Source organism: Acipenser ruthenus, chromosome 1, assembly GCF_902713425.1.
Source record: "Acipenser ruthenus chromosome 1, fAciRut3.2 maternal haplotype, whole genome shotgun sequence".
Lineage (NCBI taxonomy): Eukaryota > Metazoa > Chordata > Actinopteri > Acipenseriformes > Acipenseridae > Acipenser > Acipenser ruthenus.
In genome coordinates this window covers 70,625,089-70,697,177 of record NC_081189.1, presented here as the reverse complement: position 1 = coordinate 70,697,177, position 72,089 = coordinate 70,625,089, and the positions used below count along the sequence as shown (strand labels likewise).

Sequence of the window (72,089 nt, the reverse complement as noted above, 5' to 3'; positions counted from 1 at the left end):
TTTAACCATCTTCTCAAGAATATGTAACTTCAGATGACCTTACCACTCGCTCCCACTTCCTCTGCTAATCCTTATGAACTAACAGCATATAGGAAGGAAATTTGTGAATTTAGTCACTCAAGTTTAAACCAAGCAGAATAATATCTGCTATTATTTCTCTTTTCCATGTTACAAAACATGGTATTCCAAAAAAAGGACATCTCATTTGCTTATGTAATGTCCATCAATATTTAGTCAGGCGGTTATCAGACCTCAGCATGAATAGAATGATGGAATATTTTATTCACCTATCACACACACACACTCGAAAAAAAAAAATACAATAAAGGCCTGCATCAGCTTTTTCAAATATGGGTTGTAAGAGACCAGTGCCCTTCAACAACTTAACATGAATAGGATTGCATTGTACTGTAGGCTATAAATAATGTGTAAACAGTTGGACTATGCAAACACAATGGAAAACTATTAACACATTGTAAAAGACTAGTGAGAGATTAACGACATTCTTGTTTAAAGTACAAGTAACGTGTAAAAATGTGCCCCTCAACCATTACCTGTATAGTCTTTCCCACTTGGAAACATTTACACTGGCCACAAAAGGGTTAACTGCAAGAGTGACAGAATGACACAAGTTAATTGTATCAACCTGTATGACCTAGGTAATGCCTAGATTGATACTTTGTTGCTGTACATACTTCTAGTCTACAGGTGGAAATGCCTGACATTCTAAACAGCCTGACATTATAAGCAGGTTTGGCAGTTTTTAAAGTATATTCCTAACAAAACTAGTTGCCTTCAAATGTCATTTAAAAAAAATCATATTGATTAATAGCAAGATTGACTTTAATGAGCCTTTCTTTTCACTCCAGCAAATGATGCACAGCACAAAAGGCGGTGCGCTGATTGAGTAGTTCGGCTCTCTAACAAGGTCGTTGATCCATATCACCAGATTTACATCGCGCCCTTTGTTTTTTGAGATTCATTAAAAAGTATACCACACAAAAGAGATTAACAGTTTGGTCAGACACATCAAATGTCATTAGTTAGGAAATTAACTTTATGGAATACTCCCATTACACAGCAGTTCGATCTTTTCCTGGTTTTACTGTTTTAATAAGCGTGTTACCTATACACTGTGGCTAATCAAGCTGGAATAATAAAACCTGGAATGGGTGAAACTGTTATGCAATAAGAGCCTTATTTCCATCCCTGGAATGTTATGCAAAAAAATCCGAAGATTTCATGTATCAGTATTTACTATGCTTATTTAAACTCAATGTGGGGACTGTGTGTGTGTGTTTTAATCAATAACAGCATTGTAATACATATTTGCATGGCAGTATGCACATGAGGCTTTGTAACCTGCTTTGCCCTGTCTGTGAAACAGGCTGTATCTGCATGTTTTTTTTTAAAAAAAGAAGGCGGCGGCTAATGGTGATGCGCATCAAATGGCACATTGATTTTATAATCTTTTCAACACGTGTTTTGTGTTGGCAGCTTGTGTTTTTTTTTTATCTTTTAAGCCACAACTGCTTGTGTTCCCATAGTTAGCTTTTTGCCACAGATAGGTGTGTGATTCATCAAGTTTCCATGGCACCGCAGGGAGAGAAGTTTCATTGCTGTTTACAATACTCTCCTGTGATGTGGTCCTGCCTGTCAATCTTTTAAAAACTGCCCTTATAATAATTCTTTAAATAGCACAAGGCGTATATAGCCAATCGTTTTAAGACATTGAAACCTTGACTGCCATTACAATTTACATCTCCATAAATATGCAGGGCTCCACGCAAGCACTTTATCTGCGGCGCACTCACACAAACAGAGCTTGCCCTTTCCCTGAGGATTACATACAGTCTTTCATTCTGTAACGTAAATCTAAACTTGAACATTCTTCTTAATCTTTTATTTATAAAAAATGATTGATTAAAAAGTTACAAATACAAACGGATAACGTTACATTACAGCCATATAAACCGTTTGTATAATGGGTAAAATAAATAGTAAGTTTAGTAAAAGGAAAAGATGTGCCAGACAATTACATTTACTCACCATTCAGCTGCTTCTTTCTAATTCCGAGCAGGTTTCCTTGTAGATTTTTTTCCGTCAGCAATTTCAACGACAAATATCTTTCCGGTTGCAATTTACATTACCCGCTTCAGCAGGCAGGTAAAGCGGGGTTTGTTGTAGTTTGTACAGTGTTTGTGTTTTAAAAATATCCTTCAGATAGCGAAACAACACAGGAGTTAATTTTTTTCCTTTAGAACACGCCGTAAATCCACAGATTTTGCTAACTCTTGTTTGTATTTTTTATTCGTGTATCGGTATTCGATATTAGGAATTTAAAAAATATGTTGTTGATTCCAGAAAATGAGGAACAGTGTGTCACCTTCGTTGCGTTGAATTAGGTGAGTTTCGGTGGTGCCGCCTTTCGCTCCTCCCTCCGTTGGTTTAAGCTGTCTCACACTGGGAAGTCGGGATTAAAGTAGTTTAAAACTTCAAAACCCATTTACTTACGGGCTTTTGAAGATGACATAGCTTGCTAATATTACGTATCATTTGAACATAAAAACACATTTGAAGGAGATGTTCTTGTTTCACTTGCACTGCGTTTTGTAACCGAACACCAGCAAGAAAAAAAAAAAAACGAATTAATGCTATAAAGTTTTTGTCAACATGTGATAAAAGTATCCTCTCGGAGAGGCTAATTATTATTGCGTTTATTGATTTTTCACATTACCTCATTGGACTACTGTAGCTATGACATTGCATATGTTCTGTCATTTTCTCAAAAGCGTAGGTCAGTCCCTTGCCTGTATAGGCTGTTGCAATGCGCAGCAGGCATACATTCCATGTTCCAGTAACGATTTCTTCCCCATGAATGGCACCTTTCATGATAATAGTCCAAGGTAAACAGGAAAACGAAGCATTAGTGCTGACATTGTAGAAATTAAACAGTGTAGTGTAGGCGGATGGTGAAGGGAACATTCATAAACTTTAATGCTGTTTAGTTCAGGATTAGTACACCTTTGCCTGCAATGGACATTACATCATAATAAAACCACCTTACTGGGTACTGGATGATAACAGGTACATTCTCTCTGGAGAGCTACACATACACACACACAGTGGTTAGTTTTTCTGTCACAGTGTTGACTGGAGAAAACCACTTCAACCCCCCCCCCCTCCAACTATACTTTTATTTATATTTTAAAACATAATACTCTTATTCATGGTGGATTTGTAGAGGACTATTCATCTTCCTTCATCAGAACTCAAATTAAAGAAAGTTAAGTTAATGTTTCAAAACTCAATACTGTACAGAACATTTGTAGAAGCTCCTGTGTCACACAGTCATGTTCAGTTTTGTAGTTTTACACAAGTTTCCTCCCAATTTGTTTCCATCACCATTTTCAAAATGTCTTACCTTTTAAATATCCTTATACAGGCATGTGTGTTTTGTGTGATTTTCTATGTTTCTTTTTGCTCAGATAATTTACAATGCTTATTGATTCAGTATGTTTAAATTCTTCTTTGTATGGTGATTTTATTACGTGTATTTCCAAAATGTTGTTTCTAACCCTGTTTTCACACTGTAGTTTCCCATGTTCTTTCACATTAGCTTGCTTTATCAGCCCTCATGCTGAAGCAGCAGCCTCCCTTTGTGTGTTGTGCACAGTAATTGTCTTTGTTTTTTGATTGGATTTGATATACTATAGTACAGTGTCAGTACAACAGGAATAACATGATTCATCCAGATTTACATAATCTAGTCTGTATAATACTGACATTCTACAGTACATGCTCTTTGTTGTAGTTTAAGTAATTCATTAGCAGTATTATTATTATTATTATTATTATTATTATTATTATTATTATTATTATTATTTATTTCTCAACAGACGCCTTTATCCAGGGCGACTTACAATTGTTACAAGGTATCACATTATTTTTACATACAATTACATTATTTTTTACACATTATTTTTACATACAATTACCCATTTATACAGTTGGGTTTTTACTGGAGCAATCTAGGTAAAGTACCTTGCTCAAGGGTACAGCAGCAGTGTCCCCCACCTGGGATTGAACCCACAACTCTCCAGTCAAGAGTCCAGAGCCCTAACCACTACTGCACACTGCTGCCCTAAATTATATTATTATTATTTATTTCTTAGCAGACACCCTTCTCCAGGGCGACTTACAATTGTTACAATATATCACATTATACATTATACAGATGTCACATTAAGTTTACATACAATTACTCATTTATACAGTTGGGTTTTTACTGGAGCAATCTAGGTAAAGTACCTTGCTCAAGGGTACAGCAGCAGTGTCCCCCACCTGGGATTGAACCCACAACCCTCCAGTCAAGAGTCCAGTGCCCTAACCACTACTCAACACTGCTGCCCTAAATGATATGCTCTATTCTTATTGCACCATGAACATACCCCCAGGTTTAACAATTTCTATTAAAATGTTTAATATATACATTCAAACTTCTGAACTAGGTCAGAGATGGAAATATGACTCTCATTCCACACCGTTTTGAGACGCTCTAAGTTATGCAGTGCAATACAAGTTTTATTACCAAATAGGTCATGACACTTCACCACTGGTCCACAACTAAATGCAGAGGAGCTTGATTCGGGCTCCAATCTGCAAGCTTGACTGAGACCATGACTTATTGTAAGAATTTAAATCCATATGCCATTATTCTATAACATTAAATATCTGTAAATTAAAAGAAAAAAGTAAACCTCTTACCTTTCAATTACTTTCAGGAATTTTGTGCTTCCGTAAGAAATAAAGATGGAGAGCCGGTATTAATCGCTTTTTGAATGATCCGCCGTCCAGCAACATTTAGCAAAAGATGCTGCATTTAACACAGCTAACAATATATTCGTAGCAGTAGCTAATTAAAAAAACTGAGACGAAGTGGAAATGACAAAGCAACCCACTATCTCCCAATAACACCTGCAGACCTGGAGAAGCTAAAAAAAAAAAATCGTGTTAGATTTATTTAGGCTAATTTACCGCTTTGCGTCGGGCGTTATAACGCCCAAAGTGTGCGGTTATCTCATGTTAACCCACCCATTGTTGTACCTTAATTCTTCAACGATACACATGATATCAGTATATTACTTTACCATATACATGTTTACAGTTTTAATATACCTCAGTGTGTTTCATGGTTATTTAAAAGCAAGCAGTGGCATCTTGTGGTAAACCACTGTAATTACCAACGTTTGGAAGTTTCACAAGATCTCACCACCAGAATGCAGTCAGGTTTTGTTTAGTGGTTTTTGCATCTCTCCCAAAACTTGTCACTTGATGTTTACTATACTGGTCAAAACCTGGATACAATTCCATCCATGTTGTGTAGCTCACAGGTGGAAAATTACAAGCTCATGTTGCTTTGTTTTCTTGTAGTGAACAGAACATCAGAATAGAAATGGCACTCCAATTCCACTTAAAGGTCTGCTCGGGCCTAAATTTAAAATCCGATCCGAACCCGACCTGACCAAATAAAATCCGAACCCGACCCGAGCCCGAAACCTTTGAAATATTTGCCTACCCGACCATCTCCACAAATATATTATTCCTAAACACTATTGCAACTAAGTGCCTTCAATGTAGAGTGTCCAGTGAAAGCGTAAATAAATAATTAAAAAGTCACTTACAATTAATCATATCTCATTTACTTCCTTTCCTAGTAATCCCCCCCTCTCCCTGCTCCTCCTACCCTCACTGTCACCTCTCGCCGTAACCTCCGCTCTCTCTCCCCCTCTGTCCTTGCCTCCACTGCTCTCTCTCACCTCCCTCCTATTGACTCCTTTTCACAACTCTCTGTAGACTCTGCTACCTCCACCCTCTTCTCCTCACTCACCTCCTCCCTCGACTCCCTCTGTCCCCTCACCTCCCGTTCTGCTCGCCCCTCCCCTCCCCATCCCTGGCTCTCCTCTGCGCTCCGCTCGGCAAGAATCACACTGCGATCTGCTGAAAAGAAATGGAAGAGAACCAAACTCCCTGCTGCCCTAGACCTTTACCGCACTCTCCTCTCCTCCTTCTCCTCTACTCTCTCCTCTGCTAAATGTGCTTATTTCCAATCTGTAATCCAAGCCTCCACTAACAACCCACGTAAACTATTCTCTACCTTCTCCTCCCTCCTAAACCCTCCCCCCCTCCTCCTCCTTCCTCTATCTCCCCTGATGACTTTGCCTCCTTCTTCTCTTCTAAAATTTCAGATATCCGCAAACTCTTTAACACCTCTCCCTCCCCCGCACCCCCTCCCGCTCCAACTCCTACACCCACTGCAACCCCTACTAACTCACCCTCCTTCTCCACCTTCTTGCCCCTCTCAGACTCTGACCTCTCCTCCCTGCTCCAGGGTCACAAACCCACCACGTGTGCCTTGGACCTCCTCCCCACTCACCTCTTTCAAGCTGCTGCTCCTGCTCTACTCCCCTTCATCTCCTCCCTCCTCAACACCTCTCTACTTTCTGGTATCTTCCCCTCTGCCTTCAAAAAAGCCTCTATCACTCCCCTCCTCAAAAAACCGACCCCACCTCCCTCCAGAGCTACCGTCCTGTCTCCCTCCTACCCTTCCTCTCCAAAACCCTCGAGCGGACTGTACACCGCCAGCTCTCTGCTTTCCTGTCCAACCACTCTCTGCTTGACCCTCTCCAATCTGGCTTCCGCTCTGCTCACTCTACTGAAACCGCCCTCCTGTCTGTCACCAACTCACTTAAATGTGCCCGAGCTGCCTCTCTCTCCTCTGTCCTAATTCTCCTCAACCTCTCTGCTGCCTTTGACACTGTTGATCACTCTATTCTACTATCATCTCTTGCTGACCTGGGGATCTCTGGCACTGCTCTGGCCTGGTTCTCCTCCTACCTCTCCAACCGCACTTACCAGGTAACCTGGCGTGGAGCAACCTCCACACCTCACCCTCTCTTAACTGGAGTCCCCCAAGGGTCAGTCTTGGGTCCTCTCCTGTTCTCTCTCTACACCCGCTCCCTGGGCCCCCTCATCGCATCCTATGGTTTCTCATACCATTTCTATGCTGATGATGCTCAGATTTTCCTCTCCTTCCCCACCTCTGACTCCACCATCTCCTCCCGTATCTCTACCTGTCTGTCTGCTATTTCCTCCTGGATGCACTCGCATCACCTCAAACTCAACCTCTCTAAATCTGACCTCCTTTTCTTTCCCCCCTCCTCCCCCTCCTCTGATCTCTCCATCTCTGTTCCTCTGGAATCTACCACACTCTCTCCCTCTTCCTCAGCTAAGAACCTTGGAGTCACCCTGGACCCCTGCCTCTCTTATTCCCAGCACATCTCCACTCTGGCACGCACTTGCCGATTCTTCCTGAGCAACATCCGAAGAATCCGACCCTTCCTCACCAACTATGCTACCCAGCTCCTGGTCCAGGCCCTGGTACTCTCCCGCCTAGACTACTGCAACTCCCTCCTGGCTGGCCTCCCTGCGTCCGCCACCCGTCCGCTCCAGCTCATCCAGAACTCTGCTGCCCGCCTGGTGTTCTCTCTGCCTCGCTTCGCCCAAGCTACTCCACTACTCCGCTCGCTCCACTGGCTCCCGATCACCGCTCGCATCCAGTTCAAGACTCTTGTACTAGCCTACAGATGCCTTGACCAGTCTGCACCCAGCTACCTCCAGACCCTCATCTCTCCCTACACCCCCACTCGACCTCTCCGCTCTGCCTGCACTAGAAGACTAGCTCTACCACCGCTACGCTCCCCTGCCTCCAAAGCCCGCTCCTTCTGCACCCTTGCTCCGCAGTGGTGGAATGACCTTCCTACAGATGTCAGGACTGCCCAGTCCATGACCACATTCCGGCGCCTCTTTAAGACTCACCTCTTCAAAGAGCACCTGTAGAACTCCTCTGTTTGTATCCTGGGACACTATCACCCTTCATGTAAATGTGCTTTATTTTGCTCTTATCAGCCCCTATTTTACTGCATTTAATCCTGTACTTCAGAATACTGTAATCTGCCAAGTTTTTAACCTGTAGTACTTTGTATTTAATCATATCCTGATGTAACTATCACTATTACCTGCTGTATTATTGAATTGTGGTTTGTCAAACTTGTACTTTACTTGAACAAAAGTTATTGTATTTCTTGCTCTTATTGTATTACTTGTATTGTAACGCTTGAAATGTTTTTGCTTACGATTGTAAGTCGCCCTGGATAAGGGCGTCTGCTAAGAAATAAATAATAATAATAATAATAATAATAATCCAACACTGCATGATTAACAGAAGACAACAGTCTTCTTCTTCTGATTAGAGGAAGTTGGCGCATGCCATCTAATAACAGATGATCAGCGCCCTCTAACGCCCTTCTACAATATCTTCATCTAGATACATTCCCATTTTCCAGTAGTCAGTATGTATTGTATTACATGTTTCTTTCCCTTTTTTGTTTTCCCTTCCACTCCTTCAATATACTGTGTATTGATAAATTATCCACATCTAATGCCTTCAACTGATTTATTAATACCTATCTTTGTTGTTTGAATTTATTACATTCTAATATTATAATGTTGTACAGTTTCTAACCTTTGACATTCTTCAAATAATCCATCCATCTGCATGTTTCCCTATTTTAAACAGATGCTGACGCAATGCTGCATGTCCAATTCTTAATCTGTTCATTATAGTTTCTTCCGTCCTATTCAATTCCCCTCTATATGTTTTACTCCCTAACCTGACCTTTGGCTGTATATTGTAATAAAACCTTCTCTTATGATTGTGTTCCCATTGATTTTGCCATAATTCCACAATTTATGTCTGCCTGTAACAGAGGGAGTACCATATCCACTTCCTTTCTCAATAACCAGTTTTTTGCTATCAAATCCACCTGTTCATTACCTTGCACCCCAGAACGGCTTGGTACCCATGCAAATATAATATCTATGTCTCTGATTACACGTTCATTTAATGCTATTAAAATATCATATAAAACAACTTTCCTGACTCCACTCCCTGTCTCAATAGCATTCAGTGAACTCAAGGAATCAGTTAACAGGACTGCTCTGTCTGGTTTCCATCACTTTATGTATCACACCTAACAATGCCAGTGCTTCAGACAACAGGCTTCTTCAAAACTTTGTTACCATAAATAGCTACATAGAAGATGCTCTTGCAAATTTGCATACTCATTCTGGACAAGCCTATATCACATCAAACCACTAAACTAACGTTCAACAACAAATACTATACCACAACTATGTCTTTTAAAACAGCTACAGGATGAATACATCACTTTTTAGTGTGTCGCTGCAGATGAATTTCCCGTCTTTTTGCTGTCATATTTCAGTAATATTTTGGAAGAAAAAAAAAAACCCAAAAAACTATCAACAGGAGAATGTGTAGCAGTGGAGCGTTCTGTTGCTGGAAAGGGTACGTCTGAATCTGTACTGTTTGGAAAAATTACAACCTTGTTGTATTCAGCGATAATAAAAGACCACGTGTCTTTGTACAATACAAATCTTGCAAAATATTACTGAAATATGACAGCAAAAATTGAAAAGTGAAATTCATCTGCAGCAGCACACTAAAAAGTGACACAGGATAGTGACACAGGGAAGCTGTGGTTTATCCCCACTTTCTGGTGCACCGGAAATTGAAGCCTCATCGTTCATGCCTAATGTAATGTATACAGTGGGATTGGCAGAGGCAGTGGAAATCCTAAAAGTGTTCATAATTATCTTTCTGACTTACAAAAGTCAATATGTCTAAAACGTGTAACTCTCCCCCTATGTACGACTGATAGTAAAGCATATGGCTTTTGTGCTGGCCACAGTGGGGCCGAGTTATATGCATTGTAAAGCATAGGACTAGGCCTAAATACTGTGTTAGCTATATCAAATTGTTATTCAGTTTGTTTATACTCATTTTTTATTATTTTGGGGATGTTTTTTGTAATGCAGACAATGTACATGCGGTAACACTTTATATTGCGTGGCATAAATTAATATTAAATAGATATGCAATTGCACATTAAATTCATGTTAAATAAATATTTAATAAAGATGCAATAGCTGATTTCTTGCTAAATGTTAACCAAATGTCGATTGAAAATGTAATTTGCATATCACGTCCATTTATATTACGTTTTGTTACCCTTGAAAATATTGTAACGTGCTATCACCTCCATTGTAGAAACAGGGGAAACAGGATTAGGGACCCGTCTGCCTATAGCACGTTAGGGGGGTCTTGATTGACAAGTGGGGGTCCCACGAGTGTTTCACGGGTTTAATATGGGATTATGATAGGGGATTGACTCTCGTGGGAGGGATAAGAGAATGATTATATAGGGGTGCGCGGGGTTAGCCCCGGCAGAGCTGAGCTAATTGTAACTTTCCGGTACGCTGTTAGAGTGGGCTGGCACAGTGTAAACAGTTAAAGGCAATAAATATTTCTTTGTACCTAAACAATGTGGTCCGGAGTGCCTCTGTGGGGTCAGTCAATGGGGAACGCTACAATATATAATAATTTCCCATTGTTACATGTTTTTAATTGAAAATACAGTTAATCTGATTTAAATGTTAATGGAAAGTAAGAAGGAATAATTGAACTTAAATGTAATATCAGTTGCATAAGTAGTAAATATTAATTTATCATGAATTTAATTTAATATGCAATTGCATATCTATTTAATATAGCAATATAAAGCGTTAATGTACATGCTTTATGATAAATAATGTGTCATTATTCTTTGGGCTTGTTGCCTAGAATAGGACAGTAAGTCACCCTGGAATAATATACATACAATAAGTAGCATAATTATATATATATGGTTTATAGTGTGACTTCCTTACTGTACTTTGAAATGGGTTGTATCCGACAATGTTACCTGTGGACATACCTTTGGTTTACTTTACGGTACAAATTTGCACACAGCAATTCATCCAGGGGTATTAAAGCCCAGTTTTAAAACTGTAATTAAGCTCTTTGTTCTTTGGGAATCCAAAAGTTTAGTGAAAGGAGAATCTTGGAGACATGTTTTTGCTTATTTAGCCCCAGTGGGTACTCATGACTAGACCATCCTAAAAAAAATGCATATCTTTTAACTGAACATGAATTACACTACGTTAATGTCATGTTGTGCCCATCCAAAGTCCTCATGAGAAGGCACTACATATTATTATTATTATTATTTATTTCTTAGCAGAAACCCTTATCCAGGGCGACTTACAGTCGTAAACAAAAATACATTTAAAAAATCACAGTACAAGTAATAATACAATTAGGAGCACATAGCTTGTCATGGCAGTTGTTTTCACATCTGTTTATCATGTCTGTTAAAAAAAGAAAAGACATGGTTCCAAAGACAGGTCAACTTAAGCATGGCAAGAGTGAGTCTCTGCTTCTTAACTGTGTAATCACAGTCCAGGAGAGCCATGCCATTCCAGGTTTAACAGGTAAAACTATTGAATTACTTCAGGGTCTGGATGCAGGTTTAATTGGTTCAATTCAACTATTTAGAACAGGGTTGGAACAAAGACCAGGATTGGAAAGGCCAACTTTGGCCACCCTTGGTGTAACATAAACTGTGAGTGGTTTTAGCGGGTCTGGTTCAATTTTATTAAAACATAAACTTAACCTAATTTATTTACAGCTTAGACAAAAATGTCTGGATTTCAGCCCTGCCCATTTCTAAGTAATACCTGTGTGGGAGTATGATGATTCCTCTTAAGAGCCTTTATATGTATACGTGCTCAATGTTACTGCAAAGAGTGTTATATCCTGGAACACTAACAGAAGAGCACAGCTAAGCATACAGGAATTATAAGCACTAAGAAGTGAATGAGAACAGGTTTAACAGGTTCATTTGTTATGCAAATTATGTTATAGCTTTGCCTTCCTTGTGGTCTGTGGTTGCTATGGGGCAAGTTTTGTTACTATATGGTGTGCATTTTTAAAGGAGTGCTAACCACTGCCAAACATTTTATTGACCTGAGAATCTTAGTTTGTCGTTTGCGTTAATTCAGGATGTATACCGGTATTTCAAATACAACACACTAGATAACCATATCATCCTGGTACCTTTGCTGGTGGTCACATGGTCTGACTGCAGCTGGGTCACTGGAGTGAGATGGAACTACAACACATGAAGTGATGCGGTACCAGGACAAGAAGAAACAACTTTTCATCTTTGTACTCTCTGAAATACCGGTTTAAAATATGAGCAAAGAAGTAAAGAAAATATGGGGAACCAGGGTAAATAGCGCTGGTGCTAATAAGGGGTAAGAAATTTGATTTTAAAACCTTGGTGAGCACTCCAGTTTTAGCACAGATACAGTAGGTCCTAGATGGTATGCCATTGGAGCAGCTAGCCAGCTGGTACCATGTTAGGGAGTCTTTAGTTTGATCTGTTCAGCTGCATAAGCAATTCTTATTGAAGAATGCCCTCTTGCACCCAGGGAACAAACCATTTCACATACTAAAACTTCAGCTGTTTTAGGGGAAAAAGTTGAAAAGTATAGCAATGCTACCTAAAAGAAATGTCCATCAAGCTTTTAAAATACATTTTATTTGCTCTTATTAACTTTAAGTATAGCTCTTAGTTGTAGTTTATTTAGCAGACACCTTTATCCAAGGCAACTTACAGAGACTAGGGTGTGTGAACTATGCATCAGCTGCAGAGTCACTTACAATTACGTCTCACCCGAAAGACGGAGCACAAGGAGGTTAAGTGACTTGCTCAGGGTCACACAATGAGTCAGTGGCTGAGGTGGGATTTGAACCGGGGACCTCTTGGTTACAAGTTCTTTTCTTTAACCACTGGACCACTCAGCCTCCTAGTTGTATAAACCAAACACCCCTCAGTGCTTGGTTGTTTCCCCTGTTTATTAAGATCCCCAAGGCATAGATTCTACAAGGTCCCCGTATTGATCTTGTGCAATGCCCTTCTCTCAGTTTGGTGCTCAATAATTGTGACAGGGATGTTGGTGCCTGCGGCACCTAATGACCTTCAAGCTCATCCCCCGGATGCTCTATTAGATTGTGATCTGGGGACAGTTCCTCAAAGCACTCACAGACACTTTTTGGCATGACGACAAGTCATATTGAAACACAGCTGGTCAAAGTAAAAGGGATTGTGGGATTCATTTGATACACATGCGCATTGACCCTTTCTTTCAAATCGACAGCTGTTTCTTGAACATGCCAATAAAAACAAATCAATACAGGGCCACAAGCAACTTGAACTGATAACTGACAGTGAAGGCGAGAGGCTTTGTTCATTCTGTAATCCTGCGTTCTCAACAGTGTAAACACTTGTTTCCCTGGCCAGATATACAAATATGAATGTGAATATTCATCCTGTCTAATTCTGAATAAGGGTTGCCCGTTACCGTCATTGGTTTGCAATGTTTGTGATGCTTCACTGGTTTGTAAGGTGATTCCAACTGCACGTTCACAACTGAAGTTGTTGCCACTACTGGAAGGTTGTTGTTGCATTCATAGACACTGACACTGAAACACCAGCCAGTCAGACCCATCATGATGAAGCTACTTTGCATTAACTAAATTGAACTGTTTAAGCACATTTTGGAAGGTGTTTCTAATGAAGAGGCCAGAAATTGTAGTAGCAAAAGTGAGTTGCTAACAATCACACCACCTGATTGCCAAAAAAACCCCAAAAACAGCCAATCAGGAACAGGACACGTCAGGCTGTGTGGTCCAGTGGTTAAAGAAACGGGCTTGTAACCAGGAGGACCACGGTTCAAATCCCACCTCAGCCACTGACTCATGGTGTGACCCTGAGCAAGTTATTTAACTTCCTTGTGCTCCGTCTTTCGGGTGTGATGTAATTGTAAGTGATTCTGCAGCTGATGCATAGTTCACACACCTTAGTCTCTGTAAGTTGCCTTGGATAAAGGTGTCTGCTAAATAAACAAATAATAATAATAATTGCATTAGCAGATTGCTAGAAAGTACAACCTTGCTCTACTCTGCAACTGATGAGAAGTCCACACTTCAGCTATTTGGCTGCTACCAACCAGATGCATGTCTAAACTGCACAGGAATGGGTATGGCTTTAGGTCTCATGCACCCCAAAGTACTTAACTGTATAAATTGCTACTGCTGCTGCTGTAAAAAAAGAGCCCCTGCTTGGCAAAATGTTTTGTTTAAAACTGCAAAGACTGCCTCTTGTATGTAATTCCTTCCAGGTTGAATATGCACCATGCCCCCAGTTTAATGTTATGATACTATTCAAGTATGTTAATACAGCAGGACTTTTAAAAATGTACTCCCATAAGCCATAGGAAGACACAATGCACTCTCCTTGTTTTTTTAAAGCTGTCATTAGAATGCCTCGCAAAATAATACTGTAACAGCGGGTCCCGTGGCAGGCTGGAGAGAGGGGCGGGGCAAGCACGCTGACTGATCGTCCCCAACCAGGAAGTGTGTGCCCCGCGGCAGGCTGGAGAGAGGGGCAGGGCAAGCGAGCTGACTGATCGTCACCAACCAGGAAGTGGGTGCCCCGTGGCAGGCTGGAGAGAGGGGCAGGGCAAGCGAGCTGACTGATCGTCACCAACCAGGAAGTGTGTGCCCCGCAAATTGGGGGGCATGGTCAGCGCACTGGAGTGAACGGGAGAACCTTTTAGAAGATTCTATGGATCCCTGGGCTGGGGAATTTCCCCACAGCACTGCCTCCCTCCAGCTCCCCTATAAAAGGGAGTGGGAGCTGGATACGAGGATCGGACTGAAAGAAGGAGAACAGAACAAAGAAAAGGAGCTAAAGAGATAAAGAGCTAAAGAGAGAAAGAGTTAGAGACAAAAAAGAGCTAAAGAGAAGAAAGAGCCGGCTAGTAGAAGCGTGAGCTGTGGCTGACAGCAGCATTGTTAAGCAATAATTGAAGCTAAAACAAATAAAAAGTTTAGCCTTGAAACCTTGTCTTGCGTCCTTCTTGACACACCCTTCTTGACACCGCCATTACAATTCATACTTTACTGTGTCAATGTCTGCTACATTATGTACATTCTTGGGTAACCTGTGTTGAAAGTCACCTGACTCACAAGATCAGCTGCTTACAGAACAGATGCAGTCATTTAACCCTGTTGACAAAGACCACCTGTTATAAGAGACCACTTTCATTATGAGTCAATGGTTGTCATAAGGATTTAATTGAAAGATCCGCATTTTATTAATTGATTAACTGACCTAAATTATTTAGCAATGTGGAACAAGGGTAAAGGGCATTTGATGAAATGCATTTCTTGATTTCTTTCTGTTACACGACAAGCCAAATAAAGTATGCCGCTTTGGAACAAAAGTCCAATAGCACTGTTTTACGAGAAAGAAAAACAAATCTTATTGAATAAAATATTTTCACCTTTCACAAAAACAGACATTTATTATGAGGCGCCGTTAGGGACATAATTCAAACTGACACCTATGAGGCGCCATTAGGGACATAATTCAAACTGACACCTCATACACTACACACTGAAATTGCATGCGGTACACACTGAAATCTCATACACTACACAGTGAAATCTCATATACTACACAGTGAAATCTCATATACTACACAGTGAAATTTCATACACTACACAGTGAAATCGCATACACTACACAGTGAAATCGCATACACTACACAGTGAAATCTCATATACTATATACTGAAATCTTGAAACCTCATATACTACACAGTGAAATCGCATACACTACACAGTGAAATCGCATACACTACATGGTGAAATCGCATACACTACACAGTGAAATCGTATACACTCACAGTGAAATCTCATACACTACATACTGAAATTGGATACACTACAAAGTGAAATCTCTTCTTCATATTATTATTTTTTTTAAACAGCAGACAGCATAGATGTTTCGGCTATTGTCTTCCTCAGTCTGTATTCAAACAAATTAATAACATTTGTATCTAGTTATCGGTGATTATTACAATGAGTTCATTCATTAATTCTTAAAGGGAAAAATTCAACATTACAGTAAAATTGTACACAGTTGTTTCTCAATAACTTATTTTACAAGATTCTAAGGGTGCAGATGTCATGTCCCATTGGGTTAAAATGTCTTGCTACTGATGATTTAGGGTCACGATTCCTTAAAGCACCTTTGTGTTCACAAATTCTGTTTTTTAATTATCTTTTTGTTTTACCCACATAACACAATCAACATGGGCATTTTAATAAATACAGAAATAAATTACAGATATCTTACATAAGAACATAAGAAAGTTTACAAACGAGAGGAGGCCAATCGCCCCAGAATCTCATCAAGCAGCTTCTTGAAGGATCCCAGGGTGTCAGCTTCAACAACATTACTGGGGAGTTGGTTCCAGACCCTCACAATTCTGTGTAAAAAAGTGCCTCCTGTTTTCTGTTCTGAATGCCCCTTTATCTAATCTCCATTTGTGACCCCTGGTTCTTGTTTTTTTTAGGTCGAAAAAGTCCCCTGGGTCGACATTGTCAAAACCTTTTAGAATTTTGAATGCTTGAATCAGATCACCGCGTAGTCTTCTTTGTTCAAGACTGAATAGATTCAATTCTTTTAGCCCTGCATATGACATGCCTTTTAAACCCAGGATAATTCTGGTCGCTCTTCTTTGCACTCTTTCTAGAGCAACAATATCCTTTTTGTAACGAGGTGACCAGAACTGAACACAATATTCTAGATGAGGTCTTACTAATGCATTGTAAAGTTTTAACATTACTTCCCTTGATTTAAATTCAACAGTTTTCACAATATATCTGAGCATCTTGTTGGCCTTTTTTATAGCATCCCCACATTGTATAGATGAAGACATTTCTGAGTGAACATAAACTCCTGGTCTTTTTCATAGATTCCTTCTTCAATTTCAGTATCTCCTATATGATATTTATAATGCACATTTGTATTGTCTGTGCGCAGTACCTTACACTTTTCTCTATTAAATGTCATTTGCCATGTGTCTGCCCAGTTCTGAATGCTGTCTACATCATTTTGAATGACATTTGCTGCTGCAACAGTGTTTGCCACTCCTCCTATTTTTGTGTTGTCTGCAAATTTAACAAGTTTGCTTACTGTACCAGAATCTACATCATTAATGTTGATTAGGAATAGCAGAGGACCTAATACTGATCCCTGTGGTACACCACTGGTCCATTTTGAGGTTTCTCCTCTAATCAGTACTTTCTATTTTCTACATGTTAACCACTCCCTAATCCATGTGCATGTATTTCCTTGAATCCCTACTGCGTTCAGTTTGAGGATTAATCTTTTATGCAGGACTTTGTCAAAAGCTTTCTGGAAATCTAAATAAACCATGTCATATGCTTTGCAATTATCCATTGTCGATGTTGCATCCTCAAAAAAATCAAACAGGGTAGTTAGACATGATCTCCCTTTCCTAAAACCATGCTGACTGTCTCTCAGGATACTGTTTCCATATAGGTAATTTTCCATTTTGGATCTTATTATAGTTTCCATAAGTTTACATATAATGGAAGTCAGGCTTATTGGTCTGTAGTTACCTGGTTCGGTTTTGTCTCCCTTTTTGTGGATCGGTATTATGTTTGCAATTCTGCAGTCTGTCGGTACAACCCCTGTGTCAAGAGACTGTTGCATGATCTTGGTTAGTAGTCTGTAAATAACTTCTTTCATTTCTTTGAGTAGTATTGGGAGGATCTCATCCGGCCCAGGGGATTTCTTTATTTTAAGAGCTCCTAGTCCCTTTAACACTTCTGCCTTTGTTATGCTAAAATGATTTAAAACTGGATATGAACAGGTTGACATGTGGGGCAGAATAAGTGGATAACGATGAGTTTGATTGTTTGTTACAAAGTAATCCTATCATCCAGTATTCTATGCATTACACAAGATACATACAGATTTATTAAATCCACCAGGGCGTACAATAGTGGATAGAATTGGTTCATTGACAAAATTAATATCATTAGCTCAGTAGGCTGATTACCACATTAAAGCTTTAGTACTATCATTGCCCTCTTATATTAAAGATACTATCAATTTTCTGAACCAAACCATGACTACTGATAATGTATCACCCTCAGATTTATTATGATATGGCTGTTACGAGCTTATATACTCGTAGTCCTCATAGTTATTATTATTATTATTATTTATTTCTTAGCAGACGCCCTTATCCAGGGCGACTTACAATTGTTACAAGATATCACATTATACATTATTTCACATTATACAGATATCACATTATTTTACATACAATTACCCATTTATACAGTTGGGTTTTTACTGGAGCAATCTAGGTAAAGTACCTTGCTCAAGGGTACAACAGCAGTGTCCCCCACTGGGGATTGAACCCACAACCCTCCGGTCAAGAGTTCAGAGCCCTAACCACTACTCCACACTGCTGCCCATGGGTCGCAGACTATACAATACCTTCTAGACAGAAGCAGGGAGACTCGATATCTAATAGAATTAGCAGAAGCCGTAGCCTATTAATAATTAATAAATAAATATTTGAAATGTGAGGAGGTATATTATTTACAGAGTTAAAGAACAGCGATGGGTTCCTCGGTGACCCAATTATGCACATGTATTTGTGAGTAATTTGAGTTGAATTATGTATATAACAACAATCCCTATATATCTCTCTTGAAAAGTTGGTACAGATACACTGACAATGTGTTTCTCATTTGGACAGGTGATTCATTACGTAAGAACTGGAAGAATTTATGGTATACGCTGAATGCCTTCTATTTCATTCAGTTTGGTTAGTGATCGCAATTCACTATATTTTCTAGATGTATAATTTATTAAAACATGAAAAAGTTTAAATCCATCTATGTGTAGAAAGAAAACATAACACATTATTTACTCTATTGTACAAGTTATTATACCAACTGTATAGCAGTACTTTACTGTATAACCAATAATAAAAAAAGGATCTATACTACTGAAAGTGCTTTTGAATGTCATGCATAAAGATCTTTGTAAGAGATTTCAAGCGATTTAAAACTGGGCAATATCTTTCAAGATTATACTAGGTTTGCTAAGATATGGGAGCATTTAGTGAGGGAAAGATGTATTATCAACCACCTAAACAATGTCCTTGTCATAATTGTGTAAATTGTAATACAATGATTACAGTCAATACTTTTTTTCATCCTACTGGCAAACGATTGGAAGTTATCAGTAGAATAACCAGTCAAACTAAATATGTGGTGTATTTATTGAAATGTGGGTAAAACAACAACAACAACAACAACAAAATAATTAAAAACAGAATGTGAACACAAAAGTGCTATAAGGAATCATGACCCTAAATCATCTGTAGCAAGACATTTTAACCAGATGGGCCATGACATCTGCTCTCTTAGATTCTTAACCAGGTCAATACCCAAGAATCTAAGAGGGGTGCAGATAGTGATGAAATACTGTTACAATAAGCAGCGAAATGGATACATATGAGGAACTTTCATTGGTTCCATTTCTGTAATTGTATGGTTGAAAAATAATTTCTTGTAAAATGCTGTGTACTGTTTCTGTAATGTTGAATATTTCCCTTTAGAATTAATGAATTAACCATTTCTAATAATCACCAATAACTAGTTACAAATGTTATTCATTTTGTTTGACTAAGCACTGGGCAAGATAATAGCCACAACGGGTCTGTGTTTGGGTGTCTGCTGTTTAAATAAAAAAAGTGAAGAAATAAATAATCTTTTTTTAAATTGTGTACTGTATGCGATTTCAGTATAAGGTTTCAAGATTTCAGTATGTAGTGTATGAGATGTCACTGTGTACCGCATACAGAATTTCAGTGTGTCGTGAAGGAGGTGTTAGTTTGAATTTTGTCCCTGACGGAGCCTCATATTATACAGTCGTCCGCCTAGCATGTTTCATAGAGAAGTCTGTCCAGCACAGTAGATGTGAGATTCAGACACTCGACTTAATTTAATGAATGACCATTCTTTGGAAAATTCCTGTAGATAATTCTGACAAGCCAGCCTTGATCTTTTAGATGGAGGAGAGTGACATTTTTTTGTTTGATGTAAATATAGGACGTTTAAATATGTTTGCACAATCTGCAGAATGCGTTTAAGTGTGTGACATCAGACAGGCAGCAGCCACAAACGGCCGGCGCAGCGAGCTTTGGGCCTGGGATACGAGAACGCAAACAATGATAGCAAGACGACATTTGCGCCCCAGTTTCGGAAGGACCCCTAAACCGGTTACTAAGCAACCCAGCTCAGCGCTTTTAGTATGTTAGTTAAAATGCCATAATAAACTGTGAGCAAAGTACACTATTAAGAACACACAGTTCATTAAACAAGGAAAACACATGGTATTAAAAATCGTAGTATTACCCTGTGAAGTAGCAGAACCTACAAAATCTCTGTATATAGGGTATGACAGTAAGGACCCCAAGGGTGTCCTTCACAGTGCCATGTAATGTCTCGACCGTACTGTATTATACATTAACCACCTTGAAAATAAATGAACCAATTAATTATTTCCTGAACGGCGCCTCATACCTGGGCACCTTATCTTAGTTTTGCCACCATGGCTTTGCTGTTGGGTAAACTGTGTTGTTTGGTTCACTGGGACCATGTTGCTAAAAAATACAGGTGTTTGCAGACAACTGCACAAAGCAACTACAATCTAGTAATAAAGTACGGATAATAAAACGCAGAGATAATTCGTAATTCTTATTAAACAACCAAAACGCCTACATTTGTTTATTCACTCCTTGTGTGATTTTTCGCAACCATGTGAAACTTTAACCCAGGTCTGGTTGCTGCACTACTAGCTACACTTGTGTTTGAACGAGGCACCACCTCCTTTTGTTTTGCAGCTGCTAGCTGCTGGATGGATTTCCTGTTGACGGCGGAATGTTTAGGAAAGTGCTGAAAGGTAGATACGCTGTTTATACCGATGCGATTTTATCTCAACAAATAGCCAGTAAACACGCGTAAAGAGTCTGTGATTGAAAAATAAAAAGAAACCTGCTGAGGTGCTGGGATAACTTGTCCTGTGTCATTCTTCCCAACTGGAGTGTGTACTACTGTATGGCTGCACTGTTTTTCCAGGAACTGAAGGTGTTCACTCAGTGAGGCTCGATTAATGACCGAGGTCCTCGGATAGCCTGGGTTGAGCAGGATTTGGCTTTATTTCTAACTGATGGCTGAAGCCTGGATGGAAGAAGACGAGGAGGAGCTGCGAGATCTCCGGGAATCCGGGAATAGACGGAACAGGAGAGGACACATGAACCCAGCCACAGGTATGCTGCAGGTTAACTTTTAAAAATGTATTCATGTCTTTGTACTTTGTACATTTGCACTCTCTGAACTATGTTTATTTCTAACTCCAATTCAAAAATGAATCTTTATAAGCGTACATCATTTTTAATGACATCAATGTTGTGCAGGAATCTTGTTTGGAATACAATATATTATTGACATTTTTTATATATATTTTTTTCGTTCAGTGATAATCAAATATCATAAACCATGTCACGTGGATCTCTATTTACTGTAACAATCGGCAAACGCGCTTGGCGTAGGCTATATATATATTAATTGTATTATATATATATATATATATATATATATATATATATATATATATATATATATATATATATATATATATATACAATTAATGTGGAATATTTATATTACTGAAAAGAAATTCTGAGCCCTGCTATATCCTTACAAAAGTATTTTGAACTTCCTGTAAAAACTAAATAATTCACACAATAGTTGCCCGATGTTGTGCCATTCGTTTCTAACACAGCGGCAGACAAACGTATTGGAACCCAACGTTTAATATAATTTAATTGTACAAGCACTTAATATAACAATCTTTACAAAAAAACAAACAAAAAAAAAACACTTCTGCAATTTCAAATGTTTGTTCGTGACAAAAGTACATTAAACAGAAACTAAATAGAACTAATTTAAAAAATATATATATTAATTGATTGAAAACCATTACACAGTAAGTAATCTGCATTAAAAAGTCAATAGCCAGAAAGAGGTAATTATTTTCAACATCTGTTGAAGAACGTTTTGGAAACACAGCATATGACAGTTGGAGTCTCTTTTGAGAGGACTTGTAGCAAAACTACAAACAAGGAAATAGCTACCGAACAGTATCAAAGAAATATGGAATGATAAATTCCACAATCGGATAAATAATCAAGTACCACAGAACAAATTCAGCTGAAATGTCCAAATAACATTACAGGTACAGCAGGTAGAAGAATCATGTCAGAGGCTATAAGAAATCCAAGATTAACAGCCAAGGACTTAAAAAAAAAAGATTTAGAAGCATCAGGCATGATAGTGCACCAAATAACTGTACAAAGGCACCTGAACACTGAACAGTTGTATGCACATAGACCTGGCTGCAAACCACTTTTTCAGAAAAATTCATAAAACAAGCTGTCTAAAATTTGCCAAGAAATATGAACAAGAATCTGAAGCATTCTTCAACAAAATTCTGTGGTCCAATGAGACTAAACTTTTCCCCAAAAATGGACCACACTATGTTTGGAGAAAAAAGGGAAAGACTTCACTCACTGCAGATACAATGTTTTCTTCATTGAAGTCAGGTAGTCAAATATTGAGCATATGTTATTAATTAATTTAGTATGAGTCACAAGGACAGCATAATTTCTGATTTAGGTTCCAACAAGTGGTTTAAAAACTGGTATAAAAAAAGTGGTATCTGACCAATCATATATTATTACATAGATAGAGAGTGCAGTGTGCCCCAGTTTGATTTATTGCAGTAGCTCACATAGATTTATTTGGCTGAACCCATTTTTCTAACTTGGCTTTTTTTTGGTCAGATAAATAATGAAAGTTTATCCAGACAGCAAATATGTTTTGAACTTTTTAAGGATAACATCAGCATTTGGATCTGGGAGGTTATGCAGGTAGTTCTGAAAGATATAATTAAAAGATTTTTGCAGTTCTATCTGGCTGTAAGATAATTTAAGGTATTTGACACCAACTAGAAACAGAACTTCGGACTCTTGAGGCTCTTCCCTATTGAATCATGTACATACATGAATTACATACGTGATTAAAAGTCTAACCAGCCAACTACTGTATTACCTCAAGTTATATTTTCTTCCTGGCAAGTCGCAGGCCCTCCAATTTGAACAAAAAGCTGAGATATAGCCAACTCAGCTGTACAATATTACTAAACCTAAAACATTGTCTTCATCAACATTAGTTTTGTTAAGAGGCAGGGAAATATAGAATATATTCTATGCGTGGATTGTAACTTTTCTGATTGTGAATATTCAGTTGAGGGTAGATGCCTACAGCATAAGATAACAGAACAGGCAATAAAATGAATAGCCTTTTATCATTATGCATTATCGCACATGAAACATAGCTACCATAGAAACCTACTGTATTCCCTTTGTATTGTTGGCATGACCATTTTATTTAAACTCTTTATGGTTGCACTAAAACAGGAATGTGTTGTAACTGTTTTTGTTCCAGTGCAGTTCCTTAAAAAAGTATTCAAGTTCAGAGATCACAACCTTTTCTTTCTGGGCTGTTGTGGAATGCCTGCTCATTTCAGACCAGTTGTTAAATTTTGTTTTCTTAGCAGAAATGGCTGCAGCAACTGACACATTTCAAAGAGGTTGTTCTTGATGGCAGATTCAGCTGTTGTTTTAGTGTGGGGGGAAAAAATAGTAAGCTATTGTATGGATGCCACTTGCATACAGGGGAACGTTTTTTTTTGATTATCAGCTAGTCTGTTAAAAAAGCCAACATGTTTTTATGAAGTCATCCTGTACACCTTTAACAGTGGGTGTTTCTTTTCTCCAAGCTCGACACACCTCAGTGACACATGCAAGCTCCTTTGATGAAAACCACGCAGCCAAACCCAGCCAATCTTTCTGGCTGAAGAATGTGTCTAGAATTTAAGATAAATTACTGTAGACTAGAATACTTGTATCAGCATATATATATTTTTTTCTAAAATAATAATAAAAAAAAAAAATCCACAGAAAGACATTTAAATAGGGTTTGTACTGGGTCATTTCTTCTGTCTTGAGTTTTCTTTTTTAGTGGAACTTTCCAACCCATTTGTGGCTTTTGTGTCATACTGTACTTAATGTCAGTCAATGTACATAAGCCATTGGTACCATTCAATCTCCCTGAGGACATACATGAGATCTCTTTCAAGTCCATGGCATTATGGGTCACATAATGCAATGCCAAGTCATACTGTAGCGCTTATATGAACCACAGCCTATTGCATCTTTATGAAGGATGTTATGTTCTGATCTTTAAAAACAATATCAGGATGTATTTTCTTTTTATTACACAGAGTCTGTGGTTGTGTACAAATTCACACTCTCTCAAAAGGCAACCAGGAAGCTTCAAAGGTGTTAAGCAGCTGTAAGTAACCTTCCTGTGCCTGTTCTGTGTTGCCTACACAGTGGCTCTGCTTTAATGATCTAAGTGGTCGCGGATCAGTATTTAGTTAAAAAGTGTATTTAGAAATGTTAATAAGTGTTAACACCCGCAGGATTAATACACATACTTCTGCTAGAACTGTGCAGGAGTTTATTTCATCATACTATTGGTCTCACCTCTGTTCGGAATTGAAGACACTAAAGTAAAGGGAATAAATCAAAATGTGATTTTAACCCTCATATAAAGTACTGTACAGGGATGGAAATAAGACTTGTATTGCATAGCAATTTTTCCAATTCCAGGTATTAATATGTGCTTGATTACCAATTGACGTGTACTGTAATATGCAGTTCCCCATACATTTGAAAGAATAACCTAAATATACATATTTTTATCACTTTAAATACAGCAAAAATGTGCTTTCTTGACGCACCACCTGTTACACTGTGTTTAGGAACATGGGCTGGGTTGCACCAGCTATGCGTACATTCATTCCTAAGTTGTGACGTAAAGTCTCTACTAAGTCCTTAGTTGTTACTAGGCAGTTTATAAGTAAGCACTTATTTCAGATGCACCACATGTACTTAAGACAATACTTTGTTAGTTTGTCACAAAGACCGGCTGATGCCAAGTCGGTGATGTCATCGCTGCTCAGTAGCCAATTAGAAGTGAGGATATTTCGAGGGCTTGGTACAGTGATAAAGATCGAAACTCCCACTGAAGAAACACTATGGACATGACCTTTTTAAACTACCGAAAATAAACATATAACTTAATGGGTATGTTAAGAAGGATTCGTTTTAGAGATTCACTGATTAAAATTAAATCTGCGCCTTTTGTGAGTCGGGATGCTGAGAGGGCAAACTTTGTTCGTACTTCATATCGTAAACTTTCACACTTCCCTGTATAACAATCAAGATTAATTTTATTTACCAAAATAAATTCCCGCGGCTCCTCCTAGTGTTGGCTCTGCTCCCTGCTCTTTATAAACTCCTGTGTCTGACTCTCCGCTTGATTCAGTTCATATGAAACGAATTACCTTTAATGGTCCTGCACCTTAATTCTGTAGCTGTTTTGCATATAGTAACATGGGCATACATCAGGAAGTGTAATAAGTGTTTCTCATTTGGAGTGTAGAAAAAATCTTCATACAAGTGAAACCGGATACTTTCTAATTGCAGAGCTGCTTTGGATGTGCTGCTCATTTGATCCTTCTGAAAAAAGTGTCATTTTTAAAGGAATACAGCACACATATCAGGGATAATAAACTATTCCAAAATGTTAAAGTATTCCATTGAACAAGATGTCCATTTCTGACTATATATTGTTCCTCCAGAAACTTTTGTTTACCCTAAAGCAATCGTCTCTTCAGATGAAATCATATTAATCCCTAAAATACTTACATTTCCCTTTTGAGAGAAACAGAGAAGAAATTCTCTTAAGAAATACATGTAATTGCATTCTTCTGCCACTAGGTGCTAAATATCTTTATTTTTAGCGGGTATTATGGAGGACTGTTTGTTGCAGCAATCCAATCTTGTGATCTGCACCTCAACCTACAGTATAATCATTTTAATAATAATAAAAAACAATGGGTCTATCAGCATCATAATAATGAGCCTGATATGCATACTAGCAGTGTGGAGTAGTGGTTAGGGCTCTGGACTCTTGACCAGAGGGTCGTGGGTTCAATCCCCGGTCGGGGACACTGCTGTTGTACCCTTGAGCAAGGTACTTTACCTAGATTGCTCCAGTAAAAAAACCCAACTGTATAAATGGGTAATTGTATGTAAAAAAAATAATGTGATATCTTGTAACAATTGTAAGTCGCCCTGGATAAGGGCGTCTGCTAAGAAATAAATAATAATAATAATAATAATAATACTATGTCCTTGTACTGGTATCCTTCAGAAGTATGTCTGGGCTTGATTCAGAAGTGTGACCTTCTGAGCTGGAAGTGAATATGTTGTCAAGATAGCAAACACATGCCCAACAATTTATTTCCCAGAATCAGAAAAGAATGGGGTTTGATGTAGTTGCCCGAGATAGCCACACATGTGCTACTTGGACAAAAAAAAGCAGCTCCCCCTTTTCCTGTTATCTAAGTGCAATAAGAGATTGGTTGGTTGGTTGGTTGGTTGTCCGTGGTTTAAAAGAGCATCTCCCCTCTTCCACAGTGTCCTTTTTAAATAAGTCAGCGGCATGCACAATGAATACACAGTTTATTACCCCAAGTCTCTCTAAGGAGGGTAAACTGTAAAATACCATCTGGTGTACATATGTGTGCATGGGTGTTACTTTCCTGAAGCAAAGACAGTTCAATAATATTTACTTTTTTAAAACATCTTCAGTTGTGAATCCTGCGCATCTCAGTCTAATTTTTATTCTGAAATCTGTTTGTTTGATTCGTTGTAAAGCCATAAGCAGCTTTGAGAGAATGGCAGCAGCAGCATTTATCCCAGTCAAGCATTGTGGGGAGCAGCAGACCTAAAGTTTGCATCATCAGTACCAGGGGAAACTGCTGACAACATTTATACTCTGTGTGTACATCATTACACAGGCAATAATGAGAGAAAGGTTAAGAGTTTGTTTGGTTGCTTATGAATTTCTATGCAATGTACATTATTTGGAAAAAGAGGTTTGTTGTATTAAGTACCTACAGTACTGTACATTTTATACTATAAAGCTTTTTATGAAAGTGGCACTAATAACTCATGACGGCTCATGCTGTATGATGCATTTGTGTTTCCCACATCTTGTTCATCCTATACATATGACACATTTAACATGATGTAACAAGATGTAGGAACCGATGTGTGTTGCATTTTGTGACCCTTCCAAACTCCAGTAAATCAAACTAAAACTCTTCTTTGGAGATTATTATATTTTCTGTGAACCGACATTCACATTTTACATAATTCTGCCAGAAAACTTATTTTTTATTATTGAATTTTTCTCCAATTGGCAACATTCAGATTTGATCTGGTGTTGATTTATATCTGTTTTATAATAATCGTGTATAGTACATCAGGGATCATTTGTTTACTGAATAGGGCGAATCAGTCAGAACTTCCTGAACTACCACATTCCAGATATGCTGATTGGCTGATGCTAATTCACCAATCAGAGTCCGCCTGCCCTCATGCTGTTGTTATTTGGGGCTGTGTGGTTTTATTTTTTTTTCACACTCTGGAATACAACATGGAAAGTGCTGGAGGAACGTGATCACAGTGCCACATAGACACCAACAAAAGCAATCAATATACCACAGCAGGTAAGATATACTTTTTTGATATTGCTGCAAAGGTGGGCTAACAACAGATTCAAATTGCAAATTTTTTTAAAAAAAAAGCCAAACCTGGATAAAAAAGAGGAAGACACAGGAGAACAAGCGTCTTCAGTGAAAGGGCTTGGCCAACAGTTCACAGCAAAAAGCAAAGGGAACAGCTTTTCATTGCATAAGCAGGTGTGTAAAGTATGTCTCTTAACACCTGAGGATTAGGTTGGTAATTTTTTTTCCAGAACTGGTTGCAGATTTTTTTTTTCTGAATCTCCACAAACTTGTTTCTTATCTAAAATAAAATAGCTTGTACTTAAAAAGTAGTTTGTGGTATTACTTTTTCATTTTGCATTTAACACTTGCGAATTTTCAATATTTAAGTGGTGAAAGTGCCAGTGAAAGGAGCATTTTAAAGTGAAAGGGGTCCAAATATAAGGACTGGTTTAGAGTTCTCTCTTAACAGGTGGTTGAGGATCATAAAAATCCCTGTGGTTTTGAGTGATGACTACGATAAGTCAGTTGAGTATTCTTACAACTGCTTCTCCAGACTCCAGGGGATTGACTAGAGACTACTTGATCCTGGACAGTCATTTGCGCTGCAGTTTGAAGGGTAGCTGAACAGTTAAACATCTGCTTTGCAGTTTGTCTGCATCCCAAGCACCACAGTTTCAAAACCCAGAATTCATCGCAAAATTTTATGGAGGGTCTATAGGTTTTACAACAAAATGTTCAGGTGAATTACATATTTTTCCCCCCCACTGAGCCTCATACCACAAAATTCAGTTGTTGATTTGTTACTGTGGACCCTGGATATTCAGAGTACACAATCCACTGTGACTTGCCTGCTAGATGTAAAACTGAGTACGAATGGGAAACAATAAGCTGAATGCATACACAGTTTAGAATGGTGGTACAGCATGCACTGCACGCCACTCCACCTCCTGCCTTAAAAAAAAAAAATAAAAAAAATTGATTATTGAAACTAGGTTGAGTGCTGACTTTTCCTTGTTGAAATGTAACAGAGCTGTTTCTGTTTGCACAAACAAATACTAATTAATTACATTTACATTGTGTTCATTGCTTGGGTTGTTTTCTACAAAGGAAAAAAAGCAGAGTCCTCTTAAAAATCTCACATGTGCCAATGGGATGAGTGCAGTCTTGCATGGTGGATATACTGTAGATTGTCTTAGTCAATGCAAGGAAGAAAATGTAAAAAAAAAAAAAAAAAAAAAGATAACCCAAGTTGAGTAACTGCTTTTATTTAGTCTGCTATCTGAATTTCATTGCAGTGTTACAGAACTGCTTCTCAGATCCTTGAACTATTGAGTTCCTTAAAATAAACTGGTGTAACTGAAACTAGCAAAATGAAGAGCAAGTTTTTATTTAAAAAAAACAGCAAGTCATTATTAAAAACAACTCAAGTCCTGAACTCTGCAGTGATGTTATGGTTTTGGATACAAAATCTAGTTTGGTTCTTTACTACCTTAAAGTTTGTTTCCAATTCTTTAATTGATTTGCTATCAATGTAATTTGCTATCAGCTATTGTTATGCTACCCATTATTTATTTTAGTCTGATGTTCTTGTAGGACATATTCAGTACAGTAACACTAAATATAAGTTTCCCATTATAAAAGCATAGCAAAGTGTAATAATGCATGGTGAAGCATAGTAAGCATTGCAAAGAATAGGGAGGTACAGTAAAGCATATAAATAAACATGGCAAACCAGGGTAAACTATAATGTGTAGTATAACCTGGGAAAAGCATGGTAACTGCAAAACATATGTTGCAAAAATTCTGTGGTTTTATACATTATGTATTGTGTATTTATTACCTTTATATATATACAGTGCCTATAGAAAGTCTACACCCCCTTTCAAAATGTTCACCTTTTGTTGCCTTATAGCCTGGAATTAAAATGCATTAAAATAGTTGGGTTTTTTTTTCATTTATCTACACATCCTACCCCACAACTTCCAAGTGAAAACTATTCTAGAAATTTGTAGAAACTTAATTAAAAATAAAAACTGAAATAGCTTTGTTGGATAAGTGTCCACCCCCCTTGTAATAGCAATCCTAAATTAGCTCAGGTGTAACCAATCACCTTCAAAATCACACACCAAGTTAAGTGGCCGCCACCTATGTTAAATTGTAGTGATTCACATGATTTCAGGATAAATTCAGCAGTTCCTGTAGGTTCCCTCTGCTGGGTAGTGCATTTCAAAGCAAAGACTCAACCTTGAGCACCAAGGCGCTTTCAAAAGAACTCCGGGACAAAGTTGTTGAAAGGCACAGGTCAGGGGATGGGTATAAAAAAATATCAAAGGCCTTGAATATCCCTTGGAGCATGGTCAAGACAATTATTAAGAAGTGGAAGGTGTATGGCACCACCAAGACCCTGCCTAGATCAGGCCATCCCTCCAAACTGGATGACCGAGCAAGAAGGAGACTGATCAGAGAGGCTACCAAGAGGCCAATGGCAACTGCAAGAGCTACAGGCTTTTATGGCCAAGACTGGTCAAAGTGTGCATGTGACACAATATCCCAAGCACTCCACAAATCTGGCCTGTATGGTAGGGTGGCAAGAAGGAAGCCATTACTCAAGAAAGCCCAGCTTGAATCCCATTTGAAGTATGCAAAAAAAACACTCAGGAGATTCTGTAGCCATGTGGCAAAAGGTTTTGTGGCCTGACGAAACTAAAATGGAATTTTTTGGCCTAAGTGCAAAGTGTTATTGTGATGGGGTGCTACCTCGCCCCGATAATTTGTGTTGTTTGTTATTGTTATTTTTACTGTTTTCATTATGGTTATTCTTGTTTTGGTTTGGATCAGCAGGGAGGGGGTTAAATTCCTCCCTGTGAAAATACATGTGAGGATGTGGCTGGAGCCTTAAGTGCTTAATTGGTAATTATTAGTTAATTGGGCTCCAGCCACAGAGTATAAAAGGCAGGTGAAACCCTTTGTGGAGAGGGTGGTTTGGATTAGAGTGACACACAGAGAGTAAGTGTTATCTGTAAGAATATGTATAGATACCTGTTTATTTGGCGTTATTTTGTTCCAGTGTTTTGTTTGAAACCGTTTGTTTTGTGTTTATAACTTTTGTTTGGCCCTCGTGCCTGTTTATTTGTGTTTTTGTCAATTAAAGTATTTTTGTTTCACTGCATTTTCTGTCCCTGAGTCTTCCCTCCTGCGGCTATCCTGTACCCTACTTAGCTCAATCCAGACGGTTGTCATGCTGATGCGCTGGGGAGGCCGCACTGTGGTTGATCCCTGGAGCCAGCATCGCAGCCGTTGTGTGTGCTGATGCGCCAGGGAAGCAAAATAAGCTGATCCCTGGAGCCAGCATTACACTTCAGCCATTAACACCAGACAGAAGGATATCTACATCATCAGATGGAAGGAAACGTAAATGGATGGAGACACATATGGATCACATTAGTTTACTGTAAAGCTACGTCTTAGTTGGTGCTTATCTTGGTGAGAGCCGAGCTCAAATCAGCATGAAGTTTTAACATCTACTCTCATGTAATGGAAATCATAAACAGTTATGTTTGGCGCAAACCCAACACAGCACATCACCCAAAGAACACCATCCCTACTGTGAAGCATGGTTGTGGCAGCTTCATGTTATGGGGATGTTTCTCATCGGCAGGGACTGGGGCACTTGTCAGTATAGAAGGGAAAATGAATGGAGCAAAGTACAGAGAAGTCCTTGAGGAAAACCTGCTGCCCTCTGCAAGAAAGCCAAAGCTACACTGGAGTGGCTAAGGAACAAAAAGGTAAATGTCCTTGAATTGCCCAGTCAGAGCCCCGACCTAAATCCAATTGAAAATTTGTGGCATGACTTGAAGATTGCTGTCCATCAACGCTCCCCAAGGAACTTGACAGAGCTTGAACAGTTTTGTAAAGAAGAATGGTCAAATATTGCCACATCTAGGTGTGCAAAGTTGGTAGAGACCTATCCCAACAGACTCACAGCTGTAATTGCTGCCAAAGGTGCTTCCACCAAGTATTAACTCAGGGGGGTGGAGACTTATCCAATTATGATCTTTCAGTTTTATATTTAATATATAATTTTGTTCTCAATGAAAACTTTTTTCCCCTTAACAGTGTGGAGTATGGTGTGTAGATAAGTGGGAAAAAAATCCTCATTTAAATGCATGAAACTCTTGAGGCACTGACACAACAAAATGTGAAAAAAGTTCAAGGGGGTGTAGACTTTATATAGGCACTGTGTGTGTGTGTGTGTGTGTGTGTGTGTGTGTGTGTATATATATATATATATATATATATATATATATATATAATATAATTTCTCAACAGTGTTTCTGCAGTAGATGGTTTTTTTTTGTTTGTTTTGTTTTTTCCCCATGATATAAAACTGTGTTAACTGCATTGTTTACATACAATACATGATTAGTACTTTTTAATGTAGAAGTGATTAGAGAGGTTTTGATAAGACAGAAGCTGTTTCGGATGCTCATTAGAGATGTGAAGCAGTGCACCAGTTAGGTAAGCTCAAGAGGTCAGACTGTCTGCTTTGCAAAGGCTGTGCCAGTGGGCTAATGCAGGTGCCAGTGAAACAAATCACTGGTAGAATTTATAGTTTCTGTAAAAATAATTTTAGTACTTATTTTTATGTGACTGCAGAAAAATGTGCCAATTAGCAGCTGTAAAGGAGCAAAGACGGGGCACTTTAGTGAGTACAAATGGGAATTCTTTTCCACACAGTTTAAAACCAGTACAATGTGGCAGCATTTGTTTCCGAATGCAGTCTGCATAAGAGTTTTGTGGTAGACTGACTTCCTGATGTTAAATAGGCACATGGCTGAACTTTGACTGATTTTAAAGGCTTTGTTTCTTTTGCAGCAGATTTATTACAGGCATTTGTTTGAACAATAATTATCCCCCACTCTGAGTGACATATAGTGAGGCGCTGGCACTTTACATATAAAGTGAGAATTATGAATCCAGTTGTGATAAAACTTGTTTAAGATCTATTTTGCCAAAAGTTAATGAGAGTACTTGTATAAGATTCTGAGAAAATATAGAGGAACCTGTGTGTTTCTGTCCGTGTATCCAACTTTACTTTTCTTGCAGTTTCTAGCTGAAGTCCTGTATTGGACTTTGCCATGTTCTTGCATTTTGATGGACTGGCAAAGACCACTCTGTGTTTATCAAAGCCTACAATAAAATATGTCTGCTAATGACATCTTGTAATCAGAACATTCTATATAGCCTATTAAAGTATTTTGATTGAAGGTTATGAGCTATAATTGAAAATATGAACCTCAGAACAGCGGTGGAACATTGTTTTGTAAGTCACGTTGTGAAAATGTTCATTTTTCTGTATGGGCATACATTTTTCATGTCTGAATATTCAGCAAAAACTGGATTCATATTTAATGTTTTGAGAGATACCTCAACATTAAAATAAACCATGTATCCAACCAAATTACTTTACAAAAAACTGTGACTAGCGGTAGACAGTACTGGGAGGTTCTTTGCTCTGATTGTGAACTTGCACAACCTTTGTTTTCAATAGTCCTGAACCCTATTTAATGTTTATTTACAGAGAATCACATTGCCATTGGTTTCATTAAATGGGAGCTGCTGTGTACTCAAATCAAGGAAGAAAAAAAAGGATTAAAATAATAATAAAAACTATTTCTATCTTTGAAAGTTATTTTCGCATTGGATTTAGGCAATGAAACTGGAGGTCAGAGACATTAAATCTCTGTATTCCTTTTAGTGAAACCATTTTGGATCTTAATTTGTATGCAGTGCAAAATGAATGCAAGAGAAAACCAAAATAATGCTTTACAAATGTCTACCTAGTGATCTCATGCTGTATTTCAATTTTTCCAAGTCAATGCAACTTGAAACCAGATCTTTTAAACTAATAACTGACTGCATTGCTGACTTATTTGCTGTTCGTATTAAATGTTCGTATGTGTTTTTAAATATTCTCCAAGTAGTGCTACACAAATTGATTATTCTGAATGAGCTCTGTAGAAAACAGCTGACATTTCATAACATGCTCTACCAGTCCAAAGTAGTTATATGAAAACAAAATAATTTCAAGTGGTTCTAGCTAATGAAATGATTATACATTATGTAACCATTCCATTAACTATGCAAGTCTCTAGAAAACATTTATTGTAATTTTTTTTAAAAAACAGGTTAATCTACATTAAAGAAAGCTCTTAGTTTGCATGCATGTCACGTCCTAGGCCAGTGCAACTCCGCATGTTAATGGCTGCTTCCATTAGGGTATGTTTGTTCACTACAGCCCCTTTCACACTGGCATGCTTTACCCAGGTTGGAACCTACCCAGGTCAGGACCCGGTGTCATGCGGGTCGGGTACACGATTTCACACTGCTTTTGATAAAGCAGGGTTGACCTGGGTAACAGATGCAAGTACACACGGCGTGTATCAATGCCTCGGAAACAGCTGGTTATGGATGTTTCCATCCAAGCTTCTCTGGATCGAACCGTTGGCCCATATTTTGATTACAGCAAATGTTTCTTCTGCTCTGCTGCAATCTAGCTCATGGTGTGTCTCAAGCAACAAAAATATGGCTAAACAGAATAAACAGAAACGTTCCTTGCAGAAGTGAAACCTTCACGCATGCGTGGCTGTTAGTTATTTTGTCGGATTATGAACGGCCGTCATGCATTTTGTCTCATTCAACCATGTTGACCCACATCGCAGGATTGTGACCCGGGTCCAGACCTGGGTAGAAGTGCCAGTGTGAAAGGGGCTTAACTTGTCAAAAAGCTACTGTATGCATTACTGCTCTTTTAAAACATTTTGCATTGGGTGTTGTAGTGAAAGGTGGATGCGAGTTGTCCCAGTTGTCTCAGGCAGTGATTCATAAGGTTCCACCTACAGCATCACTGCAAGGAAAATGGTTCAGTCTGTGAAATAGTGCAGTCATTCTTCTTGTATAGGAGAACAACAAAAATAATAATTAAGTTTCATGAGGAATGACACTAAGTACTCTCTCGCTCTCATTTTCTGATCTACTGATGAATACCAGATGTAAAATATAATCCATAACGCTCCCTTACATTCATTTTTATCAAGATTAATACCAGACACCAGTTCCTCAGGTTAATTGTGCACTAAGGTTAAAAAAAAAACATGCTTTCTTTCTTTTTACAGATCGCTCTGAAAGAAATAAACCGGATCAGCGTCTCCCAAGGTAAGACATACTTTATTAATGTCTAAGTGTGTGCCACTATATATTGCACTGCAGGCCACTCTAGTCTGTACTGATATATAGTACATTATTTCTACAGTACGGTTTAAACTAGACTAAAAGACCTGTATGTTGCTCAGCATGGGGGTAGGTTCTAGGCAGCTTTTAGGTCTGCTTATTTTGTTATTTTATAATGCTGTTTGACCAAACCTCCAGTTATAGGCGGGCACACTGCCACAAACGCACAACTGCATTAGCAAGTTTCAAAAGCCTGCGTTTGATTAACTTCTACCACAAAACAGGGCAGTAATGCAGGTGATGTATTTTTTTTATTGTCCCCCACCCCCCTGGTTGTGTTACTGTTTATATGATGCTGCGGAGAGCAGATCTGCCTTGAAATCTTTCAAAAGTTGTCCAGATGTTACAGAACTGATGAATAACAACTCCAGTTGTGCACGCTGTGACTTTCTTCTTCCATTAGCGCAAAAGATGAAGTATTTTGCTCCTCGGCCCTTTTGGCACTGTTTTTCTGTGGATGACGACTATAAAACTGCCTAGGAAATAACATCTGGCAGGTCATTTATAATGTATGGAATATTGTTTAATTTAAGATAACTGTTGGAGAAAGCTTACTAGTTGTGATTACAGTTTTGCAGAGGATTCCCTGGGTGATGACTAAGGATCTTCTTTGAAGTCTGGCCTGGTTGGAAGAGGCCAGACTTCCTTTATGACTAAGTCATATGGAGAATATATGTGCAGTCAGCTTTATTTATGTGTGTGTGGCGGACTGGAGCAAGTCTGTGTAGCTCTTCCCAAACTGGTTGTGTACTTGTTTTTACCAGCTGGGTTTTAATGGGTTGATGTGCATTGCACGTGGGATCTGTCTTCTCTACATCAAGATTTGCCTGGTTTGACCTCAAAGAAGGTAGGCTTTTTAAATGCATTTCTTTGTATGTGCCAGCGTTGTTAAAATAAGCTTAGAGAAAGTATATGCTGGTGGCCATGCACTAAGCATCCGATGTAAGCTCTGTGGTGTATGCAGTCGCACATTTAACACTTTTGAAGTTTCTTAAATATAAGTGACATATAAATGGAATCTGCCAAACTGATAGCAGATTTATATGTGCATTTAAGTTAAATATATGTACGTTTCTTGACGAACAAAATTGCCAAAGTAATCTTTAGCTTGAATGTATTATCTATTTATTATTTCTGGCACCTTCTCTGTTCATATACCTCTGAAATCCAGGACTGGGTGCAGGACTATCGTGAGTTTCTGTCCCTGCATGCAGAAGGATCAGCAGTGGTCTTCTGGGATATTTCCTGTTACTTAATGATGTATGTCCCTTGATTTCCCAGTTGTAGTATGGGATATAAAAGATCTGACTTGTCAAGTACCCACTATAATGGAACATTCAAATTACAACAAATCCTTGCTGGTTCCCCTTTTATAGCCAACTAATGTCTTACAGTACTTCTACTATTTAGTTTAGCTCTATTGCATAACACAAGAAAACACAACCAACAGTTTACATGTTACTTACAGTAGAGTTAGACTTGTCATTTGTTTAGTTTGTCATTGTTGTTGGCATTGCATGACTTCCAAAGGCACTGACTGCCAGGGCTGTTACCAGAGATTAAGGACCTTGTATTGTGAAGTGGAAATCCACAATAACTGAAATCGCACATGGATCTTATTTTGCTAGAAAAGTTTAGGGGAGGGGGGCTTTTTTTTTAATGAATACCAGTTAAAAGTTGGAATATACTCTTCTAGAATCTCGAACATTATGCCTAATGATCTGCTTGAGCCTCGCAATAATAATTGTTGAAAGAATTCAGTTTATAGTCATTTCTTGTAACATATTATCAGACAAATATTTCCATGTCGAATGAGTAAGAACATTCTTTGTATTGAACCGTGCGCTGTACTGTAGATTCCATTGAGACTGTTGCCCTTTACACATTTTTCATCCTTGCCAACTTGGAGGTTGTTTTTTGTTCTATTTTGTTATTAAAGGTGTCCTTTGGAACTTGAAGAGCAGGTTCTACGAAACGTGTTTAAAGAATGCAAGTAATGTGGGGTGGGATAAAATTACAGATCACTATACATCCACTTAAAACAGCAGATAGCTACCACAGTCTACTCGAATTGGGCTGGGCATGCGCATACACTATAACATGAAATTAGCCTTCAAAAGAAGACTGGCTGTTGTCTTCAGTGCAGAATCGAGCGTATTCTTATTGGCCCAGTGTGTTTATTGAACTGAGGTTTAAGTGTGAGATGCTTAGACTCAACCACAGCCCACTCACAAGGCTGACTGCTTGTCCAAGGGTTAAAGAAAGGGAATGGGATAAGGCCTTTCATAACTGTAAGAAGACTGCTATGTTATGTACACTCAAATACAAACAGTACAAATGTATTATAGTAATGTTTTTTCTATAATATCACAAACAAATTAATATGCTTTCTGTATAAAATTTCAATAAAAAATAAATAAATAAATAAAAAAATGTTTTCCCCAAAAAAGAAAGAAAGAAAGGGGACTTTACATGAGTTGGCTGCTAGCCTGAAAACCTTCTTCCTCGTATTTTCAGTATTCAACCACATAACAGTAATAATATTAGAGCTAACTAAAAGGCTGAAGTTTACTCCCATTTATATTTAAACCTAGTCTACTTTCAGTGATTTGTAATGTGCACACACTTGTGTGTGTGTGTGTGTGTGTTTAAAATTCTCAGCCCCTCCCCTGACTGTGTCTCAAAACAGGTTTGTAAAGGAAAATTCCAGTCAACGAAGCTGAAGTCTTGTAACTGGGAGTGTTGTGGTTATCATGCTAGGTGTGTCAGTTCTGCTTTAATATTTTATCAGGTTTAATCACTAATGCTCTTTGAAAGACTCATGCTTAACTTCCTGAGGTGAGGCGCTTACAAAATGATCCCTAGGTGTAATTTCTATCCCCTGTGTTGTTGTATAGAGGTTTTCCATTTACTGGTTATGAAGAACACACACTGTGAGTTAAATGTAAAAACCTGTACAAAAATCATACAAAAACAACAGAGGGGGCAGAAATTATAGGTGCACACCACTGAAGGTTCTTTTTTTCAAATCACCAGCAATTTAGCTTTATGGAGACTTTTCAGAAGCAGGTAAAGGGACATTTACAACAAGTTAACCTTATCGAGAATACACATAATAGGATATGTTGCATAATTATAGGGATGACCTGTGAAATGTTTTGCTCAGATGAGTTGCTGTAAACAGTTCTGTTGTTCGTATTTGTGTTGACTTTGTTTGTTTGCAAGCACAAACATCAGGCAATTTTCAGAAAGGCATAAAAGTTGAGTTTTACACTGATGCACCAACTTCCTTGGCATTCTGCTCTTGGCTGTAATGACTTGTACTCTGCAGGTGGGCCAAAAATAAGCACAAACATCTGACGTTTTATATTTTGTTTTGCTAGACAGCAAGATTAAACACTAACCCCCCCTTTTTTCTAATATTTTCAGCCAAGATGTTATGCAGTTTGTTCTGTAAAGTTTATTAGCTATCTGAGGCCAGGCTTTCGCATTTCGTTTACTCATCAGTATATTCTGTGTAAACACACTGACGCACAATAAGAAATGGTTTGAAAACAAATGTAGAAACTGTTTATTCACATATTCACTTTAACAATTAAATAATTCATTATAAAATGTTTAATGCATTTAGTTTCTATTTAGTGTAATTTGCAACATAGAGTTCCACCATTTACCCCCCCCCCCTCTCCCCCCAGTACCACATGTTAAGTGAAGGGCCTTTATCACGTAGGCTGGTAGTAAGTAGAAGTATGATAGTAGGTGTTATTCAGATCATTGTAGACTGCAAAAATTATGAAAATTAGCTCCCCCCCCCAGCTAAAGTGGTGTGACAATTTCTACAGGATACCTTTGCAAAATGGAGAATTGTGTGGCTATGTATCCATGTACAGTGGGTTATTTCAGGCCTGTTTTTTTTTACATTAATATGAACCAGCAGAAGCGGATTTGCACTTTTGCAATATCTTTGTATTTTAGGATTTGAGGCATTGTAACAGAAAGCGCATGGATCAGCTGCAGTGGGCGGCAAACATAACAGTGTAACCTTGGAAACTGAGGCATTGTGCTTATAATGGTTTGCACTTTGGCTTCATTAATGCACGGGGGGGCCTAAATAATATCCTCTTTTACTTGCAAAGTATGTCATTGAAACAGATGGGATGACCTCCCTCTGCCTTCCTGTACAACAGACCATCCTTGAAAATGGGATCTTTCAAAATGATTTTGTTTCATTATTTTGTATTGAATTAACTGTTGATTGGTTTAAAAGGAGCAGTGTTGGTATCCGAATTAACTGTTTAAACGCACATTTTTACTAAGAACCTTTCAGTTTTACCGAAAATTAAGCAAAATAAATTATTGTTTAGCTTATGAATGTTTTATAGATCAATCATTTGCAGTGTTAAACGGCAAACCACTACAGGAAAAGCACTGTTCTTACTAAACAAATAAAATAAAATACACCTTATCTGCAGTATGAGAAAAGGGTTAGACTCTTAACATGAATATGTCCCTTCTTTATTTGGTTCCTGTCATTTGAGACTGAATTTAAGCCAATATGACATTGCTTGCTGTATGTGTAACATGCATGCTTGCTTGCTTCTCATTTTCTTTTAGTCAAGGACCTCTCTCTTCCATACGGGCTGCCATCAAAAGATGTGAGTCATGCATTTTTTTTCTCTTGAACAGCCATTTGTTCTTGTATACTAGTACAGGGAAACACATAGATTTAAACATGTAGCTATATGCTTTAGTGTTGACTCTGTTGCCTCAAGAAAGAAGCAGCCATTCATAACAGTGAGTTTGTCAATGCTGCTCAACATCAGGACTCCACGTTCAACAACAAATTTGAGTTTGAAAATGCACCCAGGTGAATCAAAGACATTTAATATAATGTATTATTAATTATTGAAATTATTGCTGTAAAATTGTATCAATTTTGCTCTACTCCTCTTTGCCAAAGCTTTTGCCATTAATCTTTACATTCATCTTAAGAGTGAGCGAGACAGCTCTGTTCTGCATGTAGTATGTAAATCATGAGAATGTAATTTCACATAGTACTTCGGTGTTTGTCTGTTTTGTTTATGCTATTGACATGCCTAGCTTTCTTTCAGCAACTTCAACCAGAGTTAATTCGCCAAGCGAGCAGCAGAGAGATAGAAGGTGAGCTCCCTGTTGACTGCAAGTGGTTTCAGACTAGGAATGTCCCTTCATGTCCAGCACAACTACTTAGATTGGCCTACAACAGGATATGGATTTATGTAGTGCCTTTAGTCTTCTTCATCAACCATCGAGAGAATCTAAATTGAGACTGACCCAACAGCTATGACAGTGTTTCCAATTTCATACTTAAAATGTTACCAATGTTAATCTGCAATTTAGCACTATAGGAAAGTGGGAAGATCTCCTGTAAACTGCATGCAGTTGTTTTTTCTTTTTGTTTTTAAATTGTGATGATTTTTAGTTACAAGTTAAATAATCACTATGTTCTGAAATCTTAAACCCGATTGAGTGAATCAGTCAACTGGCAACTCTCATGCTAGGTCCCCTGTTTGGTTCCTACTTAGATTTTTTTGTCATGTTTCATCTCGGTTCTTAGTAGACAGATCACAAATTGCAACAGGTGCCACAAAATCTGCATATTTAATAGGGGGTGCAGCATTTAGAAATGAGAAGGACCAAACCAGAAATGAGTATTTCATGCAGAAAAGGTCTAATAGAAAATGGATAGGACCAAACAACCAGAAGTAATACATATTCAGGTTTGGGTTAGCCCATTTCAGAATCCCTCACACCCTAATATTAAATAAATGATCACTGAAGTGGACAATAAATACTACTCTTTATTTTCCTACTTAATTGCTTATTGTGTTGTAAACTTCATTAGGTAGTCATCTCAAGGCTACTTCTAAGATAATGAAAGGGTGAAATTAAAACTGAGAGCAGGTCTGTCTGACCACAGGGACAATTATGTGCCCTTAATGGACAGTGTTTTTGTTTGTTGCAGGCGGCCGGAGATCAGAATCTTGGCTGTGGAGCCTCTCGGGCCGGGGACTTGGTTTCCAGGGGGTCCTGGAGGCTGTGCTGGTTCAGCTGCTCTCGGCTTTCCGCCCCCTGCCCATTCTCAGGGCCTCTGGGGGGGCAGCATTCCCGCATCAGCTCAGGTAACCGCTGTCTCATCACACACGAGAAAAAAAAAAAGTTGGAATCACCATTTTTTTTTTTTATACTAGCTTTTATAAAGTAACTTTAAGGTTCGCAGTTGATAGTTTTAAAATGTTTTTGTTTCTGTTTTGCAGCCACCACCATCATATGACCAGGTAATCAGAGAGATTACACATGAGCAGGTTCCCACAACAGCCACCAATGCCCCCCCTCGACCGTCAGCTGTGACTATCTCAACGCAGACTGACTTTGATGAGGCTGCCGAGAGCTCAGCCTCGGGAATTGATGTAATTAGCCAGGCAGCTCAGAGCGAGTCTGTTCCTGCTGCTGGTAAGCATGATTACAGTCCTTATCTTGTAAAGTATAATAATACATTTTCCGTGAGCCAGTGATAAAGCTCTAATTGTCTGGCTAGTGTTGGTCATGGTAACACATTTTGGAGTCCCTACCGTTTGTTGCCTTCTTAACCTGAGGAAGAGCCAGATCTAATACAGTGCTCCATGTGGAGTCCCCAGAGATGAATGGCAAGTTCGCACAGCCAGGGCATAAATCTACACTCCCCTGAACTCAAACATTGCTGTTCCACAGAATTTAACCTGTTTTCCTTCTCTTTTTAGTGAGAAGACCGCTCAAACCCCCAAGGCCATCTGTGCTGCCATCGACTATTAAACCAGAATCTCCCCTCATATTGAGAGAATCTCCCCTCATTCCCAGTGAGCCTCTGCTTGATCCCAATGAGCATCTGCTTGTCCCTGAATCTTCTATTGTCCCTAGCGAGTGTCCGGCTGTCCACACAAACACTGTCTCTCAGCCTCTGTCTGTCCCCACTGAATCCTCAGCTGTCCCCACTGAGTCCGCAGCTGTTCCTACCGAGTCTGCTGTTGTCCCCGTTGAGCCTGTCTTAGTGCTTGAACCAGCAGCCAAGGAGAGTGTGATAATAAGACGGCCAGTGCCAAGGCCTCGGTCGATGATCAACTTGAAACCTCAAGCCAAAGAAGCACAGGTTGAGGTATTGGTGGAACTTAAAGAAGATGATGATGAAAATAGTAAGGTTTTGCCTAACAGCATAGAACAATCAACTGCTACTTATCTGCAGGAGCTTTTAGAGGCTTTTTATCCAGAAGACCAAAGTTATACAGACAGTATGAATACCTCCGGCAGCCAAAGAAATATCCGTGCTAGAATACAGGCCTTCGAGTCCCAAAGCAGCACAGACATCAGCGATGGGGAGCTTTCGAAGAAACCAGAAATCCCGCTCCGCACGCTAGCTCAAAAGCCCCCTGTGACAGCCTGTAAACCATCTTTAGCCCCCAAACCTGCTAATAGAGGATCAGGGGAATGGGACACTTTGACAGAATCAAAACCTGATCTTGCAGTCAAGAATGGCCCTGTTTTTGTACTACCAAAGCTGCAAGGAACACAGGTGCCTTTTGGTGGTAAACCAGAACCTCCCAAGAAACCCATATCCAATTTTATGAGTGAAATGAATAGGAATGACTTGGAGGATGAGTCAGATTCTAGCATTGTAAATAAACTGCAGAACGAAAAAAAGAAGACTCCAGTCCCAGTCCCAAGACCAAAGTTAACCAAAATGAATTCCCTCCTTGAAAATACGGACTTGACTGAACAGGCAGTGGTACCAGCTCCGCGACCCTCTCTTTCTGAAAGGGCTAAAGCCTTTGGGGCCCCAGATGAAGCACCGGAAGTCAGTCACCCCACTCCTCCACTGCAGAAAGCGAATTCAGGCCTTGACTTCAACAGCTTCAATAACCAAACCACACCGGCAGTGGTGCCAGTTCCTAGGCCCTCTATTTCTGAAAGGGCTAAAGCCTTTGGGGCCCTAGATGAAGCACCGGAAGTCAGTCGCCCCACTCCTCCACTGCAGCTGGCGAATTCAGGTCTTGACATCAACAGCTTCAATAACCAAACCACACCAGCATTACTTAGCTGGAACAGTGCAGAAAACAAGAGCTCAGAAGACATTGGTATGTTGGCAAATTAAATTGTCATTCCACTCCAGGTTTAACAGATACAATTATGTAATTGACCACTTAAGGATCTGGATGGAGATTTAATTGGTTCAATTAAACAATATAGAACAGGGTTGGAACAAAGACCAAGAGTGGGTGGGTCAGCTTTGGCCCCCCTATTGTATAGATTATTTACCAAACCAGAAACCTTGAGCAGTTTTGTTTCTGTTTAATTGCTCATTTTGAAATTGTGTGCTGTGGGGATAAAAAAATAAAATAAAATAAATAATTAAAAAAAACATAGATTTTTATAAGTAGTGGGGTTCCAAAAAATATAGCATTACACTTCCCCACATGTTGCTACAGCTGTTTAAATGACGTACCTGTAATTTCTCTTTTCATTGTTAACATCCTGACAGTTTTTTACACTTCCAACTTTAAAGTCTGTTTCAAAGCTGTTTTCAAAATGTACGTTGTAGTGCACTGATAGTGTAAGGATAATTGCCCACAACAGCAATAATTGCCCACAACAGCAATAACGATCCATAATGTGGTACGGATCAGAAAAGCCAGAGCACTTGTTATGCTTTTTTTTTTAATAACTCTTCCTGCAGTAATTTAGAGGACAGATCTCAAGTGCACTAGAGAGGAAATTTTGAAAAGAGCTTTGAAACGTCCTTCGGATGAGACATTAAAGTGACTCTGCAACAGCAGTTGTGATGCATAGTTCACCACCAAGTCTCTAAGTCGATTTGGATAAAAGCGTCTAAATGACTAAATAATAATAATGTGTAAAATGGTGTCTGGATGTTAACAACAAAAATAAAAATGATAAGTATGTTATTTAAACAGTTATAGCAACAGGTGGGGACGTGTAGCGCTATATTTTTCGGAAGCCCTGCTCCTTACTCTTTAAGCACGGTCCTGGAGTAAAGGGGCAGTGAAAAACATTTAGTTTCCGCTCAAACAAACTTTGTTCACCATATTTAATCACACAAGGGCAGTAAACATTTAAAAATACAGAAAAGGGAACCATACAATGTTTATTTATGTATTTTATTTTACCTTAGATTTGTATTTCTCGAAACCGGAAACAGCAAATAATGTGCCGAACCGCCAGAGCATGCAACGTAAACCTACAATGATTAGAATCGACAAACCACCAAACAGATGTAAGTTTGTCATGCAGATGGCTGTAAATGTACTCCTTGAATTTCAAGCACAGGGCCATGTAAAATAAACCATTCTGATTTCATCAAAGTAACTTTGCCTGTTCATATGTAAGCAAAGGATGCAAATGTTTCTATTATAAGCATAGATGTTTCTCAATTAAATATGAATAAATTGAATCCTTGCTTAATATCTAATACATATATAATCATGTACTGTTTTCTGCTCTCCTCCTTGCTTATTGCCTAGTTTAATTGATGTCTTTCAGCCCCCAATGATACGGATTGCCAGGCCCCTCCCCCACTTCCTGCTTATGGTCCTGTGGGTGGCTTTACCGGGTCCAAACCCAAGAAACCCCCCATCGCCTCAAGAGCGGCAGGACTGGTAAGACAGGCTTCCCTGCTTTCCTGACCCCTTCAGTCTAGCCTTGCTTAGCTACTAGCTTTGTAAATTACTTCCCATGCAGAGGCAGCAAGAATGATAGACTGCACGCCATCATTTGAAAACCACGTCGATGCTGTGTCACTAGTACGGTAACATGACCACTTTGTTTTTATTCTCTGCCAGTGACCCCTACAGGTGACAATTTTAAATGAACCATTGTTAGGTTTTTGTAAACTGACCCTGCAGTTTGAACAAGCCTTTGCTTGTGCTTTAACCTCCTGCTTTTGCATTGTCATGCTTTTCTCGGTGCGTCATCACGATCCCATTTCTTATTTCCATTGTAAGCAAGCGTTGGTTCTTGTGTGATAGTATGCAGGACAGGAAGCTTATTAGTTTATGCCAGCGTTCAAACCATCGCTGTCAGTGTTGCAAATGTCCTTGACCTATAAAATGTAATTCCTTTCTCTATAGCCAAGACTATATCTGATATACCCATTCACAACTTCAGCATGTTCATGTTTCACAGATAAAAAAAAAAAAGAGCCTATAGAGGTTGTGATACTGGAAGCTCTGCAACAGTGTGGATGGAAGTAGTACATGCAGTGCTGTAAAGCAGGCTCATTCTCTACATTTAACACCGATAAAGTCAACAAAGCTGAATTGTTAGAATTTAGAAATAGATTGAATTCCAGCCCAATTCAATGACCTTCGGTTCCACTGATACCACCCATCTATTTGAAAGATGGGTAGCAGAAGTAATCCCATTGAAAAACACTGTGAAATATAAACCTTGGTTTAAGACACTTCACTTCATGTTTTTGTGTTTTCTAGGAATCTGGGATTTCAGGTGGGGGAGGAAGCTCATTGGCCCGACCAGTTATGCCAAGCAGGTCAGTGTTTGTGTTTGAAGTTTAGAATGTAGTGCTTGTGTCAGAGCTTGCATCATTAAGAGGTCCTCCATTCTTTTACATACACGGTATTGATCCTGCCCGGAGGGACCACTCTCTTGTGTAGTCAGTGAGAGGTTTCAGGCTTTGTGTCAATGCAGTCTTTGTAAATGGAGAAACTGCCTGTAAATGTGCCAAAAAATGTTAATAATGGTGGTGTGAGACTGGACTCGTATGCACTAAGCTGAGACCACCCAAACTCTCTGCAACCGGCTCCAAATAGCCAAAACACTCAAATAATAATTGCTCTAAATGTGAAACGCTTTCATATCCAATGTGCCCCAACCCTCCAACAATAGACTTTTTTTTTTAAACCTGTGATATTAAGATATACAGTTATGAGTGTGTGTTGTTTTTTTTTTTGCATTTACTTGATTGAAAAAGTGGACTTGCCAAACACTTGCTAAATTAATACATTTCTAGTTTTATTTTGAGCCTTCATAACTATAAAAACACAGATTTGTAGAATATATGGCAGAACTAATAAGACACTTAGTCAGATCATTTTTCAAATATTTATTTTATGGGCCTTGATTGCAGATGACCTCAATGGGTCAAACTGCTATTCCATGTTTCCATATCAGCATTTATGTCAGCACAGTATGTCAGCCTGTTTCTAGCAAGTGAATACTGTATGCAGAATGAAGAGTTCAGATTCCTGCGTAGCTTTTTGTGAACTGTGCTTCCTGTGCGTTTAGACCCAAGGAAGCAAAGGTCCTTCCAATCCGGCCCCCTCCAGCTAAGGGGGGTCCCAAAAGGCCTCCACCTCCCAAGGTTTCAGCTCAGCTCCCATCTCTGTGCCATTCCTCCTCTGTGGCTGGACTCCACTCTGCAGGGTCCAAGCGTCCACAGAGCATGGTGTTACCAAAAAAGGGACCTGTGCTGCCTTCCAGACCTGGCCCGGGCCACCCCCTCTATAACAACTATACAGTAAGGAGACAAACACAATTGCTTCTTTTTTTAACTATCCAGTCACTTACTAGAATGTCGTTGTTCTGTTGAATAATTTATTTTTACTTTTTCATTCAAGCTTGCAGTGCCACACGGAATTGCAGAATGTGACTATATGTCTAGGACCCCAGGAGAGCTGTCTTTCCAGGTAAAACTAACATGCTTGAGAGACACAAGACCAGAATTACAAAAGCTCCGGTATTTATTTAGCAGGCCATAGAGTGTGGAAATGGAAAGATTAAGCTTGTACACAAAAAGCTTCCAACATTCGTATGAAGCTTATTGGCCAGAACTAATATTTTGGTGTTGCTGCTGATTGCAGTGATAGAGATTTTTGCATGTAACTAACACTGAAACAGCAGATGCTGGTTATTAGAAACCCTGATAAAGATAACTTTCGGTCATTAACAACATTTTCCCAGGAGCCAATCCCACCCCATAGACTTTAATGTTAATAAAATTCTGATATTAGCAACTGATTGACAACTTTATTACAAGTTGCCAGTGCTACAGAGTGCACTTGCATGATTTATGCGCATACTTCATGTAGCTCTTATAACACACTGACTTCGCAACTGCGTATTTCTGGCGGACCGAGGCAGAATCGTGGCTTTCGGGAGGTGGTACATCGTAAAAAGCAGACAACGTTGGACAATTTCTTATTTTAAAACTGTGTTCTTTAGAATTGATTGTCAGTACAACACATATTTTTTATGTTTGCTTTACTCCTTGTAAGGACTGTTTAAGCCTACTCCATTTTTTGTTTTTCACACGTGTGAAGTAAACAGTTCTATGTTTTGGGTATTTCATGTTTCTCATGTCAATTTCTTAACACTGCAAAAAATTGAAAACACATGTATTTCAGTGCCATACTTGTACAACTACAGTATATATCGTTGTTCCATATAAATACACTTGAAAACAGGGGCTTTTTGCTTATTGGCAACTTTCGGTTAATGACAACTTTTTGCTGGGAACTGAGAGGTTGTTAATAAGCGGCATCTACTGTATATACTATATAGTAAAGGCACTGTGGGTAAGTGACCCTTTTATACAGTTGATCTTTACACATGTCTTGGTTCCATTGCAGAACAGATTGGTTTTTCCATCATGGTTTCTGTCTTTTAATGGAATATTTAACTATATATATTGGTGTATCTCCAGATAGCAGACAGAGCTGGTATAGTTTTTGTGGGAAAATGGCAGGAAGAGACCTAGGACAAATTCTCTGCCGAGCAGAAGTCAAGAATAGACTAACCGAGGTCAGGTGTTTGAATAGGACAGTATTGTTCAGAGATGATAGGCGTTTTGTGTGAGTTTAACATCACTGCAGTGAAGGGATTGGCAGAGCTATAGGGAAGCATGTATGTCATCTGCTCCCAGCACCAGCCAGTGCTATTCATACAGTATGTACCAGTGTATGAAAAACAACATCCTTTCTCTTCCTGTTTTGCAGAAGAATGAGGTTCTTGTGCTGCTTCAGCAGATCGACAGCAATAGTTACGAGTGCCAAGGAGGAGACGAGAAGGGGAAAGTACTCAAGTCTCGCATGAAGATAATCACTCCGCTGAATATGGACACAGGCTACATTGGACCACTTAAGGTAGGTCTCGATCTGGACAAAAAAAAAAATAATAACCACAACAGCAAACTTCTTTTGATTTAACCACACCCTTAAAACACTAAACAAAAAGTAGCTTCTATGAACCTTGGAGAAGGTTTCGTGTTTAACAATGATGCTAACGCTCCAATTGATTGTCCTTTTATCTGATACTTGCCCTATTAAAATGACAGTTAAAGAAATATACAGAACCTGGCAGAGAAGAACACTGTGCCATCTCTTTTACAGTGCGCTTATATCAGTAGGTGCAGTTTTTTAGGTTCACAGCTTTTCTTTCTTTCCATTTTTCAGAAGTCCTTTAGTTTTGGCAGACTTGATGGAGATGGCAGAGGTCTTCGAGGCAGAGTACTACATGACTTTGCCGCAGGTAAAGAAATATTTTGAGGCGTGGGGGGTGGTGATGATGGGGAGCTACAGGCCACAAGCCACAGAGATTATGGACAAGAATGTGCTGTTTTGTCAGAATAGTTGCTGTGTCCAATACTGGAGAATGTGGTTTTGATAATGATCCACATATTTTAATTACCGTACTCCTTTGAATTTAAGACGTACTTTTTAAATCAATTTTTTCTTCTCAAAAATGGCCTTCGTCTTAAATTTGAGTACAGTATAGTGATGCATGTATTAAAATCGGCAACAAAAGATGCGACTGCCCAAATACACGAACAACAACGTGACTGACTGCCGAGAAAAGACCAGCAAAAACGTCGCTGCCCAATCTCGAATCATCTATGACATACAGGCAGACATTTTTAAAGAAGCGTGTGACCGGGGGATGTTACCTGCGTGGGTCGTCCTTGAATAATAATGAGTCAGACACAGAGTAGTGGGTGTTGACACGGAGCACAGGTGCACAGATTTAATAAACAACACAGGCTCCAATGCTAGAGTACCAACAGTGGTAATCGTAGCACCGGACTTTATAAAGAAAACAAAACAAAGCTAGTAAATAAGTTTGCCACACACAGCGAGCGTTAGCCCCACGAAGAGACGCCCCGCTCCAGGAACCTACTCACTATACTGATTGAGATCCACATACCCTAAACTAACCTACTGCTGTTGCTTCCAAAGTAGCAGCATCCCAGCGACTTCAGATCTTTTTGAAGGTCCTGGCTGGGCAGAGCCTTCACAGGATCAGTCTGGCAGTTGAAGGGTTCCGTAGTAGTAATCCTGCGGAGTGGACGCTCTCCTCCTCGGTATAAACAAAGCAAGCTTTCACTCAACACCCATCTGTGTAGCTATGGCCTACAGTAACCTCGAACTCTGACTGGCGTGCTGCATTCTTAAACAGGCATAGGCTCCCCGGGCACGCCCCCCAGCCAATCGGGACCTCCCGATCAGCTCGGTTCCAGGCAAGCCTTCCTGTTTACCGCAGCAGCGCAGCTGAACCAGCGAAAGGGTCCTCCCTGTCACAAAGCATCATTAGCTTCGAAGAGACGCTTTTTACAATTTCAGCGTATTAGGCTCCGTTCTAACCAGACCCCCTTATTTTCTGTACATGCCAAGCAATACCACAGTTCACAAAAAGGGAGAAAGACAGGTGTGAGTAATCATGACTGGAAATGCTCTGCAGGTGGCCGCAAACTCCCAGCGTACGTCATTCTCTTGTGACTAATTCAGGTAGTATCTTCGTAAATTCCTCAAGTTGAGGGTGGGAAAATTGAGCTGCGTCTTAAGTTCGAAGGAATATGGTTGTTTTTCATGAATTTCTGATCAGTTTTTCTGTGTTAATGAATAAAACCTACTGTATAACAGACTCTATCAGACAGTTGTAAATGTCTCAATAATGACATAATGGACATCAAAAGCTAAACAAAAAACAAGTCTGACTAATCCAGTGAATAATTTGGGTTTCTTTTTTTTTTTTGATTTCTAGAACACCCAGATGAGCTGATGCTGAGGGCTGGGGACACTGTGACCCAGCTGGAGAAAGTGGATGCAGCTTGGTACCATGGGACGTGTCGGGGCCGCAGTGGGATATTCCCTGTGGACTTCGTTGAAGTGAGTGGAACTGAGTCAATGCTGACGATCAAGCTTGGTGATGTAGTTTAACTGTTTGGGTTTTAGTCTAAAACTACAACTCATATTCACCCTCCTAAAGTGCTTTTCTGGAAATTTGCTTACATTAGCTCCCAAAACATCTGTTGTCATGCCATGATTATGCCAAATACTTGTTTAGAGTGGTGACTTGAATTTACCTATCACACCAGTGTTAACAGTCCATGCTCTTCTTCGAAAGACAATGTGAGATCTGTAAATCTATAGTGTAACAGAATCAAGTTCAGTTTTACACTAAAATGTGATTACTTCACAGACACTAGCCTTAGGTGCACATCAGAAACCTGCCATTGTTGGCTTACCAGTTGTGAAGGTTTCTGACACCTCTGTCACTGTGAAACAGCCTCCCTCCAGCTACCACCTGTAGCCTGGTGTTTTACATACACACAAGAACACATTAGTATCTTCACTTCCTTTAGATATTATTTTCAGAGAAACAAAATGAAATAGAGATATTACTTAATTGTAATCAGTCGTAGTCTTCAACGAAGTGTAATGTACAGTAGATATTTTGACTTCCAACAGTGCTAAACTGAATTGCAGTACATTAAAACATGGATCGTATCATCATACACAACATCTCTGATATCACTATGTAACACAATTTTTGTTCCTGGGTAGTAAGTGTTATTTCCTAATTGCTTATGCCTCAAAAGTATAGAAAATGGCTATTATTTGTGACCAGGACAGTGATATTTTGAAATTTACCTATTTCCAATGAGAAAACTGGCGAATTTGCGTCTTTTCGTTCACATAAAGTAAAAAAAAAACATATGAATCCAAATTAACATGTATTTATACTGAAGTAATACAAAAATGACTACAAAAGATTTAGAAGTGAGTAGTTTTTCAAGATTTACGATTATACTGTAAATCACTTTCACGAATCAGCCCCCAAATGTAGTCTCCCATCATGTTCTCGTTATACTGTCCTTGGTAGCGGCGTTCAAAGTCCAGTATATCCTGGTGGAAGCGCTTGCCTTGCTCCTCCGAGTACGCTCCCATGTTCTCCTTGAATTTATCAAGATGAGCATCAAGGATATGGACTTTGAGGGACATCCTACAGCCCATTGTGCCGTAGTTCTTTACCAGAGTCTCAACCAGCTCCACATAGTTTTCGGCCTTGTGATTGCCCGAGAAGCCCCGAACCACTGCGACAAAGCTGTTCCAAGCCGCTTTCTCCTTACTAGTGAGCTTCTTGGGGAATTCATTGCACTCCAGGATCTTCTTTATCTGTGGTCCGACGAAGACACCGGCTTTGACCTTTGCCTCAGACAGCTTAGGGAAGAAGTCTTGAAGGTACTTGAAGGCTGCCGACTCCTTGTCTAGAGCTCTGACAAATTGTTTCATAAGGCCCAATTTGATGTGCAGTGGTGGCATCAGCACCTTCCGGGGGTCCACCAGTGGCTCCCACTTGACGTTGTTCCTCCCCACAGAGAACTCAGTCCGCTGTGGCCAGTCCCACCTGTGGTAGTGCGCCTTGGTGTCCCTGCTGTCCCAAAGGCAAAGATAGCAGGGAAACTTGGTAAAACCGCCTTGGAGACCCATCAGGAATGCCACCATTTTGAAGTCTCTTATGACCTCCCAGCCGTACTCATCATACTTCAAGGCATCCAGCAAGGTCTTGATGCTGTTGTAATCCTCTTTGAGGTGCACCGAGTGAGCCAGGGGAAGAGACAGGTACTTGTTACCATTATGGAGCAGCACGGCTTTGAGGCTCCTGGATGAGCTGTCAATGAAGAGGCGCCACTCATTCTGGTTACAGGCGATTCCGATTGCCTCAAACAGACTGGTCACATTGTGGCAGAAGCAGAGCCCATCTTGACGGGTGAAGAAGGTGGAAAAAGCAGCTGGAACTAAACTGAACTGGTGGGCTTAAGGCCCCTGTATTTATACTACTATTTATATTACTGGAAAGTTCTAGAAGTTACTCCCAAGTTTACTCAGCACTGAATCTATCTGGAATGTTCTGGAAAATAGGTAAATTTCAAAGTATCACTGTCCTGGTCACAAAAGCAAAGTTTGTGGGGAATAATAGACATTTTCTATACTTTTGAGGCATAAGCAATTAGGAAATAACACTTACTACCCAGGAACCAAAAAAAAAAAAAATTGTTACACGGTGTATTCTTAGGTTAGGTATTCATAACAAGGCACAAAGATTTGTGCTCCAGAATGACAAATTGTTAACCTCTCAGGTGGATGTTCCGGCAGCAACCAATGGAAAGAAAGCCAGTCCCCCTCCTGCCTCCATCAGGTAGGTTTCTCATTTGATGCTTTCCAATTTCCCACTGACCTTGCTGTACTGACTCCTGGAATGCATTGAGCACACTGATTTTTATTCTACCACTTACACAAACGCACACACTCTCACACTCACATTTACAGCTGTCCAATCTCAGCCAAATCTCAGTCTTATTTTTCCACAGAGTTGGCATAGAATAGTTTGCATGCAGGTCAGGAAGATGTCTGCTTGTGACTGTGATAGGTCCGCACTCCTTCTTAGCAACTGACTCAAGGTTCAGCCATTCGTTGAACATTGTGTTCTTTATTTATATCTACACCCTTAAACAAGTTTTGATTGTAACTATTACAGTCCACATCTCCCTCTCCTTGTCATTGGTTTGCCTCATTCAGTGTTAGTTTTCGTGTACTGTAGCAAGGGCTGGGTTGTTCAGTGGCTTTGGAAACACTACAGTATATGTATTCACCATTAGATAGCATGTAGCCAGTACAACACAATGTATTATAACTGGGGTGGTATAATCGATGTACTGTACATTGCACGCCATCCCTTTAGTTACTGAGTGTGCATAGTAATTCATTAAAAATATATATATATTAAAAAAATAGTCATGTTTTAAGCTTGAAGCCACAAAAGTCAGGAAATTCATACAAAAAAATGACAATTAAACTTCAATGGTGCAGCTTGAAGTCACAAAAGTCAGGAAATGCCATACAACCAGTAACTTGCCTGCATCCGGGTTAAGCTTTTAGCACAGATGACATGATGGGCAGGGTAGCATTCAATTTTTTTTTTTTTTTTTTTTTTTTTTTTTTTTTAAGTGGTCCAAGATGTGTAGCCCGGTTTGATTTTGAAGGGGAGCATGCAGATGAGATGACCTTCTTCGAAGGTGATGTGATTAAACTGAAGGAGTTAGTGGGCCAGGAGTGGGCGCGGGGAGAAATGAACGGTCAGACTGGAATTTTCCCCCTGAACTTTGTTGAAATTGTGGAGGGTCTACCCCCTCTCACTCAACAGCAGCTGTGCCACAATAAACCCTCTATTTCAGGTAAGGAATTGCATTATTTGCACATGTATGCCAGTGGGTTCATCTGCTGTTTACATACATTTTTCTCTGTCATTATATTTGAAGAACATGACCATTTTTTGTATTGTATTATTTAAGGGCTTGCTAAACATTTTTTTTTTTTCTTGGATTTCTGATAAAATCAGTGGGGGTGGGGAAGGGGGAACAACATTCCGATTTCCAGGTGAAAACCAATAAAGCAGTATAGGCTGTGTTTTGTAGTGATTTATTATGATAATAAAGTGGCCCAATATAACTTTTTTTTTTTTTTTTTTTTTTTCCTCCTGATAAATGTTTTGCAGATATAAATCAAAACAGTTTGGGAGAAATAAAACGAACATCACACTTTGTGACATCATTCAAGGCCAGACCAGAGGTTGCTAGACCCAACCAGGTAGGTTTGAAATTGTTATCTTGCATTACAGCACAATGGAAACATCTAGTTGTTTTCCTTCTAGTACTGACATGTGCAATTGTGTTACATATTCCAGACGTTCTTTTGTTTCATAGTATGAAGGCAAGGTCAGTGCTTAATTTGTGCGGCCACGTTTGTAGCATACTTTTAAATTACTTTACGATTTCGAGTGCCTTTAAGTAAGATGACACTGGATGCAACTCTGTTGTCGTTTTTTATACACAAATAAGCTTGCTTGATTTGAAAAACATGAACGATACAAGCAACTTCTAACACCACTTGGTTTGATTTAAATGAGTAATATACAACAAAATATGAAAGCTGAACATTAATTTCAACAAAGAACGACAACTTTTTAATAAAAAAAAATATTGCAGCCTACTTCAATAGGAACATTAGCCTGCTATATTATATTAAACCAAAAAAATAAATATAATAACGATCTGGTTCTCTCTTGCCTTTTTCAAGGAATATAATTTCATTAATAGAGAATAAAAACATACTAAGATAACAGCTACCTAGCCTAAGTTTAATTAATTGTTTTTGTAATTTACCAGTGGCTTCTGTTGCATACACATCGCTGATGATAGTGCAGACTGTGGAGCAATCCAATGTTCAATATGTGATTGTATACCTCTAAATCAAGTATATACAATACTCTTTCAAATAAACGTGTTATGGTTTTGAATGTGAGGTTCTTAAGAACGGTATTGTCATTGCTTGTCAACACTTGTCAACACTTGTCAACGTCGTTCATGACAGAGATTCATCCCTGTTTATCCATTCAAATCTAATTCATGTATATGACAAAATCCCAATGAGTTGCAAGAGATTACCTGTTGATATATATATATTGTAAATGCTAAATCTGTTAGTTAACAATCATTCATAAAAAATTAAGCCCAGAGATGCTATTTGCTTATTAATGATTTGTGTTTGTTTGGACCAGAAGCCATAATTGGAATGTGCTACAAAAAGACAAATGCAGACAAACCAGACTTGCTGTCTGACTGATCTATTGTATTGTTTTATACAGCTTCCTCTGTGGGTTTGTCAGTACTGTTTATTTGTCTCTGTACATCAGTACATCTTTTTAAAGTGACTGGTGTGAATGTATTAGAAAATGGTATATTCAGCCGTGTTTCCATTGTACGTTACCTCAAAGGGTTTTAGAACAGGCTTGGTTCATATTTTCATGAGTTTTTGTGTTTTTACTTCCAGTGGTGTGAAGCGTCTTACGACTTTGCGGGCCAGACGAATGAAGACCTGTCTTTCTTCAAGGGGGATCGGATACTGATCACTGAGAAAGTCGACTCGGACTGGTACAGAGGGAGGCTAAACGGCAAAGAGGGGATCTTCCCAGCTATCTTTGTCGAAGGGCCCGCAGGTGAGAAACTGTAAAAAAGTACTTTTAGAGGAGATGGTTGTACTTTTCAGAATGTAATCGATTTAATAGGATTTTGCATTAATGTAACTCTGTTGTGAAAGACTAAATTTATTAGGTGATCGATTTATGTATACAGATTGTAATATGTTTCAAACACCTTTTGTCCAGTGACTTACTGATCACTGTGTTCATTGTTCACGCTGTCGGGTTAAGTAAAGAGGTTGTGGCACTACATATGGATAGCAGTTATCCCAGTCCATTCTTTCTGATTTACTGGTTGGTGTTTTTCAATTGGTGTCCAGAAGAAATCGGTGCTAAGGATGTACAAAGACAACCTGTTCTAGGAAACCACTCCTCTAGAACCATCTTATTGTTCATGTTTGTTTTTGCATCTTGGTAAAGTTTACTTACATTTTTTTTAATAACCTTATGTCATTGACCTTAACTAATCAAATGTATGTTTTTTGTTTGTCATCAGAGACGGTCGTCGGAGTGAATCCTCAGCTTGGAGGGAGTAAAAAGGGGAAGGCTAAAGCATTGTTTGACTTTGTTTCTGAGAGTGAAGAGGAGCTGTCCTTCAGGGTATGAATATCCTTGAGCTACTACTCTGCTGGTCTTACGGCTCGATTTACAAAGAGGGAGTTTGCTGTATTTAGCACACCCTTGTGGTCATCTCTGGTAGCAAGATAATGCAGCTAATACAGATGACTTATTATTCCGAAGCCTTTTGCAGTACATTGTAATTGCTGTGGACATGAGGTTAGGTAAAGTATTTTGTTTTATTGTTGCCGTTTCAGACAGATGATGTAATTACAGCGCTTGAGTCAATAGATGCTGAATGGTTCAGCGGAGAGCTGCATGGTAAATGTGGCCTGTTCCCCAAGAACTACGTCCAAGTGCTGCAAGAACCGTGAAGATGTACTCAAACATTCGGTTGAGCCTGGAACTTGAACTATTTGAATACAGAAAGTTTCATTTTTGTTGACCTACCTTTAAGACAGTTATGGATGGAGTAATATTTACTTTGCAACTGTGTGCCTTACTGGGGAATCCAGCCTTTCTTTTACAATTATAATGTGTCTTATTTCAATTGACTCTAAATAAAACTGAATTTTGTCAACGTGGGTCTTGTTGACAGCCAGCTTCGTAACTGATGACAAATCTGAAGATGCCATTTTGTGCAATGTGCTTAATGTTAATATTTGCTTACTCTTCTGAATGCAAGGCTTTTGAATAGCAAAATAGTGTAATGTAAAACGCAGTAACATTTAAATAAAACAGGTAACCAAGAGCAAAAGGCAAACTTGTACTGAAGATGATGCATCTTTTTCTGTGCCAAGGTTAAAAATGTTTATGTACCATTTGTGCCAGATTAGTGTTAAATTTACCAAAACAGATTAAATGAGCATATTCAATTTTCCCAAAGATCAACAAAAATCCTTATATTTGATCAGGACAGTAATTTGTTATATTAACTAAGTTGGCAAGAGCCCACAATAAACTGTGCAATGTTACAAAAAAAAAAAAGTTCTAAATTGTGTTAGTGTCCACAGTGAGATACATACTTAATCAATTCTTATGACTGGAAACCTTGTCAAAACATTTATTGAAGGTTTTACTAAGTTCTTCTTAGAATTTGACCTTGTTATGAGTAAAGGTTAAAAGTTATATGCCTTCTGAGCTCCTTGTAACATTTGTAGACTTATCACCAGCTACACTTGACTACTTGAATTTGGGTATTTAGTAATCTATTAGACAAATTGTGTCTTTCATATTTAAATAATCTAGGATTATATAAAGTATCCACCAGTTAGTTACAAAACGCTCATTAGACATTACTGGGGTTATGGAAGTCACTTCAAGTCAACATGTGAAGACAAAGTCTCAGTGAAGTGTCTTTGAAGCTTTTACAGCACTAATGACATCCACAAGTTGAACAGAGCAGTGAAAAGTGATTAGTACAGCCCATGTTCTCATTATCCCCAATCTCTCAATTTCCAAGAGAAGCATGGTTGCTTTCGCATTGGTGCAGTACCCCAACATTACCTTTCCTACTGCACCAAGTGATGCTAGTTATTAATGCCTGGAATTTGCCCCAAAACAATAAGAATATTCCAGCATTAGATAGGCAGTGTATAAATGACTTTGCCATTATTTTGGTAAATAGTAATGCAACGTTTATATTGCATAACTATACAATAGTCAAGGCTGCACTCTGAAATACTGCATCAAACTTTCCAACTATACCCTTCCAAGTACCCCTGTTCTTGTTTAACAAATACACCAAGACACGTAATATTCAGGATTTTACTTTTTTTTTTATTGAATGCGGGTCTAATTTTTAGACTGCTTCCTGGACTGGGGGCTCATATCCGTCAGCCCTTTCAACTTTAGCACCAGTCTCATCGCCACTAGGCTTGGCACTCGTGCTGCTGGCACCACCTTCTCCGTGAAGCTCCATCAGTTTGCCCACTGGAATAGAAGACAAAAACAAAACAAACATTTGTGTTACTTAATATTCCACTGCATTCTTTCCAAAAGTCAGGGATAGAAATAACTTGCATCTAATTTTATTTGCCTATGGGTTTCATCTGTACATATATTCAATGAAACCAAAAGTAATGTTGATCTAATGGAGAAAAGCAGAAAAACAAGAACAATTGACATAGCAATGTATAAGTCCCAGTCCAAGAGACACCACACAAGTCAAATAGTTTATACAGAATCTGACTTACATTCAAACTTGGGTTTCTTCAGCATCTTAACTTTCCTTACAAAAACATCATGCAGAGGGTAGATGGACTGGCAAGCCTTCTCGATGTCCTTGCCAACGCTGTCTGGGATCCTGCAAGCCAAAAACCAAAACTGCTTTAGTACAAAGGGGTACCAAATGGCAGTCTATAATGCAGGGCCATTTACCTCTAAATATTTGACATTTTTTATAATTTGGAAAATATTCTGCTGCATGTTTACCACCTCCCCAGACACATTTTATAGCATATATAATATTTGTCCTTTTGGTTTTTGTTCTCTACTAAATGTTTTGTCATGAAGTTAACCTGAAGACTAGAACAGATCAGGAATAACTAACAGTTGATACAGAAACACACATACTTGTCACCTCTCTGTCCGTAGTCTATTACTAACAACCGTGTATTAGTACCCATTTTTTATTTATTAAAGTGTATATGTAACAGGGCTCCAGACAAACTTTATAAAAAGAAAAAAAAAAAAAAGTTGGTTGCCAAATCCCATTGCTGGGTGCCACTTCAGGAGAAGTTTATTTATTTATATAGAGCTTTTTTTATACAAAAGTATTGCAAAAGCACTGTACAGTACAGTAGCAGAAAAAAATAAACCACAATACATTTGTATAGCATGTCACATACACAACTGCCACAATCAAGACCATTTAACCACTTCAGATGTAAAAATGAAACCCCTTACCAGGTACCACATTTTGAAAAAAATTATGTTTTCAAACCTGTAATTGCTATAAAATGTTAACATATGATGAATAAAACACAAATACATGACCTAAACTGTGTTTCATTAACCCTTTGTGCTCCTGTGTACTACATACCCATGTTCAAGAGATAAAAATCACGTTTATTTTATTTGTTTGAACAATGAAAACAAAAAACACTGCTAACAACAATAATCAGTAAACAGTAATTTCAAATAAAAATCAAAACATCAAAATGTGTGCCATTATGTACTTGCTCTGTGCCATTTATTGAAATGTTCAATACAACAAAACCCAGGGTTGCTTTCAACCAATGCATATTTTTCTTGTGTCCTCAAATTAACTCAGGATTGTTTATTTTAAATATTTTAGAAGTGTTGTTTATGGAATTAGTGGCTGCACCTTTAATCGTGAACAATTGTAATGTGAGAAAGAGCATGCAGCTGCTCCCATACTCTGTTAGTGAAGTCCTGATCTAACAGCATGCAACAGACGGCTCTTACGATTACACATTACGGTATATATTTCAGTAAAAACAACTTTAAATTTACAGTGAGTTAATTCTACTATTTACAATACTAAATACACCACAGCAAGCACATTCATATTTAGATATTTTAATTAGTACAAGCCGAGAGCTAAATTTAGTGAATTGCAATTTTTTTTTTTTTTTGACTGCAATCAAGCAGGCTGCAGTACTTTTAATTCCCTAAAAAAGCAAAACAAAAACACTCAGAAGTACACTCCCCAATTACAGTCCCAAGTATTTTTATGCATTCTGCTTTCACCTTTCTTAAAATGGTCAGTCTGAGAAATAAACTGGTTTTCCCTGCAACAGCCAACCCTGCTTTAGTACAAAACTCACGATACATTACAGTTTCATCATTTTAACGTCTTAAATTACCATGCCTGCTTCCTTGGCTGAAGAGATATCAGCTCATCATCTAAAACTAGGGAATCTGCTGCACAATTGAATAATCCTTGAATTGGTCATTTAGCAGACGCTTTTATCCAAAGTGATTTAGGCCTCGTACACACACTGCGGTTAGCGTGTCAACCGTATTAAAAGGCACTCGCTGCGATGGTTTGTTGTACACACGCCTTTCATTACGAAAGTGAGTGCACTCCCTGTTTAAACTAACACCTGAACTCGGACCACCATTACACGACATTCGTTAGGTTTGTGTGGCGACAGCATGGAGGCTGTGTTTTTGTTTATGCTTTTGGAAGAAAGTACAGTACATAATTGATCGAGAGCTCGTCAAGCACAGCTATGCTCTTCTGCAAAGCCAGCGGATACACCGTTTTGCTTTTTATGCACTGCTAAATACAGCAGTGACTATCTGCAGTTCCATGACGGTAAATCAAAACCATGGCGCGATCTTCCGACCAGAACCCTGGAGGAAATCCATTCATTAATTCTTAGGTCTTCTTCGGACCAAGTGAGTCCGTGGTCGGTAGCCATGTTTATTGCACAGAAATGTACTCGTTTGTGCAAATCTTGTTTTCTGTTTAATAAAATACTGAGCGCCGTAGCGCCTCAGTTTCACTACCATTCCGTATTGTTTTGGCTTGTGTTTCCTGATTCGTGACGTCACCGCAGCTACACACTGCAGCCACTCTGCCACAGTACTTAAACCGTGTTAAGAGCAAAAGGCGAATTCGCAACTGCATTTAGGCAGTGTGTGTATGAGGCCTTAGCGACTCAGGGATAAACTATGTATCAACTGCTGTAGTCACTTACAATAGGAGCTCAGTTTTACGTCTCATCCGAAGGACACAGTACAAGGCGGTTAAGTGACTTACTCGGGGTCACACACCAGTTAGTCAGTGGCTGAGCAGGGATTAGAACTGGGGACTTCCAGGTATCGAGGCATTTTCTTTAACCAGTGGATCACCAAGCCACCAATGTAACTGAAACACTATATCTGGGTGTGGCAATGTGCCCCGCCCCTGTGTGCATTTCTATTGTATGTTGCGTGTGGTGTGTTAATGTTGGTGTATAGATATGGCTGCACGGGATATAAATGGGTGTGTGCAGCACGAGTTATTTAAAATGTATAACTATTTAGGCACGGGGTTGCACATCACTTCACGTACATTTAAAGTACATAATATGTGAGCACGAGGTTGCACATAATTAATTCACGTGCTGGGATTCAAGTGAATAATTAATTAGTAATTGAATCCCGGCACAACAGTATATATAGGTGCACGTTTCACTCACTCGGGGTTGTGTGTTCGGTGAGTGGAGAACGGGTGTGGAGAGGAGAAAGTAAAGTAAAATAAATAATTGATAGTTGTTTGACTCACCGTGTTTCGTTTGTCTGTCCTTCCACTGTTGTTTAGTGTTAATCCATTTTTGTTTGTCTGTTTTATTTGGCCTCAAGTGCCGTGTCCTGTGTTTTGTTCAACCTTTTATTTATTTGTTTATTAAACACAGAGCGCTGCTGCTACTCAGTTGCACACAGTACGTCTGTCTCTGATTCTTTCTGGCCTAAAGTCCTCCCTGCAGCTAGCCTGTCACGCTGGGATAGTTGCGGCTGCTAAAGATGCAACAGATAAATAAATCTGTTCGTGTTGACAAACTATTTGACTAGCAAAAGACAACGTTGGTTTATTGGAGTTCACAAAGAACTTTCCTTGATAAGGTAACTTTTTCACCTCATTTTTTGTTTAATTGAGATTTTTGCTGCATTACAGCTTTTCATTAATTATTTTCTTTATTTTAAGTTCTCTGGGCATTGTTAATGGCACTTGCACAACACACAAAACTTAAGTCTCTTTCACATGGGCATGATCTACCCGGGTCAGAACCTACCCAGGCAGGGCCCAGTGTCATGAGGGTCAGCTACGCAATTTCACACAGCTTTTGATAAAGTAGGGTTGACCTGGGTGACGGATGCAAGTAAACAATACATGTATCAATGCCGCAGAAGCAGCTTGTTAGATGCATCCATCCAAACCGTCGGCCCAAATGTTGATTACACCAAATGTTTCTTCATACCTGCTGCTATCTGGCCCATGGGGTGTCTCGAACAAAAATATGGCGTGTACTTATATATATATAGATAGAGTCTGACATCAAAGCACATTCATAAATTGACACTTTTAAAAGGGAGAGGCAGCAATTTTGTGTTGCATACATCAATGGTGCCTAACCAACAAAAGTTTAGTCGTAGTCTGGAGCCCTGTGTAAGTATACAAATGGTCTTACTAAAAATATCAGTAGGCCAAATTCTGGTTTGGGGAATTTGGCATTTCTACAAGTAAAATGGTCTTAAATACACTATATGGAACAGAATTATTATCAAACCTGCCACAAGCAACCCTCTACTATTAATACAGACTGGATAATATTTGTTTACATTGCAAATGAACACTTCAAAAGGAGCAAGACCCACACACACAAACTTGTAGGAATTGGTGTTACAGTGCTGTACTGCAAGTGGGGGAGCAACAGGTGGATAACTAGCAATGGATGTACAAACTGCAGTATTTCAAAAAAGTGGCACACACAACTTGGGGCTACAAAAACTTGGCATTAGGGCTGCAGTATACCAGAGTAGAAAGTAATGAGTGTCAATCTTACAGTTTGTTGACGACTTCCTTGAGGTCATTGGTCTGCACCTCTCGGGTCATGATCTCCATCATCTTCTTGCGGATCTGGCGGACCTGCTGTTGCTGGGCATAGGAGGTTTTACGGATCTGGTTGGCGCGCTTCTTGGTGAACCCCACGCAGAACAGGCGGAGCAGATATCCATCAGTTGTCTTGACATCAACATGAGCTTCGATCATGGTCTGCAGGCAGAGAAAAAACAGTTAACAGTCCATTAAAGTATTCAGGTGGTTTTCTAAAATAATCCACCTCCCAACTAACTGCATCCAATTTCCAGGAAACGGAACTTGGATGAGAAACTATTGTTACATCTTAGGAGCAGTAAATTACCAAGAATCTTTCCAATCACAATTAGAGGAGCTTCTAAATGACAGATTTTCTTTACCTGCCATTTCTTGACCATTGAGCACATCTTGTCACGAGTAAGGTCCATTCCATGGAAGTTGGTCAGACAGTTCTTGCCCTGGACATCTTCCGTCATCAGCTTGAATTTACGGAAGGCAACTTCGTCGTTCTGCAGATCGGCAAGACTCACCTCAAACACACGTCCCTTCAGGCCATCTGAGGCAATTTCTGTACAAAGATGAAACAAATTAACAGTTCTGTCCTTTTAAGTCTGTGGACTAATCACACCACACCACACAGGAACATCAGAATGATCTCTGAAACAGCAATAACCGTGCCTTCATTTGGGACCAAAACGTTGTCATATACTTCCACAGCAGATTGCATGTGCAAAAAGTTTTTGCTTTGCAAGCATCCAAGCTACAGCAATAAAATGTGGTACTAATACCTAGAGCTGCAAAAAATGTGCCTTTTTTAACCCATGCACAGGTTCAACAGAACTCTTAACTATGTACACAACTAATAACAATTTGTATACACTACATCGGTTCAAAGGTATGACTCCTGGAAAATGAAGTGTGCCTCCAAAGATTTCTATTACACATGTTGAGTAAAGACATGCTCCATGCTGACAGTGAAATCATTGCAAGCAAATGGTTCTAGATGACAATGAAACAGATGACACTTACTGGTTCCCTGTGTCCTTGTCACCAGAGTCTTTCCCAGGTTTCTGATGTTGAACATGGCTGGCGCCTTGACATCATACCAGTCCTTCTTGGAAAAGGGGTCAACACTGAGAAGATGAAAACAAAATTAGAAATGCATGTTTAAAAAAAGGCCAAAAGCACCCACCACTGCAGGTTTAGACCACAAACTGTTTTCGCTATTCATTCTCAGAACACACTTTCTGCACACTAAAGTTACACAGCTTTTAGAAGTTCTCCAAGCACAGTCACGTTACTACGATCCACTCAATTTCAAATTTCACACACAAACCCAAGAATCAACGCGGGGGCCTTTCATGTTCTGTTAAAAGAAACAAAGCAAAGCCACAAACTACCACTTTAACAATCCACACATGCTGAACCCAAAACATTGGGTTACAAGAAAAAAAAAAAAAAAAGACGCGTCTCGATACGAACTTGTAAGCCGTTTCCAACTGAAAATCTAAGGCTCTGAACAGGGATATTGTTGATGAAGGTTGTAACAGTCCTAAATAGCTTTTGAAAAACATTGCAGAGCTGAAACAGAAATGTCTAACCCAATTCTCATTTTGCACCACGGCAACACCCTGTACAACTTGTTAGGTCAACAATTTTAAACCATTTTGCACTTCGACCAAAGCTTACAGGCCTTGGTATGGAAGACTTGACGTTAAACTCAGCAGTGTGTGATTTCAGCAAAACAAATTATGGGCATAAACTATAAAATGGGTATATACACAGAATGAAGAAATATATTTTACGTTTCTACATTACTACACGACACCTAATTGATCCACGATTCAGAGCCTGCGTTACCAGACATGAACATACAACTTCATCCAAATAATATCTCCTTCATCCTTCGATAAAAAACGCCGGCAGTCGAGTATATAGACTGTGGAGTGTATATATTTACGGTTTTGGAGTGTATTGTGTGACTTACATCTTCTTTTTGGCACCCTTCTTGCCTCCTTTGGTCAGCCTCTTATTCTTGCCGACTGCCATGTTGTACTCACAGAGTGAAAGAGGAAGTATTCCGGAACAACGCGAGAATTTAGAGCAGGCGCTGGGTCAGTCCGACACTCGCGGGAACTACGACTCTCAGAGAACGCTAGGGACACCTGCTGGCAGCAAAGCGAAAGACCTCCAAGCTGTACACACGATATCGTAAGCACACGTTGAAGCGAGCAGGCTTTGCATTGCAGCGAGGAGTAGAACTTCATTGCATGCTTTTTTTTTTCTTTAAAACAACCTGTATTAGTGTATATTTGTATAAAATGTTTAGATTTTAATAAATATGTTTACCTTTAAAAAGTAAATCAATGTGCCTGTATAACCATAACCAAAATAATGTGATATATTGTAACAATTGTAAGTCGCCCTGGAAAAGGGCGTCTGCTAAGAAATAAATAATAATAATAATAATAATAATAATAATAATAATAATAACCATACTCGCCTATAAACATTATGCTTCAGTGCTAGTGCAATAAAGTACTCTAATGCACAGTATATAGTATCCTAATACAGTATACGCCAGCAAATCTGCGTAGTAACTTTCTGTTTATCTTGACATTTTTTTCTTTTTTATTATGTTGTTTTTATGGTACCTTTGTGTGACGGAAAAATAAACAAAAGCTTACCCTAAAGATGGGTTAAAGTTTTTTTTTTTTTTTTTTTTTTTTTTTATATATATATTAATGTATTTGTGCTATTGTTTTAATTATTGTTATGAACTAGATGGTAACTTTACAAGTAAAGTTGTGGGGCTTGCTTTATTGGGAAAGTGGTCAAAGTAGCTGATTTGTGTCAAAAGTCACATTGTTTATTAATTGTCTCATGCTTAGAATGTGCTAGAATTAGAAATTTCTCAAAGTTCTATGACAGTTAATTCAACAGTGGGAAGTAGCCTACTGAAAGAAGTAGATGCGGTTACTAAAACAGCTGTACCTCTTGATTGGTAGACGCCATTCCTGTTTTGATTTCATATTTGAATAGCTGAGAAGTAGAGGAAGATTTCATTTGCTCTAAGTAGTTGTCTAACTTGTTGGGAAAGTGGTCAAAATGGCAGTTTATAAAAAGTTAGAGAAAATTTTAGTTGGTGCATTTACTAACTTTTTGTCTAGCTTGTTGGGAAAGTGGTCAAAATTTCAGTTGTTTATAAAGAGTTTGAGAAAATGTAGTTGATGTGGTTACTAAAACCGCTGTATCTCTTGATTGGTAAAAGTTATTTCTGTTTTGATTTCAGATTTGAATAGCAGAGAAGTAGATGAAGATTCCATATGCTCTAACTTTTTGTCTTACTTGTTGGGAAAGTGGTCAAAGTAGCTGATTTGTGTCAAAAGTTACATCGTTTACAGTAAATAGAATGTTGGAAGTCTGGGAGTTTTTAAACAATGGGGAGCTTTAGAATGTTGAAAAAAGTCCCATTAAAGTGAAGGAAGATGGACAAAAAAGGACAAAAAGCTTAATAGTTTAAAAAGTATAAAATTTATCAAAAAGTTGTATACAAGCACACTATTCCAGACCGGTCTACACGTTTTAAAGTTTGAACGGCGTTTGTAGCTTAAACGGTGTAAGAGGAGTAGCGTGCCAAAGAAGAAGAAGAAGTATGTATGCCAAAGATTTAAAGTGGGGACTCTTGCTTGGCAAGCCCCACCAGTAATGTATTTTGTACAAAATATATAACAGTACATATGTAGAGTGTTTATATAAAACGAGTAAAATGTAACCAGTAAACTCGGGCAGCAGTGTGGAATAGTGGTTAGGGCTCTGGACTCTTGACTGGAGGGTCGTGGGTTCAGTCCCAGGTGGGGGACACTGCTGCTGTACCCTTCAGCAAGGTACTTTACCTAGATTGCTTTAGTAAAAACCCAACTGTATAAATGGGTAATTGTATGTAAAAATAATGTGATATCTTGTAACAATTGTAAGTCGCCCTGGATAAGGGCGTCTGCTAAGAAATAAATAATAATAACTGTGTATTAGTGGGGTTGTACCGCATATATAAACGCAGTGGTTTAGTGGGATAAAAAAGAAAGAGAGGTGTTGAGTTTGTCAGCGGTGATTTAAGCAGTTCAAACCTCGTAACTAACAAAATCATTTAGAGAGCGTACATGCTGGGGAAGCCAGCGTGTCACAGAAAATAAGGGTGGCAAATAGTAGTGCTAGAGGAGAGGAAAGAGAGACTATATAGTTTGTACCACTGTGCCTGAAGCGGTTTGCCTGCAGATATTTGTATTCTGTGAATCTATGCTCACAACTGTTTGTATTCTGTGAATCTATGCTCACAACTGTTTGTATTCTGTGAATCTATGCTCACAACTGTTTGTATTCTGTGAATCTATGCTCACAACTGTTTGTATTCTGTGAATCTATGCTCACAACTGTTTGTATTCTGTGAATCTATGCTCAAAACTGTTTGTATTCTGTGAATCTATGCTCACAACTGTTTGTATTCTGTGAATCTATGCTCAAAACTGTTTGTATTCTGTGAATCTATGCTCACAACTGTTTGTATTCTGTGAATCTATGCTCACAACTGTTTGTATTCTGTGAATCTATGCTCACAACTGTTTGTATTCTGTGAATCTATGCTCACAACTGTTTGTATTCTGTGCTACAAGTAAACATTCGCGAGTCTCCAATGGTTTCCAGCCTCCGGTTGACGTGATTGTGGTGGAGAGCAGGTTGCAGGCTTTTTCACTCCTTCACACTTTGCTTAGTACAATAAATACATCAGATTAAAGTCCATATCTTACATAGAAAATCATTTTGTGGCTTTGGGATCGTAGTTGGTTTACTTTCAAAATGAGCAAGAAATTAAATATCCATGATCAATTTTAGAGCACTGAGGTTATACTCAGAAGTGTCGGAATTTCAGTGTTGTGGTAAACATTTTTTCGAGCTTTTTTTTTTTTTTTTTTTTTTTGCACTTTGTCGGAAAATCGGTACAATCATCAGTCAATTTAGCGTTCAATCAGTAAAAACAAAATGTATATTAACAGGTAGATTGCCTTCCTCCCAGGAAAACAATCGACGAAAACAGATCAGCAAAAGCGATGAACTGCGATTCAACTGATTCCAAAGGGTACTTAGCGGGATATTCCTTGTTTTTACACGAACCGGCTGAAAACGAGCTCTTCTTGGTTTGGGGTACCATTTATTTAAAATTGTGCATTGGCTTCTAAACATTGGAATTAACATGTTTAATTTAAGGGTGATTTTTAAGTGAATACAATATTTATAAAAGCTTGATATTGAGTCTATATAGAATGAACACGTTTCTGATTTACCATCTGTGATAAATGCGTTACAATGGAATTTTTGTAACTTTTTTTTTTTTAAATATAGACCTTCATGATATTTTATTCATACATTAATTAACGTTCATATAAAATAGATACATCTCATCTTTCTATTCACACTGCAGCCTCATCAGAAGGTGTCCATGCCACATAGGCTAAGTGCAATCCCACTGATGGAAATTCACCAATATTTTAACGCATATTTCTTTTAACGCTGGTGTCAGTGCAGAGAATATTTATAGAATTGACTGCCTTATGAAGTAACGCAACTGTTACTTGATACAGGACACGGGGAATGACAAAAAAAAATCTCTCATTTGGCTACGGTATTTGAAAAGACCCTGCTGTTGCATAAAATCACCCAAAATCATAATTAGGCATATTTTCATACATCAGTGCTTGGCGAGTCATTCAAACAAGTAAATGCAGTAAATATACACATAAAATAGGAATAGTAATTTTCCAGACAGCAACTGCGTTGTTTGGCCCTTTAATAACAGCCAAAGTGGTAGCATTACCCACATACCTGCTACAACACGAGCGCGCAACGGCACAAACCCTTGTTTGTGGGGACAAAATACCAGATGTAGAACGCTAGGGTAATATGCTTTTTAGGCAGACCAAACCCGTCGGTAAATTTTTACGGAAAAAAGTCTCCTTAAACATTACTAAAACTTTTGTTTATCACTTCGAACTCCTAAATGACTAGTTAATGAGGCGCTAACAAACCACAATCGAAATTTTGTCAATCGTCGGAATTGTGAAAAACAGCGGTATTTTTTTCCTTAAATAGGCTATTCGGTAAAGTAAGAATGCTTTCAAAAATAGACATGTTAATAGTTTATATTTATCAATTAACAAAATGCAAAGTGAGTGAACAGAAGAAAAATCTACATCAAATCAATATTTGGTGTGACCACCCTTTGCCTTCAAAACAGCATCAATTCTTCTAGGTACACTTGCACACAGTTTTTGAAGGAACTCGGCAGGTAGGTTGGCCCAAACATCTTGGAGAACTAACCACAGTTCTTCTGTGGATTTAGGCAGCCTCAGTTGCTTCTCTCTCTTCATGTAATCCCAGACAGACTCGATGATGTTGAGATCAGGGCTCTGTGGGGGCCATACAATCACTTCCAGGACTCCTTGTTCTGCTTTACGCTGAAGATAGTTCTTAATGACTTTCGCTGTATGTTTGGGGTCGTTGTCATGCTGCAGAATAAATTTGGGGCCAATCAGATGCCTCCCTGATGGTATTGCATGATGGATAAGTATCTGCCTGTACTTCTCAGCATTGAGGAGACCATTAATTCTGACCAAATCCCCAACTCCATTTTCAGAAATGCAGCCCCAAACTTACAAGGAACCTCCACCATGCTTCACTGTTGCCTGCAGACACTCATTCGTGTACCGCTCTCCAGCCCTTCGGCGAACAAACTGTCTTCTGCTACAGCCAAATATTTCACATTTTGACTCATCAGTCCAGAGCACCTGCTGCCATTTTTCTGCACCCCGGTTCCTGTGTTTTCGTGCATAGTTGAGCCGCTTGGCCTTGTTTCCACGTCGGAGGTATGGCTTTTTGGCCGCAAGTCTTCCATGAAGGCCACTTCTGACCAGACTTCTCCGGACAGTAGATGGGTGTACCAGGGTCCCACTGTTTTCTGCCAATTCTGAGCTGATGGCACTGCTGGACATCTTCCGATTGCGAAGGGAAGTAAGCATGATGTGTCTTTCATCTGTTGCAGTACGTTTCCTTGGCCGACCACTGCGTCTACGGTCCTCAACCTTGCCCGTTTCTTTGTGCATCTTCAAAAGAGCTTGGACAGCACATCTGGAAACCCCTGTCTGCCTTGAAATTTCTGCCTGGGAGAGACCTTGCTGATGCAGTATAACTACCTTGTGTCTTGTTGCTGTGCTCAGTCTTGCCATGGTGTATGACTTTTGACAGTAAACTGTCTTCAGCAACCTCACCTTGTTAGCTGAGTTTGGCTGTTCCTCACCCAGTTTTATTCCTCCTACACAGCTGTTTCTGTTTCAGTTAATGATTGTGTTTCAACCTACATATTGAATTGATGATCATTAGCACCTGTTTGGTATAATTGTTTAATCATACACCTGACTATATGCCTACAAAATCCCTGACTTTGTGCAAGTGTACCTAGAAGAATTGATGCTGTTTTGAAGGCAAAGGGTGGTCACACCAAATATGGATTTGATTTAGATTTTTCTTTTGTTCACTCACTTTGCATTTAGTTAATTGATAAATATAATCTAGTAACATGTCTATTTTTGAAAGCATTCTTACTTTACAGCATTTTTTCACACCTGCCTAAAACTTTTGCACAGTACTGTATACATATATACTACCGGTCAAAAGTTTTAGAACACCTCAATTTTTCCAGTTTTTATTGAAATTTACGCAGTTTAATGTCTCAATGTACTCTGAAATTAAAGCATAGAACAAATAAACAATTGGAGATAAAAAAGAAATCATGGAATCGTTTTGTTTAACAAAATTTAATCTAAATTTTTGACTCATCAAAGTAGCCACCTTTTGCAGATATAACAGCCGAACACACTCGTGGCATTCTTTCTACAATGGAAATCAAATATTGTTCGGAAAGTTCTTCCCAACACTGTTGCAGAAGTTCCCACAAATGTGTTGCACTTGTAGGTTGCTTTGCTTTCACCCTTCTGTCCAGTTCATCCCAAACCAGCTCGATGGGGTTTAAGTCTGGAGACTGTGCTGGCCATTCCATGATTTGAAGCCTACCGTCTTGTTCTTTTCTTTTAAGGTAGTTCTGACATAGCCTGGAGGTATGTTTTGGGTCATTATCTTGCTGTAGGATGAACCCCTGACCAACTAGGCGTATACCAGAGAGTATTGCATGGCGCTACAAAATGCTGTGGTAGCAGTTTTGATTCAGGGTGCCACTCACTCTGTGCAAGTCGCTGACTCTGGATCCAGCAAAAGAGCCCCAGACCATCACGCTTCCTCCTCCATGTTTGACGGTTGGTGTCACACACCGAGGAACCATCCTTTCGCCTACTCGACGGAGTACAAAAACCCTTCGTGATGAACCGAAGATTTCAAATTTTGATTCATTGGTCCATAAGACCTTCTTCCAGTCTTCAGTAGTCCACTGGCAGTGCTTCATGGCCCAGGCAAGCCTCTTTTTCTTATTTTGCCATCTTAGTAATGGCTTTCTTACTGCCACTCGACCTGTCAAACCTGCAGCTCGAAGTCTTCTCTTCACAGTTGAAACGGAGACTTGCTTACTTCGACCAGTGTTAAGCTGTGCTTGAAGCTGTTGTCCTGTGAGCCGCCTATCACGCAAGCTGTTGACTCTCAGAAACTTGTCTTCTGATTCTGTTGTGGCTTTGGGTCTGCCAGACCTCTTCCTGTCAGAGTTTCCTCCAGTTTCCAAGTGCCTTTTGATGGTGTAGGAAACTGTACTCACTGACACCTTGGCTTTCTTTGCAATTTCTCTAAAGGAAAGACCTACACTTTTAAGGGTTATAATGGTCTGTCTGTCTTCCTTTGTTAGTTGCCTTTTTCTTTTTATGAGAGCAATATACTACTTCCTGCAGTACAATACTGTCCAAATAATGCTTAAGAGGGTGTAGTAACACAGTCTGTTCCAACACTGCTTTTATACAGACAGAGGGTTTGTAAGTAATCAACAAAAGTTGGGACACCTGTAGGAATTGTTAGCATCAACTTTCAAGGCTTAATTTACTTCCATTGCTGCAGAACAGCTGTAAGTTGTTAACCCATTACTTGTTCCCTGAAAAAGGCCTTTTTGTATAACTCTGATATGTACATTATTTTTCAGTTTTTGGTAACCTAAACTTTTTTTTTTTAACCTCTGGCAGTTTACCGCTTACCTTTGTACCATTTCAGGTTATTCACTGGACTTGAACTGCTTAAATTTCAATAAAAACTGGAAAAATGGGGGTGTTCTAAAACTTTTGACCGGTAGTGCATATATACACCGTTTTCAGAAGTTGGAAAACTGAAAATATTGTTTGTTTTAATTTCTCAGTTTTTTTTTCTCTGCAGTTCGAAAATTGAAGAAAAAAAGCAAACATCAAACCGCGGTAAAACTCCACATTAATGTTTTTTTATTTGCAAAAAAGGTAACACAAAAAAAAAATCAATAGCAAGCTGTAGAAATCAATAGCAAGGTGTAAAAACGAAGCAAGGTGTAAAAATAAATAGCAAGCTAGAATAGCGAATAGAAAACTGGAATAGCGAACTGCAGGCTGGAACAGCGAGCTGGATTAAAA

General features: G+C 38.9%; 3 protein-coding genes across 5 annotated transcripts in view; 1 reads left to right on the top strand and 2 right to left on the bottom strand.

Moving 5' to 3' along the window:
* Positions 1–2,596, bottom strand: part of LOC117421401 (FHF complex subunit HOOK-interacting protein 1A-like) — a 51,202-nt gene extending 48,606 nt beyond the window's left edge. For 2 of the 3 annotated variants that reach the window (XM_034035780.3, XM_034035775.3), the window contains exon 1: positions 2,050–2,596. The gene's annotated coding sequence lies outside the window, so the exon portion shown is untranslated. Of the gene's footprint in view, positions 1–554; positions 578–2,049 lie in introns of those variants that run through there. The other variant, XM_059028812.1, reaches the window with a different exon arrangement.
* A 17,903-nt stretch (positions 2,597–20,499) lies between these two features.
* Positions 20,500–56,664, top strand: LOC117421172 (SH3 domain-containing protein 19). The gene is made up of 22 exons (XM_059028784.1): positions 20,500–20,888; positions 21,065–21,255; positions 34,871–34,910; positions 39,600–39,640; positions 40,097–40,145; positions 40,990–41,146; positions 41,282–41,477; positions 41,765–43,132; positions 44,188–44,289; positions 44,556–44,671; positions 45,503–45,561; positions 46,317–46,548; positions 46,649–46,717; positions 48,026–48,172; positions 48,482–48,557; positions 50,067–50,191; positions 52,447–52,505; positions 53,315–53,541; positions 53,862–53,953; positions 55,196–55,361; positions 55,840–55,943; positions 56,159–56,664. The coding sequence occupies exons 2-22, from the start codon at positions 21,156–21,158 to the stop codon at positions 56,273–56,275; spliced, it is 3,642 nt and encodes a 1,213-aa protein (XP_058884767.1). The 5' UTR covers positions 20,500–20,888; positions 21,065–21,155; the 3' UTR covers positions 56,276–56,664.
* Positions 56,665–57,659: 995 nt separating this feature from the next.
* Positions 57,660–64,571, bottom strand: LOC117421173 (small ribosomal subunit protein eS1). The gene is made up of 6 exons (XM_034035217.2): positions 64,439–64,571; positions 63,481–63,584; positions 62,832–63,019; positions 62,420–62,628; positions 58,097–58,206; positions 57,660–57,833 (listed from the first exon to the last, which is right to left on the bottom strand). The coding sequence occupies exons 1-6, from the start codon at positions 64,498–64,500 to the stop codon at positions 57,703–57,705; spliced, it is 804 nt and encodes a 267-aa protein (XP_033891108.1). The 5' UTR covers positions 64,501–64,571; the 3' UTR covers positions 57,660–57,702.
* Positions 64,572–72,089: the final 7,518 nt, after the last annotated feature.

Coding starts and splice junctions, on each gene's coding strand:
- LOC117421173 (XM_034035217.2), bottom strand. CDS start 64,500: ATGGCAGTCGGCAAGAATAAGAGGCTGACCAAAGGAGGCAAGAAGGGT. Junction 63,020..63,480: donor GACAAGGACACAGGGAACCA/GTAAGTGTCATC, acceptor ATCTTTGTACAG/AAATTGCCTCAGATGGCCTG. Junction 62,629..62,831: donor CAATGGTCAAGAAATGGCAG/GTAAAGAAAATC, acceptor CTCTGCCTGCAG/ACCATGATCGAAGCTCATGT.
- LOC117421172 (XM_059028784.1), top strand. CDS start 21,156: ATGGCTGAAGCCTGGATGGAAGAAGACGAGGAGGAGCTGCGAGATCTC. Junction 34,911..39,599: donor CCGGATCAGCGTCTCCCAAG/GTAAGACATACT, acceptor ATTTTCTTTTAG/TCAAGGACCTCTCTCTTCCA. Junction 53,542..53,861: donor CAATAAACCCTCTATTTCAG/GTAAGGAATTGC, acceptor AATGTTTTGCAG/ATATAAATCAAAACAGTTTG.